Below are 60,948 nucleotides of genomic sequence, written 5' to 3' on the forward strand. Positions count from 1 at the left end.
CAGGAAGAGAACCACAGGCCCTTCCCCAACTTGAAACAAATGTCGTCACCCTCCCAGGGGGCATACCCTGCCTTTCCTCTCCTGAGAATAGCTAGTGATGCCATCCAGGAGCTCTCACACACGCCTGGGCTGACCAATTAGAGTGTTTCTTGAGACCCCACCATTACAAAATCATCTCTAAAAAGAAATGGGAGGGGGCAGAAAACGCTCTTGTGTCTGATACAGCTACTCATAGCCCTCAGCAGTATTTCAAAAACCACTGTGAACCTGTAAGTGGTCCATTCCTTGAGTGTGCGGCCAGCACCAGGAGCCTTATGAAAACAAGACCACACCCACGGGAAGTGCTGCGTGCAGTTTTGGGCATATCCAGCTGTGCAGGAGAGATGGGAGGTCTCAGGAAGGGCACACTGCAGGCCAAATACGTCAGAAAAATCCATGGGGTCAGGCTGCACAGGAAGCTAATTATATTCTTCCCACAGCCACAGGGAGATGGCTTCCTGAATTTTCATTTAAAGTAGCAGCTATAGCTCATGTGCTAGTTAAATGGATGGATTCTATCCACAGATTAGCGAAGCATGGACTGAAAGACAATTATCTGAGTCATCCAGAAGGGGAAAATGAGGGTAGCAACGGTGGCATTGCCACCGAGCAGGTCACACACAGGACAAGTGTCTCGGGGGTATTCAAAGTGGTTGGCGCCCAGCCCGGAGAGGGACATATACCACAGAGCCCCAAATACATGTCCCTGCCTCTAACACTGTCACCTCCAAACTAGGAAAGTCAAACTGGTTTATTATCTCTCAACCCCCTGGGTCATTTGGAGAGTCTTCACAGTTATATCATTCTGGAACATGATTCAATCATTCACCTTTATAACTATAATTTGTAATTATCAACAAAATGCCAAGACTCACAGCCACAGTTCCTTTTAACTTGATTATTCTGAGTTTTGCCCATCCCCAAATATTCCAGTTGCAGTTCCTCGAAGGAGAAACATAACTTCAGTCAAGTTGCCTCCTATATTTTGGAGCTGAGGTGAGAGAATATTGTCCTCAGTCCTCATAGACATAGTCACAAGTGGAAGGTGAGCCAGGGTAACGGGAGGAGCGGATTAGTCAGCCTTCCATCACTGTAACAAAATACCTGAGATAAGCGTCTGAAGAGAAAGTCACAGCTTTGGAAGATCAACAGCCCATGATCGGCTGGGCCTGTGATGGGGCATCACATCACCAAGCAGTCCCTGACAAAGCAAAACTGCTCATCTCAAGCTTGTAAGCAAACCAGAGAGGAAGAGGGGGGTGCCAGCTCCCCTTCAAGACTTGCCTGAAATGACCTAAAGACCTCCTGCTGGACCCAAGCTCCCGCCACCTTCAACACGGGGGGCCTTGGGGGACATTGGATATCCAGACCAGAGCAGGAAAGAGGACAAGGAGGGTCTGTACCCAGACTTCAGTTCCTAATGCTCCCCAACTTCCCTGAACATTGTCTTGTGTATTTTGGGCTTAGATGAACACAGTTAAATCTGCATTTCATAGATGAGGAATTTTTCAGTCTTCTTCAGAGCCTCAGCAATCATGGTATAGAAATAAGATGAAAAAAACAAAAGGTAAAAGACAATGGACAGTGTGTCATCTGAGCTCTGCCTGGGTCCTGGAACTTATTTTCTTTGTGTTGAAGAACCATTTTCTTAAGCCAGGTGTGGTGGTGCACACCTGTGATCCCAGCACTTGGGAGGCTGAGGCAGGAGAGTTGCTGCAAGTTTTAGGCCAGCCTGGACTACATAGTGAGGCTGAACTATAAAGCAAGACCCTATCTCAAAAAACAAAACAAAGAAAGGGAAAACCATTTTCTTCATTTTTCCTTCTTTATAAAGGGGGGAAATCTAATCTTTGATAGCTTAGGCTACCTATAGTTTTACCTTGTAAAAACCTGATATTTCATACTTTTTTTTTTTTTTTTTTTTGAGGCAGGGTCTCCCTTTGTAGTTCTGGCTGGCCCTGAATTCACTATATAGCCTAGGCTGGCCTCAAACTCACAGTGATCCTCCTGCCTCAGCCTCCAGAGGAGCTGGCATTATAAGTATGTGCCACTATACCTGGCAACCAAGAGAGGTTTTAGTTTTGTTTTTTGTTTCCGTTTTTTTTTTTTTTTTTTTTTTTTTTGACCAAGAGGTTTTTAAGCACAGGACTCTCCCGAGCCCTGGAGGGTCTCTTTCGAGACGTGCGGAGCACGGTCTGGGAAAACAAAAGCAATTCTGACTGTAGCTGGGACTGAACCACTGTCCTGGAAGGTGCTAGTTTTTAATGCTGGTTACAGGGCAGCAGGAACAGTAAGGCTAGTAGCAGTAGCCTGTGTTAGGAGTTTATGCAGTTAAATTGTGAACAGCCAGTTAGCTTTAGGCCCCACCTTAAAACTATCCAGTTTTCAAGATAAAATGATAATTATATTCGGTGCCTCCGAGATGCCTCAGCTGCCTCCAGTTTTTGAGGCTCTCAGGAAGTTGTAAAAATGAAATTCCAAAGTAGGGTTATTTCTTTTAATTGCAATGTAATATGGCTTATAATGTTAATATTTTGCTGCTCACAGTATATAGTACTTACAGGATTTACAAAAATATTAATTCATAGTGAACTACAGTGGTAAACTGGCACAAGTTATTTATATGACGATAATTTTTCCTATAAATCCTTATCAATATATCTCAAGGACTGTATGTATAGAATATTAAAAGTTTAAAATTAAGACAGTTTATGACTATAAGGTTTAGGTCAAAGGTCTTCAAGACTTTTCTTGGTAATCCATTTTAGTAAGTGCATTGTTTTGTTTTATATCTAGATGGCCCCCCAAAGCCTCCTGTGCTCATAGGTGGGGCTTTTGGGTGGTGACTGAACCTAGGAGTGCTCTGGATTAGTCTGCTGATGGGTTTATAGCTGGGTGTGACATTGGGAGGTGAAGCCTGGTGGAAGAGGGGTTACCATGGGCGAGGCCTGGAAGGGTTATACATCCCTCTCCTCCCTTGATCACTTGCAGCTTCCTGTCGGCCATGCCACCCTGCCTGGAGCCAAAATAAACCTTTCCTCCTTTAAATTGTGGGTGTCGGGTATTGTGTCTTGGTGATGAGAAAGCAACTAAGACAGACATTCACTCAAAGAAAGAAAAATAAAATAACACTCCTCTGGCTGAGGATGGTCACCCAGGTGTTTTGTGGATTTCAGGAGAATGTAAGGGCTGCAGTGCACAGTGAAACTCCCATAGGGATTTGTCAAATTTACTCAAGAAAAGAACCCTGGAGCCAAGTCTGGTAGTGTAAGCGTATAGTTCCAGCACTGAAGGAGGCTGAGGCAGGAGGTTCAAGCTCAACCTGGGAAACTTAGCAACTTTAGTAAAATCCTGTCTCTAAATAAATAAATATTTAAAAAATGAAGAAGAGGGCTGGGGATGTAGCTCAGTGGCACCGTGCCTGCCTAGTGAGCGCAAGGTCCTGAGTTCAATTCCCGGTACAAAAAAGAAAAAGAAAAAGAGGGCCAAGGATTTAGATCAGTGGTTCCGATGCCTGCCTTGCATGCACAAGGTCCCAAGTTCGATCCCCGGTACCAAAAACAAAAAAACAAAAAAAGCTTGTGTCCTGTTGCTGGGGATTTAGCTCAGTGGTTCCGCCACCTGCCTTGCAAGTGCAAGGATGCGAGTTTGATCCCCGATACCAAACAAGAAAAAAAAGAAAAAGAAAGGCTGAAAATGTAGTTCAGTATGAAGGCCCTGGGTGCAATCTTCAGAATAGCAAAAAAAAAGTTACCCTCATCTGATCTCATCTGATCATTGTACATTGTACACGTACACTAAAATGTCACTGTACCCCATAAATATGTACAATTGTTATAGAAATTAATGTTTTTAAATATACTGAAAAAGAGAAGCATTATGTTCACTTAAATATCATTAATGGGGCCCGGGATTTAGCTCAGTGGTTCTGGCGCCTGCCTTGCAAGCACAAGGTCCCGAGTTTGATCCCCGGTGCCAAAAAGAAAGAAAGAAAGAAAGAAATGTCATTATTTTCATAACAATTTTATGAGAATGTTAACATTAAATTACTTCTTGGAATATGCAGTAGGACTTACTCTGTTGAAGACTTTAAGATATCTCTATTGCATAAAATCTCAACTATTATTGTCACAAATTCATGGGTCTGCAAAGGAGAAAAAAAGACCCAGAGAACGCTAAACTCAAGCCATTTACATTTCTCCAGATTGGCCTCTGATCTTTGTTAATCTGCACATATATCTTTAAATACCAGTGTTTAAACTCTAGCCTGAGTTCTTTTCTCCACATAATGATCCTGCAGATACACACTTCTCTGTGTTGACATAATCCTCACCTCTGTCATTTGTAATAGCTATGTAATAATCCTGCTGTTTGCTTAGTCGTTTCCCTGTTAGACACTTGGACTGTTTCCTCTTTTTTTCATTATTTTAAGTAGAAATACCAGGACATCTGTGTCCATTTTCTCTCTTTGGGTTATTTCTTTGGGGAGTAGTTACAAACGAGAAAATGCCAAGTAAAAGAAAATAGTTTCTCTTACATATTCTATATTGCTTTCCAAGAGAAGCAATTTATAGTGTTATCAGCTTTGTAAGAATAACAGCAAAAAGCTTAGAGACAATGCAGAGTTTTCTTATATTAATGTTTAATATGGTTTATTTCAGCTCCACACCTACCATGTGCCAGGCATCACCCTAGGCTCTGAGGATAAAAACCCAAGTAGGATACAATCCCTGCCCTCAGGAGATGACAATCTATTAGAAGAGAAAGATATGGAACAAATCACTTAAATTTGGTGTAGGAAGAGCCAGGAATGCGTGGAGGGCAGGGAAATACATGCCTAGAAAGTGCTAGGAAGACTTTCTGGAAGCACTGGAATTGAGCTGACCTTGGACAAAAATTAGGAGGAAGAAGAGAAGCACCAGCTAAAGAAACAAAATGGACAAAGACATGGGAGAGTGTTCAAGATGCTTCAGGCATTTAGTACAGGTGAGCATAAAGCAGGAAGCTGGGAATTCTAGGGATGTAGGAGCCGAGTCATGATGCCTCTCACATGTCACATGTGGGCAGAGGGCCACCGAAGGCATTCCTTCAGCAGTCTCATGGGGTTGGGTTTACTTCACTGACAGTTATGTTAAGGGTGGTTTTCAGAGATACACAACTGGAAGAAAGTCACTGAAGTAGTTGGGAGAGATCCTCATGGATTGGGATAATTCTGGTAGGATGAAACAAAACGGATAAAGTTCAAAATATGTTTTGGAAGTGAAATTAGCTAATCCTACTTAAGGCTTCTGCTTAGGCATGGCACCCATTCAGTCCACTTCCATTACCTTGGCCAATAAAGTCACATGGCCAACCCAACATCAAAAGGACAGAGCAGTAACCACTCCCTCCAGGGGAAGGCAAAAGGGGAAAATGCCAACCATGAGATCCCCACCAGAGTAGAGAAGATATTGCAAGATGGACCACATCACCGACCACCTCCCAGGCCCTCTGCCTCATTTATGTTTTGGGGTTTTAGCCTCCAACTGGATGTAGTAAGAATCTCTCTCTCTCTCTCTCTCTCTCTCTCTCTCTCTCTCTCTCTCTCTCTCTCTCTCTCTCTCTCTCTCTCTCCTCTCTCTCTGGCTAAAACATGCAAACTATGTCCTGAGTCTGAGAGTGGGACCGAGGAGCTCTGGAGAATGGAAAAATTGGAAGGACACCTGCTGTTTTGTAGTTGGAATAACTTTATGTGGCACTGATCAACCGCTGTTCTCTCTTATCCATGTATCAGCCCAGAATCAAAACTCTAGAGCAACCACTGGCTGGGGTGAGTTGGAATTGAATGTGGGTCCACTGGCTCTGCTGGACAGGGAAAGGGGGAGTCGTCCACAGCTTCCACATGGAAGATGTAGAGCCTCATCTCCCACCAACCCTGCATGTGGTCAGAGAGAAGAAGCTTCGTGCTAGGAAATTACAGTGGGGGTGGTATATTAGGGGAAAACAAACTGATGCTTAAAGAAAAATGGAAAGGAAAATATGCATGATAAATAGTTTAGCCTAATTTGAGCCACCCATGGCTTATTATATTGCTGATGGTAATTCTTCCCCAGATCGGTGTTTTGATCACTAGTTTTTAAAATGTTCTTCTTAGACATATTATTGCTGATTTGGTTCATGTTGATTTGTTACATCATTTACATCTTCTAAAAGATCTATTCTAGTTCACTGATTGGTTTACCAATATATACCAATATATATAATTTTGAAAATCACTGCTTCCTAATATGATTTTTTTTTTTATGATTTTTGTTTTTAAAAGAAGACTTCATGGGCTGAGGATTTAGCTCAGTGGTTCCAGCGCCTGCCTCAAAAGTGTAAGGTCCTGAGTTCGATCCCCAGTACCAATAAATAAATAAATAAATAAATAAATAAATAAAAGAAGACTTCACTATCATTGCCCTCACCCCACACGTAGTACTGGGGATTGAACCCAGGGCCTTTGCACTGAGCTATAGCCTCATCCCTTTTTATTTTTTGTTTTGAGATAGGGTATCGGTAAGTCACTCAGCTGCCTAGGTTGGGTCTGAACTTGCAATCTTTCTGCCTCAGCCTTCCAAACTGCTGTGATTATAGACATGTACCACTGTATCCAACACCATCATTGCCTTTTGCAAAGGAAAAAAAAAAAAAAGATGTATGTCTTTAGTAATCTTACTCACTTATTGTTTTGGGCAAATCTGACCCTGGGAGCTCTTCAATTGTCCTGGGCTTCCTAATGCCATCAAAGAAAGGCAGTTTAAATTTATTTCACTTCCTCCTCCCCAGGTGTCACACTTGCACAGAACATCTGGGATCCTGTGGGCAAAAGCTGCATTTACAGCATTAATAGAGAAGTGTTTGCCCCGTGGGTCCTGGTGCAACACATCCACTTTACCACATGCTTTTTCCTTTGGTGCCAGGACAACTGCAGCTGAGTCTACACCCCTATGGAGGCCATAAAGATTCTCTTATCTCCCAGAACACTGGGAAACAATTACCTTTGTCTCCACTTAGACATTATCTCCCAAGTTTTCAGACATACACAACAGTCATTGCTACCTGTGTTATAACACCTGCTCACTTTGTATCTACAAAGGCATAAAAAGTCGCACCCCCTCCCTCAACTTTTAGACTACTTGAAGAGTTTAATTTTTAGCATATCTCAAGAGATATGGCAAGAGAATGTTGGATATGCTGTTCTTTTTTAAACTTTTCTTAAAGCCTGTTTTTAATAGAAGTGTTCAGTCAGTATACATTAAATAATATCATGGAGCAAGGAGGTATGTCTTCCGACACGCTAAAAGTGAATCAAGATTCTTTAGCTATTTGCTCTGTTTCAATAAATGGTTTCTATAGTCAGTTTTGAACGCTATTTGATTTTGAATTGGGTGAGAAAATAACTTTGTATAATCCACTTTTTTCTCCAGTCTTATTCTATTTTTTACTTAGACTTTAATTTCTTTTTTCTTTTTCTTTCTTTTTTTTTTCTTTTGGATCAGAGATCAAACTCAGAACCTTGCCCTTGCGAGGTAGGCTCAGCACCACTGAGCTAAATCCCCAGCCCTAGACTTCATTTTTTTAGAGCTGTCTCAGGTTCACAGCAAAACTGAGTGGAAGTTACAGAGCTATGCTGCATACCAGTCTCCAGACACGGGCTGCTCCCGCCTGTCCCCTTCCCCGCAGTCGCACCTGTGATACAGCTGATGCACCTACACTGACCTGAACCCCACAGGCTATATTACGGTTCCCTCTTGGTGTCATACATTCTTTGGGGTTGGAAAAATGCAGAATGAGATGAGTCCACCATTACAGTATTATGGGGGGTGGTCTCAAAATCTCCGGGGTCCTCACATTCATCCCTCAACCCCCACCCCACTGGCCTCTGACAACCACTGATCTCCTTACTGTCCATAGTTTGCCTCTTCTAAAATGTCATATAGTTGGAATCGTGTAGTGTGTATGTTTTTCAGATTGCATTCTTCACTTAGTAATATACATTTTCGTCTTCTCCATGTCTTTTCATGGCATGGTAGCTCATTTCTTTTTAGCACAAAGTATTATTCCATTGCCTGGATATATTACAGTTTATCCATTCATCTACTGAATGACATCTTGGTTGCTTTCAAGTTTTGGCAATTATGAATAAATCTTCTATACGGACCCAGGTGCACATTTTTGTGTGAATATGGTATTCAGTGCCTTTGAGTAAATTCCAAAGAGCATGGTCAGTGGATCTCATGGTAAGAATATGTTTAGTTTTGTAAAGAAATTGCCAAACTGTCTTCCAAAGTGGCTGTACCATTTTGTATTCCCACCAGCAGTGAATGAGAGCTCTTGTTACTCCACATTCTCACCAGCATTTGGTGTCATGAGTGTTTTAGATTTTGGCCATTCTGATAGATGCATAGTAGTCTTATTTATTTATTTGTTTCTGTGGTGCTGGGAATGGAGCCCAGGGCCTCAGCATACTAAGCATGTCGCTGATATTTTAATTTGCATTTCCTCTTGACATTTAATGTGCGGCATCTTTTCTTTTCTTTTTTCAGGCACAACTTTTTGTTTTGGTTTGGTTTTTATTCTTAAATCAGTAAAAGAAGCTGGGTCCTAGAAGCTGCAGTGGTCTAAGCAGCAGCAAATTTGCACGGTCTTCTTTTTGTTTTTGTTTAAATACAATTAAATTATCACACTCCCAGTGCACTTCATTTGCATGAAATTCTGCACCATACATACTAATTGTAAAGTTATTAACCCTATTCCAGAGGGGGAAAAACTACTCTGGGTGATAATTTTCACTGAAAGCTAACCAAACTTTGTTAAGTGTATTGTGATTATAAATGATGTGAAAAATAACATTTTAACATTTGGCCGTCAATTTAAGAAAATGGTTTGCCTGTAGAAATTTTTGTAATTTTTAAAATGTAATATATTTTGCCCTCCTATGGAGCACCTTTTCATAAGCTATTTGCCACCTTATATTTCACTCAGTGAAGTTTCTGTTAAAGTCTTTGGCCTTTTTTTAAGTTGGATTTGCATTGCTGTTGAGTTTTAAAGAGTTCATTATATACTTTGGATAACTGTCCTTTATCAAAGGTGTCTTTTGTAAATACCTTCTCTCAGTCTGTGATCAAACTTATCATTCTCTTCAAAGTGTATTTTGCAAAGCAGAAAGTTTGAACTTTAATGAAGTTTGGCTTTTCAGTTTTTGCTTTCATGCCTTGTGCTTTGGTAACAATATCTAAAAAGTCATTGCCAAACTCAAGATCATCTAGATTTTCTTCTATCCTATTTTTGTTTTGTTTTTTGTTTTTTGGTACCAGGGATTGAACTCGGGTCCTTGCTCTTGCACAGCAGGCGGTGAAACCACTGTGCTAAATCCGCAGCCCTCTTCTATCCTATTTTTGATAATTTTGCATTTTACATTTAGGTCCGTGACTCATTTTGCTTAATTTTTGCAACTCTGCTATAATCACTTATTTCTGGGAGTATTTTTTTTGTCATTCTTTCAGTTTCTACATAGATGATCATGTCATTTGCCCCTCCTCTATCTCTTGATTCCCTTTTTTTTTTTTTTTTTGACAAGGTCTTGCTTTGTAGTGCAGATTGGCCTTGAACTCACTGTGTAGCCCAGGCTGGCCTCAAACTCATGGTGATCCTCCTGCGTCAGCCTCCTGAGTGCTGGGATTCCAGGCATCCACCACCACACCTGGCTCCCCTTCACTTGCTTGCTTGCTTGCTTTCTGCACATGTTTGCAGTTCATAATGTTTACATTCCTTGTGTGGAGTCTCCATGTACACAACACATTCCAATTCTTTTTCATTTTCATCTCTGCCCCTCTCCTTCCTCCCTCTCCCCCTATCACTTGGCCCCCTTCCCCTTGAGAAAGATGCATCTTCCTACACCCTATAAAGGCTCTCGTCTGGTTTCGGAATCGTGTTAATGCTAGCTTCGAGGACTGAGTTTGGAAGTACTCCTTCCTTTTCATTTGCATTAGTCTGAGGAGTATTGGCATTAGATCTCCCTGGAGTTCTTGTAGGATTCAGCAGTAAATCCACAACATCCTGGGGTTTTCTTAGTTGGCAGGTCTTTACTACCTCAATTTTATTGTCTATTATTGGACTGTTCAGGGTTTTTATAGCTTCTTGATTCAGTTTCGGTGATTCGTATGTGTCTAGAAATCTGTCTACTTCTTCTAGGTTCTCCAATTTATTGGAGTATAGGTTCTCAGAGTAGTTAACCAGCAATCACTTGGATTTCAGCAGTGTCCATTGAGATTTTGTCTTTTTCATTTCTAATTGCACTGATACAAGTCCAGATTCACTCCTCTTTTTCTAGTTTCCCAAGGTAGACCATTAGATCACTGATTCTAGATCTCTCTTCTTTTCTAAGATATGCATTCAATGCTATAAATTTCCCTCTGCACACTGTTCTGAGTTTTCTGGGATTCTGAAACCAGAGAAAGTCGAGTCCATCTTCTCAATGGCTGGCATGAAACATGGAGCTACAGCTCTATGGGACAGCCACAGATTGCTCGTTATGTGCCCCCAAAGAACAGAAAACACCTGTTAGCCCTGAGGAGGAGGGTGCCTGAGTGACAACAAAGCATTTTAATTTTTATTTCTCCCCATCCTTCAATTCCATGAGCCCTGTGTATATCCTTACTTTTTTAATTCTCCCTTTTTATTCCTTGAGTGATCTTGATTTGATCTCTGATGGTTGCCACAGAGAACCCTAACTCAACAATGCAGCATGTGAGAGCTACTTCTTGCATTTAATGTTTAAAAAATTAACAACAGGTATGGTGACACAAACCTGTAATTTCCACTGCCTGATAGACTGAAGCAGGAGGATCGTTAAGTCTGAGCCCAGCCTCAGCAACTGAATGAGACCTGTCTCAAAAACAAAACAAAGCAAGACTGTGGATGTAGTTCAATAGCAGAGTACCTGCCTGGCATACTTGACGTCCTGTATCCCATTCCCAGCACCACCAAAAATAAATAATTAAATAATTAAATGTAGACTTATAGAGGTGTTTCTTAACACATGGTCTTAAGTGCCTTTTAGGAGTTTCTCTTATCTCTCTTTACCTTAAATGTAACAATGCTTTCTTTTCTTAAAAATACGATTTACCTTTAATTTTTTTTTTTTTTTGGTACCAGGGATCAAACTCAGGACCTTGCACCTGCAAGGCAAGTGCAGTGCCACTGAGCTAAATACCTGGCCTGATTTACCTTTAATTTGTGTGTATGTGTGTGTGACTGAGGATTGAACCCAGGGCCTTCACACTGAGCTACATCCCCAGCACTTTTTCATTTTAAGACAGAGTCTCAGTAAATTTCCCAGGCTAGGCTGCAACTTACGATCTTCCTGCCTCGGCTACCAGAGTGCTGGGATTACAAGTGTGTGCCACCAAGCCTGGGTTATCTTTAATTTTCTAATTGTGAAAGAAATACATAGTTTTAAACAAATTTCTATAAAGCAATTGTAGAAAGTTAGAAATTAAAGTTTTCCTTTTACATCCATTTTCACCTTGAAGAGATAATACTGAAGTTTATATTTGCTTTTTTCTTACATAATGTTTATGATAACACCAATATGTGTTTTCCTTCCTTGCTTCTTTCCTTTGTTCCTTCTTTTCTTTATTTTTGAGATGGGGTCTTGCTATATTGCCCAGGCTGGTCTTAAGCTTCTGGACATAAGAGATCCTGCCTTCACGTCCCAAGTAGCTGGGCTATAGGTGCACACCACTGTACTCAGCATAAATATGTTTATTGCAAATATGTGCTTGTGGGCCGGGGATTTAGCTCAGTGGTTCTGCCACCTGCCTCACAAGTGAAAGGTCCCAAGTTCTATCCCCAGTACCAGAAAAAAAAAGTGTGGTTGTGTCATGAACATGTACTAGCCCCCGACAAGGAATGTAAACATTATGTACTGTGAACATGTACTCATAAAAATAAATTTAAGGGGACCAGGGATTTAGCTCGGTGGTTCCAGCGCCTGCCTTACAAGCGCAAGGTCCCAAGTTCGATCCTCGGTACCAAAAAAATAAATAAATTAAATTAATAAAATAAATAAATAAATTTAAGGACAAACATGTGGTTGTGATTCTCTTTTACAGAATAGCATATTATATATGGTTATCCAACTTTTTCCACTCAAAAAATTTAACACCAACTCTGGAGGAGGGTGTTGAGGAGATGTTGGTCAAAGCATGTACAATTTCAATTAGACAGGGGCTGGGGGCACACATACCTCATTGGTAGAGCCCTTGTGCTGCAGGCATGAGGCCCTGGGTTCAATCCTGAGCAAAAAGAAAAAAAAATGGGAAAGAAAGGGCAAACATTTTCAGTTGGAGATGAGTAATAGGTCTGATCTATTGTAAAGGCGGTAACTGTAGTGAATAATAATGTACTATATACTTGAAAATTGCTGAATGTTCTTACCACAAGAAAAAGTATGTGCAGAAATAGATACTTACTTAGCTTGAGTTAGCCCTTCTACAATGTGTACATATATCAAAACATCATGTTTACATTTCAAGTATATGTACTTTTTTAAAGCCAGTACTCTGGGATCTAGAGCCTAGTGACTTAGTGAGACCCTGTCTCAAAATAAACAATAAAAAAATAAAGGGCTGAGGATGTAGGTCCCCACAAAGCCTCTGGGTTCAATTCCCAGTACCACAAAAATAAGTGAATACAACTTTATTATCAATACAATCAATTAGTTTATCAATTTAAAAGGCAAAAAGAATCCTAAAGCATCGCTCCAGTCATGCTCCTCCCTGTAGGTAATTTTTGCTCCCTCCCTGGCCACCCCTTGCCTCTGGAGGGCTCCCTCCGGGGATCAGCTCCACTGCCAAATGCTCTGATTGGGTTCACCATATCAGAGGTGCCAAAAAGCATCCAGAGGACAGAAGGAAGTCAGCGTGTTCCTCCTCTGGCTCCCCCTGCTTCTGCTGACTTTTGCAGAAGCTGTACCTCTCTTTGGCTGTAGTTTCACATTTCACTGGGCTCATTATCCTACTAAGTCCTCTCCCTTGCACGTTAGGACATAAGAAGGGTAATGGCTTTTCATAACTGCTGGCCTCTAGGCACCTTCGAATCTCTTGGTTGTGTGCTTAGTCCTACTTGACTTCCATAAGCAAAGCCTTCCTTAAACATCTGTTCATTTGAACCCTCTGGAGTGAATTGTTTCCTGCCAGGACTGTCTCTTACAGGACATTTTACAAGGTCATCCATATGACTGTCACTCCTCATAAGGACAAGGCATGATTCATTTATCCATTCCTTTATTGATAGACGTGTGCCATGTTTTCAAATTAGTTGCTTATTCCAAACAATAGCTCAGTGAACATCCCTCATGTATGGGTATATGTATGTGTGTGGATACTCTTACAAGTACTTCTGCAGGAAAGATTCCAAAACCAAAATTACTTGAACAAAAGTCATGCACATTTTAAATTTGATAAACGTTTTCTTTCCCTACTGAGGAGATATTCAACAGTTTGCTCTCCTAGGGACACGTAACTAATGAATAACAAGCAAGCTATAGCCATAGTCAAATGTGCAAGTTTAGACCATTAATCCAAAAGAAATCATGGATATTTTTAAATCTAAAAATAAAGTAAGTCTTTATGAAGGAGTTTCTGAATCCTCCAGTTATTCAGACAATCTAATCCTTCAATCAGCTTTATTTCAAGGGAAGAGAACAATTGCTAACTGTTACAACTAATCTTACCAGAAAAAGTTTCAGTAGTCTCTAAGTGTATTAGAATAAGCACATGATTAAGAATAAAATTCAAAGTCTATTCTGATGATAAGTTCAGAGCATGTTCACATGATATACAATTTCCATTTGGGGCCCAGATACCAAGATGTTTACCAACACATTCTGGGTTTGGGTTTACAAGGTTTAATATCTCAAAGGCAGAAAAAGAGACAGAAAGAGATATTCATTGTCTATTTTATGTAATAAGTTAAAAATAGTCTTTCATCTGTAGAGAAATGGTTAAACTTTCATATATCCATCCAATCCTGTGCTGCTTTTTAAAAATTCACCTCTCTGATTATTAGTGAAGGTTAGCACTTTCCACATGTTTGGGTTGGGGAGGTTGTTCTTCTTATGTCCTTGCCTGTGAATATCTACTCATATTCTTTTTTCATATTTCTGCTGGATTGCCTCTTTACTTATCCACATATATAAGCTTTATTATAACATGTATATTAATTCTTTATAATGTACATATTAAATATTTACTTCCATTCCCTTGCTTGTCTTTTAATTATTGATTGTGATGTATAGTCCTGGCACCATGTAATCAAACTGTCAATCCCTTAATAGGGCTTTTGCCTTTGTGTCTTCTAATAATAGACTCTTCTAGGCTTCTAATCCCATTTTTATTAATGTTTGTGAAAGGTGAGAAGTAGAAATTTGACACCTCCTTCTGAATGGACAGCCAATTACCCTATTCCCCCAGAAGCCCAGTGAATATCTTCTTGTCTTTTACCAACTCTGGTTGTGCCCATCTCTAAACCAGTTGCAGGACAAGGTCACTAATCTGAAGTCAACCAGTGCATCAGCTGGACCTGAAGATGAGCTCAGTCCCTTTAAACACACTTTAATAAGGCTGAATAAAGAATAATATCCAGATAGGATCAGTGGCACATGCCTGTGATCCCAACTACCTGGGAGGCTGAAGCAGGAGGGTCATAAGTTTGAGCCTAGCCTGGGCAATTTAGTGACTTAGCAAGATCTTGACTCAAAATAAAAATTTTACAAAGGAACAGGATGCAGCTCAGTGCAAAAGCCCTGGGTTGAATTCTCAGTACAAAAATAATAATTTCTACAATAAATTTAGGAATCAGTTTCTCATAGAAACCACAATAAATACTGGCAGCAAAACAACAAATGTTCACTATATAACCATCTTTCCATTCTTTATTTCCATTACCTTATTTGTCTGTTCCTACACTAATACCACATTGTTTACATGAACAGAATCAGTGATATGTTTCATAACTTCTAGTCATACTAGATAGCAAAGAAGCTAATGGTAACAGAAGGATACACGAGGCAATTTTGGCCAAAAGCTTCAGTGAGGATAATAATAGCAATGGATTGAAATCCATCAAATATATTTAAATCTATAAATTCATAATCATTCAAAAACAAACACAAAACTAATCAGTCATCTTTGAAGGACAGAAGGAACTAAATTTACTATCCTGAAAACTAGTAAATAAAGGAACAGATTACACATTTACCCCACCTTTCCTATATGAGCTGTGGCCTGGGTATAGGAAGGCACCGTGAAAGTCAGGAGATGGTTGCACAACTCTGTGGATAGACTAAAAAACCACTGAATGGGACCCTTTACAAAGATCAATTCCATATTTTTTGTTTTTTGTTTCTTGGGGACCAGGGATTGAACTCAGGACCTTGTGCTTGCCAGGCAAGCACTGGCACCACTGAGCTAAATGCCCGCCCTAGGATCAATTCCATTTTACTACATCTCCAGTAAAGTGGCTTTTTAAAAAGTGAAGAGAGGGGCCGGGGATTTAGCTCAGAGGTTCCGCTGCCTGCCTCGCAAGCGCAAGGACCCAAGTTCGATCCCTGGTACCAAAAGTAATTAAATAAATAAATAAATGTGAAGAGAGTAGTAACTCTTAGTAGATGGAAGAAGGCTGAGGTCAGAGGTGACACAAAGGGACTGATGATTTTATTTCTTGACCTGGGTGGTAATTACAAAGAGGTTCTCTTTACAATAATTTGTTTTATACGGTTTTCCGAATCTGCTTTATTTTTCAGTAGAAGGTTAATTAAAAGTAGGGCACAGTGGCAGGCACCTGTAGTTCCAGCCACTCAGGAGGCTGAGACTGAAGGATCGCTTGTGCCTTGGACTTTGAGGCCAGCCTGAGCAACCTAGTGAGATTGTGCTTTAAAATAAAGACATTTTTTAAAAAGGGTTGGGGAGGTAGCTCAGTGCAAAGGCCCTGGGTTAAATTCCCAGTACACACACAAAGGAGAGAGAGACCGAGAGAGAAAGGAAAGAGACAAAAGGGAAAAGAGAAAAGGAGAGGAAAGAAGGAAGGATGGAGGAAGGAAAAGAGAGAGGAAAGAAAGAAAGAAAGAAAGAAAGAAAGAAAGAAAGAAAGAAAGAAAGAAAGAAAGAAAGAAGGAAAGAAAATTAGTTAAGTAAAATAAGTCATTTCCTTTGCCCAGAGAGGGCTCTATATGGGATTGTTCTGGATTCTTGTTGTACGTTAAGGGGAAATTTCCACAATGTTCAGAGTTCTTGATAAAGGAGAAGAATGAAGGAAAACAAACCCACTCTGGTGGCATCAACCTTGACTTCCCGATGGAACAGTATCTCTACAAAGGGAAATGCTGACGTCTGCATCTTGAATCTGAAGAAGACCTGGGAAGTCCACTGGCCACTCATGCCACTGCAGCCTGAAAACCCTGCTGGTATCAACGTCACATCCTCCGGAAACCTAGCCAGGGGCCATCATGAAGTCTGCTGCCATCCCTAGAGCTGCTTCTACTACTGTACTTCTTTTGCCTGGAACCAGATCCAGGGGCCATGTGGTGATCACTAATTGTGATGCGTCAATTTGACTTGGGTAAGAACGCCTAGCAGATTACCAAAGCTCTAGGTGTGTCTGGATGATTGACAGGTAGGCCAAAAGCTGAGGAGGGAAGAACCACATCAAATAGGCTTGTTCCCCATCGCACAGCCCATGAAGGGTAGGAACAACCTCAGAGCAGTCAAGCTGCTCTTCCACAGGCCCTCAAGCCAAATGGAAGTAGGTTGGCAGAAAAGATACAGCCGTTCCTTTTACATAAAGAAGTCATTAATATTTGTGGGTGAGAAGAAGGAGCCCAGAGCTAGGCTAGGTAGGTTTCCAAGCAGGCTGGTCTGTCCAAGATGTCAGTGCCACTCTGGCTTCATCTTGGTGGAGGGATCCCCGGTGGTCTGTTGAGATTCAGTGGGCCAAGACCCACAAGTCTGTGATGAACCTGAGCTCCATAAAAAAGACCTGGGATAGAACCAGTGGTCTTGCCTCACATGCCCAAGGCCCAGTGATCCCCAGCACTGCAAAAGAAAAGAAAGAAAAGTATTTTACAATCTGAATCTGAAATGTCACTCAAAGTTTCATGTATTGAAGGTTTAGTGCCCAACGAAATGGTGTTCTGACGTGGGGCTTTGGAGAAGTGGTTGAATCATAAGGGCTCTGACTTTGCCAGTGGACAAATACATTAATGAGTTCATACTTTGATGGGCTTTGGGGAAGCTGTTAGGAAACTTTGGAAGATGAACCTCATTGGAAGAAGTAGGTCATGGTGAGCATGTCCTTAAAGGATAGCTCCAATGTCACGTACCCGGCCCCATCCTCGAGCCACTCCCCACCCTGCTTCCTAGCCACCATGAAGTGAGCAGCCTTCCACCCCCACACCCCTCTGCCATGACTTTTCTACCTCACCACAGGCCTAAAAGCAGAGGAGCCAGCTAACCATGGACTGAAACCTCTGAAACTGTGAGCTAAAATAAATCTTTTCTCCATTAAATTGTTTTCTCAGGTATTTTGTCACAGTGACAGAAAGCAAACATGAAAGAGAGAGAGGGGGAGAGGGAAAGTGAGAGGAAAGAAGGGCACTACAACTGCCTCTTATAACTGAGCTTCAGGCTTCCCCCAGAGAAGCTCATAGGACTTCGGCCATGTTGCCTGAAAACATGAGCCCAGGTTCCAGTCTCTTCAAATGTCCTTGGAGATGATGGTATGGGGGAAAAAAAAAAACTATTGGATTTCTTTTTATAGTTCTCTTGTTCTGGAGCAGTTTTTGCTCAGGTTTTTAAAAACAGCTATAAAAAGGACAAATAATATGATTCCATTTGTCTGAGGTACCTAGACTAGGCAAATTCATAGAGAGAGAAAGTAGAATAGTAGTTACCAGGGGATATGGAGCTCAGTGAGTACAGAGCTTATGCCTGGGAAGATGAAAAGGTTCTGGAAATGGCTATGCATGTATATGTAATTTTTTAAAACCATAATTTTTTTTTTTTGGTACAGGAGATCAAACTCAGGTCCTTGCGCTTGCACAGCAGGCAGTGAAACCATTGAGCTAAATCCCTGGCCCTAAAAACAATAAATTTTTTAAAAACACTGTAAAGAAGAGAGCTCAGTTCTCTAAATATCTTATCAAACTAATGGGAGGAATATGTAAAATTCTCAAACTGATGAACCATATTAGAAGAGATTAGGATGGCCTGATGTTATTTTTAAAAGCTGCCGGCCTCTATGAAGAATGACGGGGAGAAGAACTGGACCCATATTCTGTGGTGAAGCAGATTATAATTTAGATAGAAAAAAAGTAAAAGAAGGGAAATTGATGGCTGGCATTTCAAGAAGGATAAAAATAGTGATATAAATGAAGACCCATGTGACCACCAGGGCCTTTGCGTCCACCAGAGCGTTTTCCAGAGCTGCCTTTGTGGCCCTCACCTGACAGTGGCTCTTTCCACCCTTCCCCAGACATGGGCTTTGTCTTAATTACTTTTTTCTCATTGCTGAGACAAAATATGCAACACTCAAGTTAAAGGGGAAAAGGTTTATTTAGCTCCCAGTTTGTAGTGGTTTCGGTCCACAGTTAGCTGGCTCCGAGGCAGAGCAGCGCATGCAGAGAGGTGTCATGCATGGTGTGCTCAAGGGAGCAAAACCAACAAGGGATTTTAATGGTATCTTTCTGCCGTTTTTATCTTATCCAGACTACTTAGCGCAGGTAGCACTCACGCCCTTCATCCTGGTCCCCTTGAGCCTACCATTGCACCTTGAGTCAATTCCAGCCAAACACACTCTAGATCCAGCCACCTCTGAAAAAGCCACACCTAAGACCTCTTGAGGCTTTGGGGGACATCTAGACACAAGCCATAACAGGCTCCCTTGTGGATCCAGGTTCATTCTTCCACCTCATTTTAATCAGTTTTCTCCAGAGGAACAGAACTAGTAGGAGATATACAAAGAAAAGGAGATTTATTCTAAGCACTTTGCTCCCACAGTGGCGTAAATATGTGGAACAAACCAGCAGGTTGGAAATTCAGGGAAGAATTGAGGTTACAGTTTTTGTTTTTGTTTTTTTGGGTACTGGGGATCAAATTCGGGTCCTTGTGCTTTCCCAGCAGGCAGCGAAAACACTGAACTAAATCCCCAGCCAAGGTTACAGTTTTTAGTCCAAAATCAGCAGGCTAGAAACTCAGGTAGGAGTGGACACTACAGCCTGGAAGCAGAATTGCTTTCCCTTCAGAGGCCTATGTCCTCCACGTTATGGAGAACAATCATCTACTTTATTAGAGTCTGCTGATGAAAATTTAAATCACACCTAAAACACACTGCATGCAACATCCGGCCTAGTGTTTGACCAATACCTCAACACCATAGCAGAGGCAAGTGGGCTCATGAAATTAACCATTCCAGGCCTCATTCTCCAGGGCCACAGTCCTTTGCTGCTTGTGGGTCTGGAGGAATCTCCTCTACCTCCTGCTTCCCCAGAAAGTACACCCCATATGAGCCATCCTAGAATCCTTTCGTAGCCTACCACTCCTTCAGCAGCAATGGGAAATACCCACCCACCAAAGTGTTTACCTCTTTTCTTTTTAAAAAAATTGGTATCGGTATGTGTTTGCAATACATACAGGAATTGGAACATGTACCTATGGTGTCTTTATCATTTCTATTCTCCCTACTACAACCTCCCCTCCCTTCCCAGAGCCCCTTCCTATCTCCACAGAATCTACTTCCTGTTTTCTTTCTTTCTTTTTTTTTTTTTGTACCAGGGATGGAACTCGGGTCCTTGCGCTTGCGCAGCAGGTAGTGAAACCACTGAGCTAAATCCCTGGCCCAAACTTCCAGTTTTCTACCATCTTTTATTTGCTCTTTAAATTATTTATATTTTGAATGTGATATTTAAACTTCTGTCTGATTTATTTCACTTAGTAGTATGGTCTCAAGATTCATCCATTTTCCTACAAATGACTCACGTGTATCCTTCTTTATGGCTCAGTAGTACTCCACTGTGTATATACACCACATTTTCTTTATCCAGTCACCTGTTGATGGGCATACCTCACTTTCTTCCATCATGTAACATTTCACTCTGTCAGTCCTATATCCTAAAATACTGGGTTCTCCTCAGCGTTGATTCCAAAACTTTATTTTTGTCTCTTTTCCAAATTACCTTTGGACTGTTGCTCAATTTTACTTTAGGAAATTGCTGTTACTTAAGTGATAGTAATTACTCAGGTGAGATATGATTACACAAGTGGATTCTAATTGTGAATTTAATGGAAAATTTACAGAATAATTTTTATAGGAGAATGATGATTTTTATGATGCTATTTTGTTTTGTTGTTTGTTGGTTGTTATTGTTGTTGAGACAGGGTCTTGCTATGTAGGTCAGGCTGGCCTTGAACTCACTATGTAGCCCAGGCTGGCCTCAAACTCATGGCAATCCTCCTGCCTCAGCCTCCTGAGTGCATATGCCACCACACCCAGCATAGTATTTTGTAATTTTTTAAAATTTTTTTCAGTTGTTGGTTTACTGCTTCTTTCCAAGATCCCATAACAGTGCCTGGCATGTAGTTAGGGGTCCAATAAATACTTTTTAAATGAGTCTAGTAATGTAATAAATTAGTAACAATGTTGAGACTTTTTGCATTCTGTGATAAACTCTAATTAGTCATAATATATATCTCAGAATAGACCTACATTAAAATTTTTTTTCTTAAATTCTTTTATTGGTACATTTTAGGTATACAATGTGTTTACATTTATCATTGGGTGCTTGTACCTGTACATGATGTATTTTGATTCTTATTTTTTCCCCATTCCCTATGCTCCCCTCCCTATTTGCAAAGACTTTGTTTCCATTTTTTCCTTTTCTCATAATTTTTCCTTTCCCTCTTTCCTTTCCCCCTCCCCTCCCACTTCCCCTTCCCCTTTGAACCTTTTCTTCCTATTTCAAATTATCAATTATTCATTTTAATAATTTTAATCCTTATTTACACTTTCAATTTCTCACACCAGAGAAACTATTCAGCATTTGCATGTGTGTCCTATTTATTTCACTTAAGAGTATAGCCTCAATATGCATCCATTTAGCTATAATGTCTCTAGTTTCTTGTTCTTTATGGCTGAGTAGTACTCCATTTTATTAAAAAAACCACATCTTCTTTATCCAGTTTCCAGTTGATGGGCACTTGGGCTGTTTCCAAGCTTTAGCTATTACAAACTGTGCTGCTACAAACATGGGTACACATATATTGCTATGTATGATTCTTTTAATTCTTTTGGGAAGATACCTAGTAGGGGAATAGCGGGGTCAAATGGGACCTCCAGTCCTAGTTCTTTGAGGTATCTCCATACTGACTTCCACAGTGGTTGCACCAGTCTGCACTCCCACAAACAATGGAGAAGGGTTCCTTTCTCCCCACACCCCCACCAGCATTTGTTATTGGTTGATTTCTTTTCTTTTTTTTTTGGTACCTGGGATCAAACTCGGGTCCTTGCGCTCGCAGCAGGGGGTGAAACCTCTGAGCTAAATCCTCGGCCCTATTGGTTGATTTCTTGATAGCAGCCATTCTTTCTGGGGTGAGGTGGAATCTCAGTGTTATTTTCATCTGCATCTCTCAAATGACCAGTGACGCTGAACATTTTTTCATGTTTATTTGCTGCTTTTACTTCTTTGAGAAATGTCTGTTCATTTCAGATGCCCATTTTTGAATTGAGTCTTTGAATTTGGGGAGTCTGATTTTTTTCAGTTCTTTATATATGACCTAGATTAAATTTATTGGTTGATCAAATCTACTCTCCCATATGGGATTAACCCTGTCTCATCTTGTTTTGTTTTCTTTGTGCTGTTCATATCTTGAAGCCAGGCTTATAAAATGAATCACACAGCTTCCCATTTTATTCTGTGCTGTGGAAAGGCTGGGCAGGATAAGAATCATCTGTCTTTTTTTATTGAACCTATAGCCTCATACATGCTAGGCAAGTGCTCTACCTCTGAGCTACACCCAGTCACTCCCTTTTTCCCCTTTTCATTTTATTCTGAGGCAGAATAAAATTACAGCAAGCTTTACTTGCTCTTTCACAATTTACAACTCATTGTAAAACATTTAGACCATGAACCTTTTTGGTAAGGTTTTCTTTTTAACAATCATTTCAACTTCTTTTGTGGTTATTGATCTATGAAGGCTTTCTACTTTTTGTGGATTAAATTTTTGAAATTTAGGTTGTCTTCAATAACTTTCCATTTTATTGAATGCTGATATAAGTTATATATGATATTCTCTAATTTAAAAAAAAATCTTTATAAATATTTTCTTTTTATCTTATGTTGATTTTTTTATTTTGATTTTTATATTCCCTTTTTCTTGATTAAACTTTCCAAAGATTTCCCTAATTACTTGTTCATTTCAACAGACGTATTCATTTTCTATTTTTATTTTATTTTTATTAATTTTAAAGTTATAAGATTTAGCAAATAAAAATCTATGATACAAGAATGTCCCACAGTTTTTCACTTTGTTCTTCCTTTTACTTTCTCTGGATTTATTTTGTTATTTTTCTTGCTTTTTCAGTCAAAAAGCTAGGAACTTATCTTCCATCTTTCTTCTTTTCCAAAAAAGTACATTTCATGCTATAAATTTTTTTGGTCCCATCTCTTGGTTTTTAATAGTTAGTACTCCTTTTGTTGCTCAATTTGAAATACTTTATAACTTCTGTTTTACTTTCTCTCTAATCCAACAGTTACTATGATGTCACTTTTTAATTTTTCTTAATGTAATCTGGATACTAATCTTTAAGGGTTGTATTTGTTATAAGTATCTTCTTTCAAATTATAACTTTGAACTTTTTTATGATACCTTTTAATAAGTAGATTTTTTCATTTAAATGTCATTGAAATTATCAACCGTCTCATTTATGATTTGGGTTTATGGCTTCCTTTTGCCCTATACAAGTCCATAAAAATATTCTCTAGGGTTTTTTTTCCCCCTTCTAAAAGTCACTTTTCAAGCCAGGCATTATGGTACATGCCTTAAATCCCAGCTATTTGGGAGGCTGAGGCAGGAGGATCACAAGTTCAAGGCTAGTCTGAGCAATATAATAAGAACTTGTGTCAAAATAAAATAAAAATTCCTTATATTTTGACCCTTCTCTGGAATTCATTTGTGATGTATATGCAAGCCAGGGTTCTAAACATATATAATGAATTATCCCACCATTATTGGTAGAGTAAGTAATCCTTTCCCTATAGATCCTGAGTGTCGATCTTAAGTCGATCAAGTTTTCATTTATGGGTGTGTTCATTTCTGAACTCTCTAGTCTATTTTCCAAAAGTCTAGTTATCTACCCTTGTACTAATATCACACTGTTTTAATAAAAATAACTTCCTATTAAAGGCAGGTGTCTGATAGGTAAAGTATCTCTTCCCATCTTTTTCTCCTATTTGATTGGGCCTAAGAGAAACCTAAATTATAAGTTACTATCTCTCAAAACTGTAAATGTATCATTGCACTGATTTCTTTGGGGGTAGGTGTTGTGTGTGTGTGAGTGAAACTAAGCCAATTGTCCTCCATTTATTATTCCAGAATTTACTAGTGAGATTAAATCACTCTAAGAACACAGGAGATACTAAATAGAAGTATATTCATGTGGAAGGTACATTTGTCCCTTATTTCGCCACTACAAGTTACTACAAACACAATTTCTTAAAACAACACAAAATTACTTTCTTATAGGTCAGAAGTCCAGATTCTGTCTCACTGCGGTAAGGTCAAAGTGTCAGCAGAGTTGGTTCCTTCTGAAGGGTAAGGGAAAAAGACATCTTGCTTTTTTTAGCTTCTAGTGGGCACCTGGATTTCTTCATTTGTGGCTCCTTCCTCATCTCTAAATCTCATCATCCCAGTATCTGTTTCTGTTATCACATCACCTTTTTCTCTGTCTTCTCATGTGTCCCTCTTTACGAGATCACTGTGATTACATCAGGCCAACCAGATAACCCAGGATAAACTCCCCATCTCGGGATGCTTAACTTAATCACACCTGCAAAGTCCCTTTAACCAGATAACAAAATCAATCTCAGGCTCTAGGCATTACGATGCATAGAATTTTAGGGACCCTTTGTTTACCTGTCACAGAAGATATCAACAGTTGGTTAAGAATCATTCTCTACTAATATTCCCGTGATGTTTGTTTGTTTATTGGTTGTTTTCTTTAATTCTTTTATTGGTACATTTTATGTATACAACACAATTACAATTCTCATTGGGAACTTTACGTGATGCATCTTGATTCTTATTTTTTCCCCATTCCTAGCCCTCCCTTCACCCCCTCCACCCTTCCCTATTTACAAAGACTTTATTTCCCTTTTTTCCATTTCTCATCATTTTTCCTTTCCCTTCTTTCCTTTCCCTTCTTTCCTTTCCCCTGCCCCTCCCACTACCCCTATGCCTTTGGACCTTTTCTTCCTATTTTGCATTATCAATTATTCATTCTAATCATTGGTACATTTTAGGTATACAATATAATGACATTCATGGTTGGAAATTTACACCTTTACATAATCTCTCTTGGTTCTTATTTTTCACCCTTGCCCAGCCCTCCCTTCAATCCCTCCATTTATCGTTTTGTTGTTTGAAGGTGATGGGGATCAAACTCAGGGCCTCACACATGCTAGGCAAGTGCTTGGCCAGTGAACTATATTCCTAGCCCTTTATTTAATTTTGAGGCAGAGTCTTCCCTAAGTTGCCCAGGCTGGCCTCAAACTTGCAATCTTCCTGCCCCAGCCTCCCAAATAAATACCTAAGATTCAGGCCTGTACCATCCTGCCCTGCTTCCCTTGATTCTTGTTCTTTTAGGCCAAGTGTTTGATCATCCAGCCTGTACCAGCAGGAGGTGGGCTAACAACCATAGGAGAGGAGCTCTGCTGTCTGCCAGGACATCTTCACCAGGCTACCTTCCAACCTGGTGTCCTCCCAGGATCCCTGGGGAGGGGGCAATAGAGATTTTGCTCACGTTTCCAAATTCCTTATAATGAATTAAATGTTTATAATGAATTACCAGTTCAGTGTCATTCTGTATCCAGGGATAAAATTTCATTCCTCTTTCTATTACTCATTTTTATTATGCTTATCCAAGATAGGCTTATGCATATTTTTATTATGCTTATATTGTTGGTCACATAACATACTAGAGGATCAACAATGAGGTTACATGGCACAAGTCAATGACTTCAATAATAATGGGTAAAAAGAAATGTTAATAACAATGTCAACTGTGTTGGAAAATTTTTAACATAAATCTCCTTTTATCAAGTTTCTAGGGAGAAATTAATGTCCAAGATATTAAATTAATACCCTTATAGTAAAAGTCATAGGATATTAAAATTCAAAGAAAATAGGTTTCAAAATAAACTTACCTTGTTTTTATGGGTTAAAATGCAGAGAAATTAAAGGCCCCAAAATCACGTTCTCTGCTTATTTTGCTCTATGCCGGCTGGATGGATTGATTGCAATGCCTAAGAATCAGAGAGATCTTTTGGCAACTACAACATAAATTGTATCTCACTGGAATAAAAGCAGTCCCCTTCAGGGCCTCCAAATTTAAAAATATCACCAGCCAAGGCTGTGATGTACCCTTCTTTTCGTTTCCTAAAGAGTCATATTCAGAAAGCAAGCCAATTCCTAGTAAGATCTCAAACACGATTGCATACCTAGAATCAATACTTGGCAAAAGTCTGTTGCAGAGATTACGTCCTCACCAAGATGCCAGTTGGTCAATATCAAGAATCCATTGCCTGTGACTTTAATCCCAGTTGGTGGAAACACCCTAGCCAGTAGGTTAATTTCAGCACGATAGCATCTTGCACTTATTGTATCTGGGGAGAGTCTCGTCTGGGTACTGTCCCCCTTTTCAAAGTGAGCATTTGAGAGGACGTTTCACTTCTGCAAAGTTTGGAAATGTGAACGGACAGTCTCCTCAGTCAGCATTTTACTTGAGAAGCTGTTCTTTCTCACCCAGATATTCAAAACCTTTTTGTTGCCATGTCCCTGTTAAACTTCCGGTTCTACACAGCAGTAGATGAAAGTGCTGGGATGAAAGTGAACTCTGGCCGGTAGCAGAGCTCCCACAGTCCCCGGGGGATGTCTTCCGTGGACCCTTGTGGCTGGTCCGAAACCTCTGTCTATGGAATTCCTTAGGCCTCAGAAAACCATCACCTGGGGCGGTCTCTCCATCATATCCATCCAACCAGATTCTAGCAATCTAGAGATCAAGTAGAGGAAGTCACTCTTGACCCACCTGAATTCAAACTGAGGCCATCCAGCCCGCCCCTTTTTGCCCTTGAGGATAGCTCAAAACAACAGCCTAAAAGAGGAAATGAAATGAGGGCTGCTTGTTTACATTACCTTCCTAGACTTAGCACTAACACATTGAAAACAAATCTCTCATTAATGCTCTGTGGTCCACAGCGAACCCAGCTGTTCCACAGATTAAAAACACTAATATTTTTCCTCCCCTTAACATCTGAAAGAGTAGTATATGGAAAGACTGTTTTCCCTCTATAATTGAATACTTGCTTCGGCTGTGACTGCTTATTAAGTCCTCTTCTGCCTGCTGGCCCCTGCCAAAGGTCTCTCATAGCCCCTGTGCCCCTGCCAAGGCCCTCTTACACCTTCTGAGTGGCTTTTCACCAAGGTCTTTTCCCTAGGCCACAGCTGTTAAGAGCCTCGGACTGCACCATAAAAAACTACCTGGCCCCTAGATAAGCCTAGACAACTGCCAAGATCAAAATGTCCCCACATACATGAAAGAACAAGGCCCCAGGCCCCAAGGCCAATCCCTGGCCACTCCAGAAGTCTATCTCTCCTGTGTTATTCCCTTACCTTCCACTAATTACGTTCCTTTTTTTTACTTATCAATTTTCTAGCCAATGCACCAAATCCTGGAACATAAAAGGAGTGACCAATAAATAACAACCCCCCTCCTCCTCGCAGTTCAAAACAAATTAAAATAAGATAAAGAAATGGAAGGAGAAAGCCAAGTTGCTTTATTCTGGAGAGAGTTGGATTAAATTATTCACATAATTTAATATGTGAGTCAGAAGAGCTTCCCAACACCAAGCTGTAGACTAAGAGCCCGAAGTTCTGGCCCAAAGTAGACTCATCCACCTGGGCTGTCAATGAAATAAACAGCCCAGGGGCAGAGTCAGGGAAGATCAGAGAAAAACTGGGTTTATGCTAATGCAATTCCCTCCACCTGCAAGGATAAAACAGGGTTGGTTTTGTTTTTGTTCATGCTGGGTATCAAACTCAGGGCTTCACACATGCTAGGCTGTACGACGGAGCTATACCTCCAGCCCTGAAATTTTTTACTAGTAAAAGATATGTCTTTATTCCTTGGGTAATTAAATAACTTGATTATTTTTAAAGCCAAGATAGTGCCAACTACTGCTGTCTGGTGCCATGGTTATAATCTGAAAGTCTAAAGATAAGATTTCTCTGGTTTTATCAGTTAACATTCAAGAATGTTCTCACTTGTCCTCAAATTGTTTTTCCCATGTCATTGTGAAGACACCTATGTTCATATGCTAATTGGCCTTGCACATGATTCTCCATTTAGAACAAGATGTATGTAAATAAAACCTTTTTCTCAATTACAGAGACAAACATTTTAAGCTTTCTCAGATTCCCTCTGACAGCCCTTTGGTTCTTCCTTTTCCAGATGTGGATGAAATGGCCACCCTGCATCAATTTAGTTCATTTCCTGAGTGATCATGGAATGGCCAGCTGACCCCACAGGGGAAAACTGGGGATTTAGCTGCTGGGAGTATGCGCCTTGGCCAAGGCAAATGAAGATGGGAGGGAGCTGGCAGGCAGCTGCTCTCACCTTCCTCCCTCTCTTAGTCTACTCTGACTTGCACCTCCTTCTTGCAACCTTTCTGGAGAATTGCTGAGTGCTGAGCAAACGAGCCTGCTGAAAGATTTGCTGTTGGAAAGAAAGCTCTGCCTCTTGCTTGCTGGGCTTCTCCTCACCTGAAGCTGGTTTGGCTCATCCTACCCTTGTCTTACAGCAACCAGTCTCCCACAAATCCAACACCCAATTTTTTTTTTTTTTTTTTTTTGTGGTAGTTGGTATTGAACTCAGGGCCTCTGCACTGAGCTACATCCCCAACCCTATTGGTTGTTTTTTGGTTTGGGAGGGTTTTTTTGTTGTTTCTTTGAGGCAGGGTCTTACTGAGTTGCCCAGGTTGGTATCAAACTTTTGATCCTCTTGCCTTAGTCTCCCAGGGTGCTGGAATTACAGATGTGCACCCAGTTTACCTATCATTTCTTAGAGAGGCAAAGAGAATATGACGTTATGCAAAATATGGGAAAACTTCCTTTAAATTACTCTTTGGATTTCCTTCTCTTTCCTGAAAAATTGTACAGCTCATCCATCTCTGCTTCCTACTTTACATGTCCTTCTTCCCTTTCTCTTCAATCTTCTCTTGTAATTTTAAATATCTCCCTCATTTTGTGTTGGCACAGCCATTTGGTCTCCTCTCAGCATTTTAATTCCCTTCCCTGCAAATCATCCTGCTTAATTCAATAAAAGCCCTCTAGTGAGCTGAGTGTACAAAGCATTCATTCTTCCTTGGGCACAAGAAGGGAGATATTGGCAGTACATCATTTTAATACATGTTCCCTCTATCACACGAACATAATTCAAAATTCCAAGCAGACCAGAAATGGAAATAAGGAAAGGCTATGTCAGAGTGAATCAAGACTGGGGTCTAGGTGTACAAGTTTGTCATGAAATTCGCTGGAGGAAAAGCAGATAAGGGACACGGATCTGCTTGGAGTTGGGGATAGTCTGCATGAAGCCACATTCAGAACGTGGCCAAATCACCTATGCAGGAGGTGGTCAGGAGCTGGGGAAGGACTTCCAGGAACACTGGGCATGAGCAACAGAGTGAACGAGCAATAAAAGTTCTAATGCAGATCACCTCATGAGTTCACTGCAAGCATGAAAACTGACCCCATTGGCAATGATACTGATTCTGAAAAAGGATAGTCAACTGTAGAATCACCTACCTAGAGTTGAGGGGTGAAGAAAAAGGAAACCAAACAATTTCTTACCCTCAATATTTTCCATTCACACTGAAGAGTACAGCTGGCCCTCCATATATGCATATGTGCTCCTCATCTATGGATTCAACCAACCACAAATATTTTTTCAACTGCATCTATATTGAATATGTACATATTTGCCTACCATTTATATTGTAGTGGGTACTATAAGTACTCTAGAGATTATTTAAAGCATGGGAGAGGGGCCAGGGTGCAGCTCAGTGGTAAAGCATTTGCCTAGCATGCATGAGGCCCTGGGTTCAATCACCAGCACCACAATAAATAAATAAATAAATAAATAGCGTAGGGGAGAATATGAATAGGTTATATGCAAGTACTATGCATAATAAGGGATTTGAGCATCTGTGGAATTTGGTATCCAAAGGGGGTCCTGGAACCAATCTTCTTCAGATGTCAAGGGATGACTGATACAGTCTCCTTGTATATTAGTCTCCTATTGCTGCTGTAACTGATTACCACTAATTTAGTAGCTTGAAACAATACAAATTTTAAACTGTGTGGTACCATGGGCTGGAAGTCTCATGAGGGTCTCACCAGGATAAAATCAAGGTGTAGGGCCCCATACCTTTGTGGACACTGTAGGGCAGCAATCCCCAAACTTCTTGGCACCAGTCATGGGAGACACTTTTTCCATGAAGTGGAGTGTTTATCTTTTTATTGGTATATGTTTGCAATGTGTAGCAATTCCGTGCCCCAATGCGAGCATCATCATTTCGGCACCACTTTAGATCATCCATCAGGCAGTAGATTCTCACAAGAGAGGCAACCTAGATCCTGCGCATGCACAGTTCACAGTCAGGTTTGCGCTCCTATGAGAATTGAATGCAGCAGCAATTCTGACAGGAGGTGGAGCTCAGGCAGTGCTGTGAGAGACAGGGAGCCGCTGTAAATACAGATGAAGTTTCATTAGTTTGCCTGACACTGGCCTCCTGCTATGCAGCCCTGTTCCTAAAAGGCAAGGGACTGGTACTGGTCCATGGCCTGGAGATTTGGGACTCCTGTCGTAGGGAATAATCTGCTCCCTTGCCTTTGCATCCCATGGCTCATCGCTGCTTTCTTTCATCTTCAAAACCAGCAACAGCAGGTCCAGTCCTCACCTCACCTCACTCTCCACATTTCAGTACCTTGTGATTACTTTGGGCCCATTTAGAGAATCCAGGGTGATCTCCCCATCTTAAGGTCAGCAAATTAGCAGCCTTCATTCTGCTTTGCCATATTACATTTTCATAGATTCCAGATATTAGCACGTGTACCTCTTTGGAAAGGGGGTATTCTTCTGCCTGCCAGGTGGTCCTAGTGCTGTGAAGAAAAAGAAAAACAAAGTGGGGACAGGGGAGGGAGTGACCATTCTCCCTTAGACCTGGCTCCCTCTCACCACTGCTGGAGAGTTTCTCTGGGGTTTCCCTTTAAGGATTCATTTGACTACATTGTGCAGGCCCACCTGGATACCACCTCATCTCAAGGTCCTTAACCAAGGTCCCTACCACTGAAGGTAACATACTCACAGGTACTGAAGACTGGAGTGTGGCCAACTTGAGGCCATTATTCCCAGCCACATCTTAGGTGACAGGATGGTCTGAGCGGCTGATCTTGACAATGACTCTGAAATTTCCAACTGGTGCTTGGGCAGAAGCCCCTGCTGACAATTCAGTTGTTGCATCGGATTATTTCAATTTGATCAGAAAGCAGATTTCTCAGGATATCAAGCAGTCTGCAAGACACAGGAGAATTACACCAAATGCTTCCCTGGCAGTGCGAGTTTGTAAACAACATCTCTCCCAGTCCCTCCCCACTGGCAACTACTGATCTGGTTTCCATTCCTTTACTTTTGCTTTTCTAGGAAACATATGTAAATGAAGTTGTATGTTATATAGTCTTTTTAATCTGGATTTTTTTTTTTTTTTTTTGGTTTTTTGACAGGGTCTCGCTATGTAGTTCAGGCTAGCCTTGAACTCATTATGTAGCCCAGCCTGCCTCAGCCTCCTGAGTGCTGGGATTACAGGCGTGCAGCATCATGCCCAGCAGATCTAGTGTCTTTCAAGTAGAAAAATATATTTGAAATTCACCTTTGTTGTTACATGTATCAACAGTTCTTCCTTTTTTAGTGCCAAGTAGTATCCCATTGTATAAACACATCACAGTTTGTTTTCCATCTGGTTGGTGAAAGATATTTAGGTTTCCAGTTTTTGATGATAGAAATAAAGCTGCAGTGAACATTCATGTATTGGGTCAAGTGAATTTAAATTTTCATTTCTCCTGAGGCAGGAGGATCACCACGAGTTTGAGGCCAGTCTGGGTTACACAGTGAGTTCAAGACCAGCCTGAACTACATAGCGAGACTCTGTCTCAAAAAAAAAAAGTTTTCGGGGCTGGGGATTTAGCTCAGTGGTTCTGCTGCTTGCTCCCCAAGCACAAAGACCTGAGTTCGATCCCCAGTACCAAAAAAACAAACAAAGAAAGGGGCCGGGGATTTAGCTCAGTGGTTCTGGCGCTTGCCTCGCAAGTGCAAGGTCCCCAGTTTGATCCCTGGTACCAAAAAAAAAAAAGTTTTCATTTCTCCTGGATAAATACCTAGAATTATTGGGTAATATAGTAAGCATATAGTTATCTCTATAAGAAAATGCCAACAGGGCAGGGGATTTAGCTCAGTGGTTCCAGCACCTGCCTCGAAAGCAAAAGGACCTGAGTTCAATCCCTGGTACCAAAAAAAAAGAAAATGCCAACAAAGCAGCTTTACCATTTTGCATTTCAATCAGCAATGTGCGAGAGTTCCAGTTGCTCTATCTCCTTGCCAGCATTTCCTATCGTCATTTTTAAAAAATTTTTGTTTTGTTTTGATTTGGTTTCAGTTTTTAGCTATTTCAGTGGATTCATGGTATTATCTCACTTGGTTTTCATTTGCAATTCTTAGTTACTAATGACACTGAACATATTTTTGTGTGCTTATCTGCCATTCATATATCTTCTTTCATGGACTATCTGTTCAAAATCAGTTGCTTAATTGTTTAGTTATTTGCTTAATTATTTACTTAATTGTTGTTACCTTTTGAAAGTTCTTATATATTTCTCATATGAAGCCTTTGTTCCCATACTTTAAATTATCTCGAGATTACTTATAATACCTAATACAAGTTGAATGCTATGTGAACAGTTGTGGGTTTTGTTTTGTTTTTTCAATCCTGGAGATTGAACCTAGGGCCTTAGCCCTGAGCTACATCTCCAGCCTTTTAAATTTTTTTTTCTTTTGAGAAAGGGTCTTGCCAAGTCATTAAATTGCTTGGGTTAGGCTCAAGCTTGTAACCCCCCTGCCTCAGCATTCCAGATTGCAGGTATATGTCACCTGAGGTTACAGGTGTGTGTCACCACACCTCACATGATTAGTTCTTCTACTCTATTGTTTAGGGAATAATGACAAGAAAAGAAAGTCTCCACATGTTCAGTACAGACACAATTTCTTCCTCAAAATATTCTTGATGTGTGATTGGCTGAATCTATGGATTCAGAACCTGGGGATACAGATATACCATAAACTGGGTGGCTTATCAACAACAGAAATTTATTTCTCACAATTCCAGAGGTGGGGAATCCCAAGATTATGCTTCTATCAAATGCAGCATCTTGTGAAGTTCCGCTTTCTGGTTTGCACATGGCACCTTCTTCTGCATTCTGACATGATGGAAGGAACTAGCAAGCTCTCTTTTAATGGGCGCAAATCTTACTCATACACCCTGTGACCTCATGACCTCCCAGAGGCCCCAGTATATGCATCTTGGTGGACACAAGCATTCAGTATTAACAGTCCCATCCCTTTAGCAAAGACATCCCATAGTTGTCCTCCCTCTTATGTACTCTCATAAAAGGTTGTTCACATGTATTTATTTTACTGTGCAAAACTCACAGTACCATGTTTTCACACACACACAGACACACCTTTGAGCTCTTTGAGGCCTTGAGGGCAGGAATAATGCTTTACATACCTAGTCCACAAAGAACATTTTGGGGAAAGAAAGTGGGAAGAGTTGAGAGCTTGCCTAGCATGAACAAGCCCCTGAGTTTGATTCCTAGCAGAAAGGAAAGAAGGCAGGGAGGGAGAAAGAAAAGTGACTAACACAGAATTCCTTCCAAGATAGATGTTTGCCTAAATGTTGAACAAATGTGCGCCCTCAAACCTGTGTTAGATAATTCTGCCTCACACCTGTTATGTTAATTTTTTTCTTTTAAATAGTGTCTCACTATATTGCCCAGAGTGGCCTTGAACTCCTGGGCCCTAGCAATCCTCCTGCTCTATTTTCTCAAGTAGCTGGGACTACAGGTACACACCACTGTGCCCAGCTATTTCATTTATCTTAATGACCTGACCAGATGAATGCAAAACAACTCATTCCAAGCCCTGATGCAGTTATATCATACCAACACGGCCCAATTCTTACTGGATTAAGGTAAGTTTGTGCTTGGGAATGAGCCACAGGCCCCTAAAAAGCAGTTCTAACACATCATCCCTAAGGAAAACACACATGTTTTTCAAAGCACGAACTTGTTGCATCAGATTGTTAAGTAGTGTTACAACATTCCTTTGGCTTTGAATTGTTCTCAATGTTCCCCAAGTAAAGAATAATGTGTGGTCAACGTTCACTTCAGTGAGAACAAAACAACCAAGAAAAGCAAATACGATGTTCCACCTGCTAAGAGTGAACGGGAGAACGTGTTTTGCTGAATATACTACACAGACTGAGACAAAGGAAGAGATGGAATCGGATACTAAGGAAAGGGGTATATTTGAAAACTCACCACATGTGTTCAAAAACCAGCCTCCTCTGATTAGGCATGATTCTGAGGTCTGCTGCTCTCCACAACAGTTACATTCTTTAGCACTTCTGTGAGGCCCCGTTTTCACACAGTATAATGACAAATTATAAAGCTCTTCTAGATACATCATTTCAGGTGATCATGACCACAACATGGTGGGGAAGTATTAGCATCCCTCATAAATTTAAGAGAGATTAGGCACAAAAATGATGACCCAACCTACAAGTTTGTCCTGGCCTAGCAGATGGTGATGTCCCCTCGAGGAAAACTGCTTTAGATTTCAACTAATCAGATCCACCTTTTCCCCCATCTACTCCCATCAGAAAAGCAAATGGCTTTTCCAGACCCTAAACGCAGGGGCCTAAGTGACAGGCGGAAAAGGAGACCCAGCCCCCCTGGGAGTTCTTTTTAGCCACACCCCTCCTGACACCTGGGCTCAGGTGATCCTCCCACCTCAACATCCCCAGCAGCTGGGACAACAGGCTCCCTAGGAGATCTTTAATCACACAGAGGAAGTGGCCCTTTTCCTGAGATCCTCACTTAATTCACAAATTAGCAAACAACCCTTGGCTCTTTAACTACACTTACCCCAAAGTACACGAGGAGGTGGGAAACCAACACAGTCAAGGTTAGCAAATAGGAGGTGGTCTCCGAGAAGTGCCTCAGTCCACAGAGACTTAAGAAACAAAAGGAGATTCAGATTAAAACTTCCTTCCTCGTTGGGGGTACTGTGCTTCTCTTACCACAAAATGACCTTCGTCCTTTGAGAAGGGGTTTCCCAACTTTAAAAAGTCCTGTGGCAGTTGTGGTGGCATCCACCATTTCTCTCCACCCCACAGTAACCATAGAAAGTGATAGAGTGATAGTGTTCTTTCCATCTCTCCGCTGGAGAAACTGAGGCACACAGAGCTGGAGATGCTGTAGTAGTCATTCCAAACATAGCTGGTGGTCTGTTTTGTTTTGAGTGAAACAATTATTGAAGATATTGGGGTATCTTTTTTTTTTGGTACTGGAGGTCAGGACCTTGGGTATCATTTTTCAAAAAATGGCAAGGTATTGCTGGCCAGAAATATTTAATCACCATAAGGTATTTCAATCTGGCAGAGAGCGAAAGGATAAATGTGGGACTGAGTGTCGCACAGAGCCAGCTGGCCTTGCTATGCTGGAGATTATTTGTAATAATGACAGGACAGCCTCCAAACCCAGGCCGAGTCAGCGAGACCCAGAGCAAGACTCTTGCTCGGCCGCCTGGTGTGACCCTGAGCAACGGCTCCAAGACTGTCTCTTCATCAATACAGCTACTTCCCAGAGTTTTCAGCAGGATTAAAAGCATAGTGCAGTTAAACAGCTTAGCACACACTGAGTGCTCCATAAATGTTGGCTATTGTTATTATGTATTTAACTGGAGAGGGAGAGAGAACATCAGCTTACAATTTTGTATGCTTTGTTTTGTTTTTTCCTGTGTACAGACTACAGCAAAATGCAAACCAAGAACTTCAGGGGGATGTAACTCAAAATTGAATATTTGACATCATATAAACTAGAGATAATCCATATACTACTATTAAAATCAGGTTGGTAGAAAGAGGGTGGAAGTTTGCAACAGAGAGTCCAGGTTACAACCTAGTATTCAGTCTCTTACATTCTTGTGTATTTTTCCCAATTAGGGGAAAGGATAGGAGCACAAAATTAAGGAGTAAGATTTTTCAGGTAACCCTAGTCACATCTGCCCTTCCATGTATATGGGAGCAAGGCTAAAGGGACTGTGAAATTTTTGTTTGGATCAAGACTTCTAATTACCTATGCATGCTGGTTTGGAAGGGACTTTAGAATTCAGGCGTAGGATGTAGCTCAGTGGTAGATTCCATGCTTAGCATGTAAAAGGCCCTGGGTTCAATCCTCAGCATCAAAAACTAATTTTTTTTTCAGTACTAGAGACTGAATTCAGGGCATTGGCACTGAGCAACATACATCCCTAGATCCCCAGTCTTTTTTTTTTAGACAATGTCTTGTTAAGTCACAACATTGTCCGATCTGGGCTCAAACTTGTGATACTTCTCCCTCAACCTTCCAGAGTAGTAGGATAACAGGAATATCCCAATTCATTTTTAAGGAAACAGATAGGATATTAATTTAGCCATTAAGTGGAGAGCTATGCTGCAGAGCTAAGGTCTCCTGTTAGGTTAATGCAAAAAGGCAAGGTAAAAATATTGAATGGGGCAGCTAGGACCTCATGGATTAAGCATGGTAGAGCATCCATACATAACAGGATCTGAGAAATATGCTCCTAAATTAAAAATGAGAGTTAAAGTACTCAAGTTGGTAATATTTGATTATGTAAAAACTGTGTACTCATATTTTTATAACCCATGTAAACAATTATTAAATTTGTCCTAATGTAAAAGGTATGAAATTACCAACCTAACCTCAAAATGAAAAGTTCATTTTGTCAGACAGACACTGCTCAATGTGATTATATGAGCCATAGAATGAGTTAATAAAATAGATTTTCCCCCTTTTAGCACTTTGTAGCATATGAAATTACCTTTACTCTGCAAGTTACTCCAGGATATATTTTTAAATGTTATTTACAGTTGCCATCCAGGAAAGGATACATTTCAAATGTATCCTGAAATAATAGTGGCTTAAACAAGATAAACAATCCCATGTAACAAAAGTTCCTTCCCTTGAAAATGCCTAAGGGACTTCAAAAAGCGTAATCACTTCACTTCACTGTAACACTGATATGCTTTCCCACTCCAACTTTCCCCTGCTTCTTTTTAAAGTACAAAGAGCACCCATCATCTCAATCGCCCTAGCTTTCAGGCCAGTTGACAACAGCAGAATGCAAATTACTCAATCACTACAGATTTAAATAGCCACAGTATAACAGGAGTTTAGCAGAGGTGTCCTGGGAAAAAAATTTTAAAAACCAGTGACCCCGTGCAAGATGTACATTCTCACTCAGTCTGCCTCACGACCCGTCCCCACCTGCCCGCCAGCTTTATCTCCTGGTACTCCCCAGGACACTCCCCTCTCCAGTCTGTCCTTGCAGAGCCACCAATTGTACAGAATCAGTTCCTTGCTCCAAAATCCTCAAGGACTTCTATATCAGCAAAGATTTGCATTTGGCAGCCGGTAACAGAGCCCAGAAATAACAGTGGCCTAAACAAGATAAAAGTTTATTTTTCTTTTCCGTAAAGGAATTCTGGAGATAAGTGATGCCCAGCTGGTATGGCATTGCCTATGGTTCTTGTATCTCTTTACTCCACAATACGCCTTCTATCCCCAGGTACAAAGAATGCCTCCTCGGGTTGCATCTGTCCCATCCACCTCGTGGCAGCCTGGGGACAGACAGGTAGGTGTCAACCTTCTTTTCAAATGTCTTCAGGGCCTAACACAGTCCACTGGATTTTATGAACACTCCCTTCATAATCGCAGATACGAGGCTGTAACTCTGTGACAACACTGAAAGTTTTAGTAAATGCCAACAGTATTCTCCGAGGGTCATATTAGAAACTGCAGGATATAACTTGAAACTCTTAAAAGAGTCTGCCTTAAAAAAATCTACATATTTAGGAGCTAGATGTGCAGCTCAGAGATACAGCAATTGCTTAGCATGTGGAAGGCCATAGGTTTAATCCCTAACACAATCATCATCATCATCTACATGATTGGCTCACCATGGTGCTTGACATTTCCAGAGTTAGAGACTGGTATTTTTGCACTAACAGCTGCATCTCCAGTAAAAGCTACGCTATTATGCTGATGAAGCAGGAAGAGTTACAGTAAGTAGCAACTTTTGACACATGCAAACCTCAGGCATATGGAAAAAATATTCCATACTATCAAGTGGCACACAAATGCTGAGCACAATAAGCACATCAGAGGAGGCAGAAAGGTTTAAACACAGCTTCTGATAAAGCTGTGAAAGGTGTGGCTTGTTAACTCCTTAACAGGACTGAGTAAGTTTAGCGGAGGGAAGAGCCACTGCCCAAGGCCGGCTAAAGAAGCTGCCTGGCAGCTGCAGCAGTGACCCCGGGCTGCCCGTGTCAAGCATGAACATATGGAGGCCTTGGAGCAGGGGATGTCAGACAGCTGGTGGAGGGCAGCAGAAAGGACAAGTGGAAACTGTCTCCTGAAGGGCCCAGGGCAAAAGAGGTGCTCTTCCAGAATCCAGGTGCTTTGAGTTCCAGTCCTGCCTCAGCTGCTCCCTAGCTGGGTGATCCTGGACAGCGGCCAACCACTCCGGGCCTCATGTGTCACAGGAGCAGTCTGGACTAAATGCTCAGAAATGGTCATTCCTTGATGCTAATAGTTCCCGGCTCCCTAAACAGGCTGCTGAAGCATACAAAGGAATACGGAAGGAGTCAAAGGGAGTTCCAACATGGGAGGACTTGAGAAGTGGGTGCCACTCTGAAGGAACAATGTACCAAATCAGAGAGGCCTCTCCCTGCTCTGCTCCCTACAGCAGGCCAAAGACTTACCTTGGCGACTTCAAGAAGCTCCTATGCTCATGCTGTGGCATGTCCCAAAATAAAAAATATGATGAAATAGGAAACATACATGGAGCTGTCTTTTATGCAGCCCTTGTTCTAACTTCTTCACTTACGTTAGATTTTTTTTTTCTAGAAAAAAATGATTTTAAGATTGTAAGCTGGGGGGCCAGGGATTTAGCCCAGTGGTTTCACCACCTGCTGCTCAATCACAAGGACCTGAGTTCGATCCCCAGTACCAAAAAAAAAAGATTGTGAGCTGGACACGGTGCCATATGCCTGTTATCCCAGCATGGGGACATGGGGAAGGCTGAGGCAGGAGGACTGCAAGTTCAAGCTCAGCCTGGGCAACTTAGAGACTTAATGAAACCATATTTCAAAATTTTAGAAGACAGTGAGGGTAGGGCTATGGTTATAGCTCGCAAAGGCCTAAGGTTCAATCTCCAGTGTCACCAAGAAAAAAAAAAGAATTGGGATGAGAGCTGGAAATTTAGCTCAGTAGTTCCACCACCTGCCTCGAAAGCACAAGGTCCCAAGTTCGATCCCCGGTACCACAAAAAAAAAAAAAAAAAAAAAAAAATTGGGATGAGAGAGAGTCCAAGCAAGAAACAGAATTTAAGGTACATGAGGTACTGAGGGCAGAGCCTGATACACATTAGGAGCTCGTTTTGCTCCCCCTGGGCAATGACCCTTTTACATTCTTGAGCACTCACCAAACCCCACCCCACCACTGGGCACCCACTTTCCCACGTTAGACCCACGGGTCAGAGACACCGACAGGAACCATGGTGTCCTCAGACACATAACACCAGCCGGGCCCCAGGCCCTGACATTCAGGGGAGGATCTGCCTGAGATAAGCGGGGAGTTCCCTACTTCTCACGTTCCATCAGCGCTACCCTCTTCTGAGTGAAGATTTGTTCTTTCCCTCTTACTGGATGAGGGAGGGGGAGAGGTGGAGGGCAGGAAAGGAAAAGGAAACAAAGACGATAAAATGCAGGAGCCGGTTCAGGTCTGGGCTTGGGCTGGGGCTCACATTCAGAGCTATTGTTTTCAAGAAACATGAAAGACGACCCTTTTTCCTAGAGATTGAAAGAGGGGCTGGGAATCATAGGTCACTCAGACGAGCTCCACGTGAACCTGTGAAAACTTTAGGCTGGCAGCTGAAGAGAAGAGCAATGTAGATTTGCTAACAACTATAAACGCTCCAGGGACAGATTACACCCCTTGTGGCTTCTGCCGGTCACTGACCAACTCCGGGGCATTATACCGCTTTAGCCAGCAGAGGGCTCTCTTTTACTAATCTTCAATTTTCCAAACAACAACAAAACAACTTCCCTCGCTCCTTCTTACTATACCCCTTTTGAAGTCTCTTTGCGCAGCTAAAGAAATAATGAATTATTTGGTCAAAGTATCTGTGAATATGGAGTCCACTCACTCAGTAAAACTGAAAGACAAAAATGCTGAGCTATTTGAAGAAAAGGACTCAATATTCACCCCTAAGTTGTTCGCTTGCTTAGAAGACTCACACCAATTATAAAGGAACAGAACAAAACATTGGTCGGACCCTAAAATAGCATGAGCAACTGGCTCATTACAACCACGGAAAGGGAACTCCAGCTCAAACCAGTAGCTGGGTGGAGCAGCTCCTCCGCAAACCTGTTTCAGTCCCCAACACTAGGCATGGCTCTTGCTCCCATGTCCTCCTTCCGAAAGCTGAAATGTGTCGCTTATGACCAGTATCCACCCTGATGACGCACTGCACATTACATCCTAGTGAAGCCAGATCTTTAAGGTAATTTTGTGTCCTTTAAAGAAGCGTCGTGGGGAAATACAGAGGTATGCGCTTAAATTTGCCTCCCCACATTCTAACAGAATACAAAACTCAGGTTTTAACTGGAATTAGACAAAATGAGAAAATAACTGAACTTAATTGAAGCTGCTCAAGCTGCTGGTTGTTGTTTTGTTTGCTTTGAGGCAAGTCTCAATACGTAGTTCAGGCTGGCCTTGGACTCAATATGCCCCCCAGGGTGGCTTCGAACTCTCGAAGGTTCTCCCACCTCAGCCCCCCTGAGTGCTGGGATTACTGGCGTGCACTACCACTCCTGGCTTCAAATTACTTTCTTAAAAAAGCTAATGGCTTATTTAAGTGTTCTTGGAGTTGAGAACTGCTAATGTGGCTTAAAAAGCCCAGCAACACTCTGGCCATAGTGTTCATTTCTTCTGTGCTTAGCTCACTATGTCCTAGCCACAAGCACCTTCAAAGTCCTTCCACGACTTCATGCTCTGCCTAAATCACTCTCCTCCTCCTTTGGTTAATCACTACTCAGCCTCCAGGTCTCAGTTTGAAGGTCATTTCCTTAGAAGGGATTTCCTTGCCCCTACTACTAGGTTTAGCTCCTGTTTCAAATTTGAGGAATCCTACAGAGAAGCCCTGGGACACAGAGGAAGGGACCACGTACAGGGGATGGATCCCTTCCCCATTCCTAATGAACACAGGCTGGCCTGGAGAAAGTTCCGATTTTAGCTTCTTGCACCCTTGCCTGGACAACTTCATATGAGGCTCAAAGTGCTGGAGCATAAGAAAGCAGCTGTGTTGTCCCTGCAGAACTCCCAGCTAATTCCATTTCAGTCAGAGCTGGGATTCCTTGTACATCTCCACCAGCAGACTGCAGCTCCAGGAGGACATCCTCTTCGCAAAGACAACTGAGCCTGGTCCTCAGGGCTGAGCATGCAGGCAACAGTGAAGATATATTCAGCAGCTCTAAGCAATCATTAAGTGATATAGTCACATGCTTTTTAAAAATTAAGATCATGAATGTCCACCGTGCAGCCCACACTATTATATTATTATCTTTCCTTGACTCCTGTGAATCTGTGGTTTGTGACCAAAAATTAGGAACCTAACTTCCTTGGAAAATAACCTGATCCACAGCAATGGAATACTTGCTGTTGAAGAGGAAGCAGGGATCATAAGGCTGCAAGCCAGAAGGAACCTATAAGTCATCTTGTCTACCTCCCCACTTCACAGGAAATCAAGAATTAGAATTTTCTCATCTATGTATGTTCGGATTGGATGATGTGACCTTCCAGACCCAATATGATGAGCTTCTGAGATTTGCTCTGGATGGGTCACATGCAGAGTGACAGCTAAAGATCAGGCTGCTAATGAAATATAAAACGATTTTCCCAGCACTTCATCCTCAATAACTAATCCCAGGGGGGGGGGGCTGATATTCTGGGCAGATTCCCCAAGTGTGCCAACTGCCAAAGATCAAGAAATGTGAGTGTAGGGATAATGTTACCAGTGAGAGGCCATGTGGCAAAAACACGGAATAGGCTGTTTTTCATGGTTTGTTAAGATGTCCCTGAGTTAATGGGAATGATATTTATACCTCTCTTATGTGCCCTAGAAGCCAAACCATATACACAAACGTATATGCGCACTCTCTCATAACTCATATATGGATTTAATGATGTGTAAAGTTAAACAGAAAAATGGCAGGAAAACACAAACACATTATAGAAATGCTTTGTACTCTGCTAATATCTGAGGCTTGTGACACTTGAAGAAAAACTCTGACTCCATGTTCATGAAATTATAATTCTTTTTCAAATTTGAAATATATGTGTGTGTGTATATATATTTTGGTACCAGGGATCGAACTCAGGTCCTTGTGCTTGCGCAGCAGGTGGGGAAACCACTGAGCTAAATCCCCAGCCCCTCAAATTCGAAATATCTTAATGATTTTTTTTTTCCTTTGTTAAAATCCATTGTAAAAAAAATCCAGCACAACACAAATATTTAAGGGAAACTCTCTTCGTAATCCCACGCTCAGAAATAGAAATAGGAGCTATCAATGTAAATAATGTAAAGGGTAACCTTCTAGGCCAATTGTGTGTATAATGGGATTTTAATTTTTCACAAAAATGTGTTCATACCATAAATATTACTCTGGATCTGCTTCTGCCTTAATGTATAATTGACAACTTTTCCTACTCAAACATACAGTAGTTTTGGGGTTGTTTTGTTTTTAAAATGCTGAGGATTGAACTCAGGGCCTTTTGCATGCTAAGGAAGCATCTACCACTATGCTATACTCCCAGCCACACCTGGGATGTTTCAACAGCTGTATTCTGTGTCATTCCTGGATATACCATAGTTGGTTCAATCAAATAACCAAGGCAATAAATCTATGTGAAAGAGGATTTTGTTAGATTGCTTAGTTTTGTGTTTTTGTTTTGTTTTTTCAGTACCGGGGATAGAACTCAGGACCTTGCCAGGCAGGTGTGGTGCCACTGAGCTACATCGCTGGCCCTCAATTGCTTAGTTTTTTGTTTCTTTTAAAAATCTAATATATAACCTTACAATAATCATTCTGGTAAATGTCTCTTTAGTCATATATCTGATTACTTCCCAAAAGTAAATTCATATAAGAGGAATTGTGAATTCAAAGAGTAAACAGTTTAAACCCACAGTACATGAAATTCAAATGTAGGTGTTAGGGGCCAGGAATTTAGCTCAGTGGCACCTCGTCTGCTTCGCAAGCTCGAGGTTCTAAGTTCGATACCCAGTACTGGAAAAAAGAACAACAACAAATGTAGGTGTAGAAGAGATTTAACCAACACCACTTACTGCATAATATAGTCTCTCTCCACTTATTAGACATTTCATGTTTGTTATGTGATAGATGCTGCTTGAAACCTTTAAAAGAGAATAGAGTTTGAAGGAAAAACAAGACAAAGAATGATTTTGGAGCAAGTCATATGATTAGCAATATACGAGCATTAAAAGCAAGAATGGATGAAGATGTGTTGAAGTTGTACCATCTGAGAGAGGCCAATTTGGGGGATTTCTATGAGCAAAGTAAAGCGATGTCACTGAACTTTAAGGTTAGAAGGTTTGGATGACAGGGATTTTATACTGAACCTGAGATGGCCACAGATACCACAGCGTAAATGCCTTGCTTCTCTGGTAGCCTGTGAAGCTGGAGAAAAAAATCATTCAGCCTTAGCTAGGAAGGGAACCAAAGGGGGAAACCATCAAGAAAGAATAATGGCTACCTACGTTTATGTATTCTGTATATATTCTAATCATCTGAACTACCAGTGAGCATGTTTTCATATTTTAAGAGCCTTTTATGCTTCTTCTCAAAACTGTGTTCATACCCTTTTGCTTATTTTCCTATTGGTATGTTTACTTTTTAAAATTGATTTGTAGGAGGGCCGGAGATTTAGCTCAGTGGTTCTGCTGCCTGCCTCACAAGCACAAGGACCTGAGTTCAATCCCTGGTACTACAAACAAACAAAAAAAAATTGATTTGCAGACTCTTCATTTATTGGGAAAATTTACACTTTGATATATTGATTACAAATATTTTTTCCAGTCTGCCATTGTCTTTTTATGTGGGTGTGTGTGGTATGGATTTATTACCTCAAATAAACCTAAATCCAGGTTCATTTAGAAATCATCAGAAATGACACCAAATTCAACAGATACCTCATTTTTAAAAACTTTTCTTACTTTGGTAAAGTACACATAACATAATTTACCATTTTTAATTGTCTGTTATAAAATTAATTCTATTTATTAAATGACAATTAAAACCACTTGTTTTTCTTAGCTGGGTGTGGTGGTACACACCTATAATTCTAGCACTCAGGAGGCTGAGGCAGGAAGATTGCCATGAGTTTGAGGACAGCCTAGCCACTTAGGCAGTTCAAGGGTAACTTGAATTACAAAGGAAGTAGCTGGATAACAAAACACAAAAACATAAAAACACAAAAAATATTTTTAATTAAAAATAAAAACATTTATTTTTTAAAAGGTAATAATAGCAGTAATTAAAGTGTGAAAATATATTTATAAGATTAACATAACACTGGCTATGGTTACTGTGAGAAGACAAAAATAAGAACTGGATAGTTATAGTAATTTTATTGTTTACAAATATATCATGGCTGTTATTTACTATACACCAGGCAGTAAGCAAAATACTGCACATACATCATTCCACTGGGTATTTTTAGCAGCCCTATATAAGTACTATTAGCATCCTCATCATATGAACAAAAAATAGAAACCTAAAAAGACAAAGCAGTTTGTGAAAGGCAGCAAGTTAAGTAAATGAGTCTCAAATGCAAACAACCTGATTTCCAAAACTTGTAATCAAATCACTACATCAGTCTCAAAAACAATGGAACCCAAGACATTGTGAGTTTTTTTTTTTTTTTAGACAGAACATGGATGAACTTTAAATTTTTTCCAGTAGTTTTTGTGCGCTTTTTTTTATTGTAGCTAAGATGCATAACATAAATTTTACCATTTTGGCCTTTTTTTTTTTTTGGACTGCGGATTGAACCACAGACCTTCATACTGAGCTACATCCCAAGCCCCTTTTTTATTTTTTACTTGTAAATTTTTTATTTTGAGACAGGGTCTCACTAAGTTGCCCAGGCTGAACTCAAACTTGAAATCCACCTACCTCAGCCTCCCAGAGTGCTGGAATTACAGGTGTGCACCACCTACCTGACTCATTTTAACCAATTTTACATATACAGGTCAGTAGCATTAAGTACGTTCACATTATTGTGCAACTTGTCAATGTGTAATTTTCGTTTGACTTTGTGGTAGATCTTTGCAGTGCATAACATTTGTATTTTAACGTCATCAAATTTATCAAGATCTCATCTTAAGAATTTTATGTTTTGTGTCATACCTAGAAAAGACCTTCCCCACACTGTGTTTTTATTTTTGGTGATACAGCTTGGTGATACAGCACTCTGGGAGACTGATGCAGAAGGATCACAAGTTGGAACACAGCTTGAGCAATTTAGCAACTTAACAAGACCTTATCTCAAAATAAAAGTTTTTTTAAAAATTAAAAATTTTTTTAAATTAAAAAAAATAAACAAGGTTGGGGATGTAACTCAGTGTGAAGGATCAATTGTCCAGTACTGAAGAGGAAAAAAAGAAAATCCTGAGGTTTCTTCTGGTATGTTTATAGTTTCATTTTCTCTACCTTGTCCTTTTTAAAAAAATTATTTAGGAATTTATCCTGGTGAAATGTATTAGGGATCCCACTTTATTATTTCCTTAATGCTAACTGGAATTAAAAATCAGACAAATGTATATTAAGTCCATATGGGAAAAAACAACAAGCAAAGGAAGCCAAGAATATTTCAGAGGTGGGGGAAGACAAAAGGACTTGTTGGAGCATGAAGAACTAGTCCCACCACCAATTATAACATATTCCAAATTACAGTAATTAAAATAATCTGGTCCTCAGTACACAGACTGACTAATAGAACAATGAAACAGAACAAGATGACCAGAATTTATTATCAAAATTGAGAGCAAAGGCATCAATTAGAGGACTGCCATCTTTCTCATCTTGAGTATAAAGGAATGTGTCACCCTTTTCAGTTTGTTTGGGTATGTGTTACAGACCACTAGAACACTACTGCACCTTCTCACCATATTCCTGTCCCCTGAAAGCCGGAGTGAAAAGTTACCTGTTGAGGCTTCATTTGGGGTTGAAATCCTTTCCCCAGAGTTATTCCTAATGGACTGCACTTCCCAGTCTGTCTAGTTACACAATGTGGAAAGTTTAATTTCCACAAGTTTAATTTCATTGGCTACACAGTTATGCACTGTTTAATGTGTTAAGTGGTTTTGTCGTGCAAGAGTCAGTGTGCTTACTCATACCTATTACATGGTAGAGCCCGCTACACACCTCGGCTGTACGACATAGCTTATTGCTCCCAGGCTACAAACCTGCACTGCCTGGCTCTCTACTGGAGACTGTGGGCAACTGTAACACAATGGGATCTGTGTATCTGAACACAGAAAAGCGGCAGTACTGTACACAATGCTTGTTACAGTGTAAAAGAGGAAAGAGGCCACACCTGGATGGAGCACTTACCCGAACCGGAACTTGGGAGTTGCTGTCTGTCAGGGAGCCAGGGGGAGCCTGGGACATTACTCCCCAGGACCCCACAGTTGATAAACACTGCACACTTAGGCTGCACTGCATTTACTTATTTTTAAATTTTCTTTCTTCAAGAATAAATTAACTTTAGCTTCTTACTATGTTTTACTTGATAATAAACTTTTATTTTTTAATTCTTTTGTAATAACATTTAACTTAAAACACATTGTACAAGTATATAAAATTTCTTTTCTTTCCCCAGTACTGGGGATTGAACCCTGGGCCTTCTTACTGAGCTACATCCCAGCCCTTTTTTATTTTTTATTGTTTTATTTTGAGACAAGAGTCTCAAGTTTCCCAGGCTAGGCTCGAACTTGTGATCCTCCTGCGTCAACCTCCCAGATTGCTGAGATTACAAGCATGTACCAGCCTGCCTGGCTTTTTAATATTTTTCTTCCTTTTTAAGCTTTTTTGGTTGCTGTTAAAAGCTAAGCCACAAACACACACATTATCCTAGGCCTGCACAGGGTGAAGATCGTCACTATCACTGTCTTTCACTTCCACATATCGTCCCAGTGGAAGATTTTCAGGGGCAATGACATGCATGGAGCTGCCACCTCCTCTAACACAATTCCTCTTTCTGGACACCTCCTGAGGCTATTTTACAGTTAACTTTATTTTGTTTGGTTTGGTTTGGTACCGGGGATAGAACTCAGGGCCTTGAGCTTAAGAGGCAGGCTCGGTGCCACTGAGCTAAATCCCTGGCCCGACAGTTAACTTTAGATAGATAAATGACAATAAATAATACAGTAAATACAAACCAGTAACAGTCATTTCATCATCAAGTACAGCATTATGTACTGTACATAATTACATGTATTGTACTTTTTGGGGGAGTGGTACTGAGCTACATTAGTAGCCCTTTTATTTTTTTTTAATCTTGATTATTTTTTTCCCCTAACTTAGTCAACTCAGGGCTTTGCGTATGCTAGGCAAACACTCAACCACTGAGCTACATACCAGAATATTTTTGTTGTTTAAAACAGGGTCTCACTAGGTTGCCCAGCCTAGTCTCAGCCTGCAACCCTCCTGCCTCAGGCTCCTGAGTAGCTGGGATTACAGGGTGGTGCCACAGGGCGAGTCTGTGATGTAGTTTTATACAACCGGCAGTGCAGTAGGTTTGTTCACACCAGCATCACAACAAACATGAATAATGCACTGAGCTTTGATACTGGGATGGCTATGACAACAGTCGGCAGTAAGAATCTTCTAGCTCTGTCCTAATCTTATGGGACCACTGTCATGCATGCAGTGTCTGACTCTATCTGTATGATACTCCTATAATTTGGGCTCAAACTTAATATTGTCAAAGACAAAACAGTAGATGGTAGATATTGGTAGAAGTCTACTTCTACTGAATGGTTCCAGAGGCCAAGTTTGGGCCTCACTTGAGCTTGGAAAGTTAGCCTGAGAGGGTAGCACATGCCCATAGTCTCAGTTACTCTGGAGGATGAGCCAGGAGGAACTCCTGAGCTCAGGAGTTCTGGGTCAGCCTGAAACATGGCAAGACCTCATCTCTAAAATAAATAACCAAATTTTTAAATAAAATAGGGATACCTATTTTTTAAAAGTTAGGATGATAGCTGGAAGTTACAGTACTACTCAGTATTACTAGCGATCATTTTTAAAGACAAACTTATAGGTGTTGGTTTAGAATGTCCAATAGAAAATGTAATTTGAGCCAATTTGTAAATTGAAATTCTGTTAAACACACTAATAAAAGTGAAAAAGGAGGGCCAGTCTGATCCTCTTCAGCAGAGCTATGCTTTCTTCAGTCCCTCAAGCTGAAGTCCCTTCTCTATTTTCTCTTACTTTCTAACTCTAATAAACCTGCCTATTCCCCACAAAAAAGTAAAAAGGAATAGATCAAATTTATTTCAATAAGATTTATTTTTCTGTACTGGGTATTGAACTCAGGACCTCAAGCTTGCCAGGCAGGTGCTGTGCCCCTGAGCTGAATCCCCCAGCCTTAGTAAGATAGTTAACCCAAAGCTGGGTGTGGTGGAGCATGCCTGTAATCTCAGCACTCAGGAGGCTGAGGCAGGAGGATCGTTGTGAGTTCGGGGCCAGTCTGGGCTACATAGTGAGTTCAAGGCCAGCCTGAACTACACAGGGAGACCCTGTCTCAAAAAAAAAAAAAAAAGATATTTAACCCAATATACCAAAAGTATTACCTTTTTAATGTAATTAATCTAAAAATGCAACATTTAACATTCTTTTTTTCATACTAATTCTCGGCAGCCTGTCATCTTTGTCACACAGCACACCTCCGTCTGGCCTGTTCACCATCTGTGGCTAGTGGCCATCTAGACAGTACCTCTACAAGATGGTTGTGAGCAAGAAAAAAGGCCTAATTTAGTAGAAATCCAGAAATTCCAAGGTTGGAAATGTAGTTTATCAAGGGTCTGGAACAAACTAGGTGATAATCTGAATCTCCTCTCCAATGTTCCCATGAGGTCCAGAGAGGGACTCGCACTGCGGGCACGGTGAGCTCCCTTCTCCTGTCCTTAAGTCCTCCTTATGCCAAGGCACTTGGGATTCCTTCCAGTGCCTAGGCCGGCGAGTGGGTCCCTGCAGGTCCGGGTGGCTAGTGGACTTCTAAGGGTGGGATCAGAGAGGTGAAATGAGACAGCCTTGCTGAAGGAACAGCAGGTTGCTTTATGATGCTTTTGGCAGCTTAGCGGCACGGGACAGTTAAGGGGTTTGCTGACTAAGAAGGCTGCGGCAGTTAAGGACTAAAATATGTCACCAGCGGGTCAGGAACTGTTGGCAGGTTAGGGCTGGACTTCCGGTTGAAATCGCCTGCTACACTGTAACAAGACTAGAGAAACAAAAAAGAGCAGAGAAAGAGAAAGAAATGAAAAGAAGAAAGGAAGGAAGATGGGAGAAAGGGAAGGTGGGGAAGGAGGAAAGGTACATATATTCAGGGCCCGAGATTTAGCTCAGTGGTTCCGACGCCTGCCTCGAAAGCGCAAGGTCCTGAGTTCGATCCCCCGTACCAAAAAAAAAAAAACAAAAAAAACCCCACACACATATTCAATACTTTACTAATAATGTGGGAGTGCTTCGGAGGACAAATTTGAATTTTTATACAATTTTAAGGTTTTCGCATGGGTTCCAATTAATAAAGAATATCATTTCTACTAGACTTGTGTTACAAATAACCTAAAGTACTGTGAAAAGAGATAATTTCCAGACCCAGACATCCAATGCACTAACAGATTCCTCATTTAAAAAAAAAAAAAAAACCTCTAGAAAACAAAGATAAAAAATTATTTTTCCCTTTGATTCAGTTTAAAAAAAAATGACACCCACTGCCTGAATTTTGGCTGAGTGGCCCTTAAAATAATTCCCTTTTGCTCTATCTCCATGCCCTCTATTTTCCCCCTTGGCTGTAGGAAGGTGTTCTTTTCTGGCCTCCTGCACCCGCCCTGGCCCTCCCCAAATCTACCTTTCCAAGGCAGGGGAGAAGGTGCATCCTCGCCTTCCCGGGGCTCTGGCCAGCAGCCGGTGGGACGGCGCGCCCTGAACATCCACGAACGTTTCCACTATATCTCCGTCCCAGCGCGGCCTCTCCCGGCTGCACCCTGTCAACCGCGCTCTGGGGCAAATTTGGGAACCGAGGCCCCGCCCACCCTTCGCCCTCCCGCCGGCACGAAACCGACCAAGACCCCGCACCTCGGCCGCCGCTGTAGGTTACATCACGAGGTCTGGGCCGGGGTACTGTATTTTTTTTTTTTTTACAAGAAAACAAGCAGCGGGGGGAAAAAAATTCAAACTGCAAGCTCGGGCCAATGGGAAAGAGCAGGAGGTGGGCGGGCGGCGGGCGGGGCGCGGGGTGAGCGCCGGGGCCCGGGCCGCAGGGGATTCGTAAAAAAAAAAACGCGGCTGGCGCCCGCTTTGGGGCTTTTTTTCCTCCAAAAGCAGCTCAGGCTCGAGAGGCTCCGCAGTCTCCGATCCACCTTAAATCTTTAGTGGACTCGGCGCAGGGGTCAGTGGGCACAGCCAATGCCAATCAAGTTTACAACCACCGGCCCGGGGGGAGGCGGGGGGGAGAAATAATCTTCAATTCTCCCCTTCGCACTCGCGCACATACAAATACACGTCCACACGCGCACGGGCACACGCGCGCAAAAGGGAGGCGGGGCGGGGGCGCGCTCCAGGGAGGGGAGATGTTTGCAAACTGCGCGCTCGGGGCCCACGGGCCGCGCGCGGCCGCAGCGCCCGGGGACGGCGGTGACGCGGGCAGCGCCCGACCCGAGCGCCATGATGGTGGCCGCGGCTCGGGGCCCGCGTTCCGCAGGGGGCGCTGCACTGATGCAATCCCCGGCCCGCGCCCCGCCGCGCGCCTGCTCCCTGCCTTTTCTTAACGTTCTTTTGGAGGCGCGGCAGTTTCGCGCCCAAAGCCTCGGCTCCTTTTTTTAGTATCTCCCAACTTCCCGATGCCTGCCTATGTGAGCGACCCCACGCGTGACCAGTCGGGAGCGCGCGATGGCCGCGCGGAGACCTGGGTTGACGTGGAAAACACCGCACTTTCGGTTCCGCGGGGTCTGCTGGCGGCCGACCCCAACCGTCCCAGCCCCGCGCGCGCGCGAGCGAGCGAGCTCGGGGAGGCGCCCCCGAGGTTTCCCAGCGCGATCGTGGGTGCCTTCCCCTCCCTGCTTAGTTTAGCAGGATTTTTGCATTATTATTATTATTATTATTATTATTACTTTGGCCGGTGGTGGGGGCGAGGCGCAGGGTGTGGCTCAGGTGAAAAAGAGACGGCAAATTACAGAGAAATTAAGACTGAGAAGCAGACGGGTGATGCTAGGCGGGCTTTGGAAGCTCCGCTTTTCAATCCGAAGAGCGAGTGTGCGACGCCGACGAAGATGGAGATGTAATGGCGAAGGCAGGGTCCCCGGCGTCCGGGAAGGGCGGTCGGGGCCACCGGTGGGCACACGGGCCCGAAAGGCCGCCTGCCTAGTTCCCCTGCACCGGTTGAAGTCTACGCCCCTCCTGTCTCCGATCGCGCCCCCAAACCCACGTCTCCCCAGTTCTTGCTTCCTAGGTCCCCCGCGCTGAGCAGCAGGGAGGCGACAGGGGACACGGCGGAGCCAGGACGAGGGCAGGGCCGCCCCCCAAACGCGCCAGTGGCCCTCGGACCCTGCTGCGCGCGGCCGTGGCCGCCCCTGGCTGCTGGCGAGCCGGAAAGGCTTTCGAAATGCGCGGGGCTGCGGATCATTGGAGCCCGGGCCAGGGGTGGGAGCGGGCCGCTGCCTGGGGAGGGTCTGCGCCCCCCGGAGGGTCTTACTCGCTCAGACCCCGCCGCCCCTCGGGAGGCGGCGAGCTGCTGCTGAGGGCGGGAAGGAGGTTTTCTCCGCTCTCTCGTCCCGAGGAGCGCTGATAAATAAGGAAGGGAAGTTGCAGAGCAACCGTCCAGCCCCGTAGCGCGGGCAAAGGCGCGGCCGCTCTCCGCGGCCTGCGGGCGCTCCGAGCGCGGGAACTGCAGGCTGCGGGAGACGGCGACCCCCGATGGGCCTTTCGTCCCCGCGCGCCAGACAGTGCCACCCGCAACGGCCGCGGCGAACGCGCGGGCGCGGAGCTGCGAGGAAGCGAGGGGCGGGTGGCGGCGGTGGTGCGGTGGCCTGACTGCCGGGCGGCGGGTGGCTGGCGGCGAAGGCTGCATGCCCCCAGGAGAGATGCTAGCGCGGGCCCGCAGTCCGGGTCGGGGTGGGAACAGGACGGTCTGCACCGCAGGATGGTTTGGGGGGGTCTTGACACGGACGTGCACAGGGCGGAGGACGGGTGACTCGGGAGCGGCGTCCCTGTGAACGTGCCTGGCGCGGCGGGCACCCACTGCTTCCCGGCCCCCTTCCTAAAACGCAGTCTCAAAACACACCAGAGACCTCTTTAGGAAAGGAAAACGAGGAACACGTCTCAGTTAAAAGATGTTTTTTCCCCTCTGTTAAAAAAGCTTTCTGAAGTACCTTTTTTATTCAGAGGAACCTTAATTTTATTTCATGATTTCCTGACCTTCCACTCCTTTCTCCCCATTTTGATTTTTTTCTTCCTCTCTGTCTCTTCCTGAAAAACACCCTGTATGCGCGTTTCAAACAGAATCACAAAAACACCTTTGGTCTTTAATTAAAATAACTCCTACTTGAAGGAGGTGGCCCAGCCACCACCAAAGGATCTATTTTTTCCCTCTCTGGCAGCAAGAATCAATTCTGCTTTAAAAAAAAAAAAAAAGAAGAAGAAGAAGAAATACCTTCGGGTCAAAAAATCCTGAAACTTATTTAGGTCCCCTGTTGGGGAGCAATGATGTAAATAATGGTACTTGAATGAAACAATTTAACCTAAATTCAGATTTTTATAATTTGCCCATTTGCAAATTCCTATGGTAATTTACACTTTAACCACTTTTTTTTAAAAGAGAATGTGAAATAATTATTTTAGTAAATCTGACTTTCAATTGCCTTGTCTTAAAATTTTTTTAAGTAAAAAATCATCCATCTCTACTCTGTGGATCTAGGGAACCAAACAAACCCTCAGATTTGGTATTTTGATTAGCTAGTTTTGGTATGTGTAGATTATAGCCAGGATATTTAGAAGCTGAGGAAGTTGAGTATGAGGACCAGTGTCACTTGACAAATACTTAAATTCACATGGAATGCACACCTATTTCTTAGAGACCCCAACATGTGAATATTTTGGGCAATGTTGGTGGATTAGGTGGACTGAACAACTGCTTTTAATTCCTCACACTTGGTGTAAATACAGAATTTAGAGAAGTCATGATGTTACTTTCATTTTCAACCCTGCAAACGTGTAATCAGTCTACACTTATGTAAGGATTTTTGGTTCTGACACATCCCTGTCCTAGGAAACAAATATTGTAACTTACGGAGATTTGGACAGTATTTTTATATGAAAATGTGGCTTTTCCACTTCCCACTCCTAAAGCTTTGTCCACCTATGCAGAACTAAATGGAAAATAGTAACAAGTAACTACATTCAGACCCACACAAAGCATCATCTGAGTGGGCCTGAATTATCTAGATATTTGTCATTTTATATTTATGTAACTATGACTACAATGCCACATTGAACACCTTCAGCTTAGTATAGCACATTACAGTTCCACTCAATCAATAGCTATGGAAGTTTTCTTTATTGATTGCTTGATGTGTAACAATAATTGGCATTTTTTTTCACACATTACAAAAAATTATACTTGGCTCAGTATGCAATCTTTTAAGCATAGCCATATTATTTAACAAAAGAAGGGGAAAACCTACTCTACCCAATACAGCATTTACAAATGCACAAAACATGCCACTTTGGCTTGTATATTGTCTAGATTAAAAAAAAAATCTCTTAACATAAATAAGTTAGTATAATTTTTCAGTGTCTTTACAGAGTTATGTACACAGGTACACTTCAAATGGTTTTGCCTCATACACATACACAGGCAATGAAGAAATACTGTTTAAAGATGTAGTATCCATTTCACTTATTCTACCAGTGTGCTTTTCTCTACATGCACCTTCCTTTAAAAACACCACTTTCCTGTGGGCAAATTAACAAATATAACGAGTTTTTTAATTCAAAGTTATTTCATTATTTTTTTGTGTGGTTACTTAGATTTTTTAAAATATCCAGGAATTTAGAATTATTTTGACTGTGTGTACACAACCCAAGGTGAAAAGAAAACTAACACATTTTCTCAACAAATATAAAAGATGTCAATTTTGAGCATTCAGAACTCTCCGTTATATTCCCCAGGTTTTTGCCTAGAATTACCTGGAGTGATTACCACCAGCTGAAAATTAACTGGTAAATTCCAATTTTTAGGGAGAGCAAAGAGGATAGTTTTCTGATTTTTTTAAGCCATTTGTTGCTACATAACGGAATCATCAGAACTCCCAAATGAGAATAAGCTTCATGTAAAAATAAATAGCAACTATTTGTAGCCAGTGTTCAAATTTCCATGATTTTAAAAATGAAATATCAGTTCTTACTGAAAGGGACATTACATCTTTAAAGAAAACAATTCAAACCCTTCCCCAAAATTGCTTCTCTTCATGCAAGTCAAATATTTTTCTCCTTGCTATAAACTGAAGAGGCTGCCAATTCCTCAGCCCCACCCGCCCTCCCTTCCCCAATGTTTATGTGCTACATAAAAGGTAAAAACTATATACACAGGTAGTACAATGAAGCAAATAAGGAAAAACCTAATTGCACAATGCTACATCCAATGCTTTTAGAGGCAGGTCATTTAAGAGTGCCTAAAATTTTAGTGTTATTGTGTTGTTCCTTTCAGTGCTTATACAGGATGTCCATTCCATGGAGTCAGCGATATGTATTTAAATTTTTTCATGTATATCTTCCTTGCTTCATCAAGCAGTCATGTAGCTGATAAACAAGGAAACATATTAACTCTGCGAAAGAAATAAGGAAGAATTAGAGAGAAAACACTAGAGTGACATTACCAATAAAGTAGAGGAATTATCTTCCTACTATCATAGTTGGGAAATACCTGAGTGCTGGACTAAAAGTTTGATGATTACTGTCACCTGCATCTCACACAGTCTTAACTGAACTTTTGCTCTCCCCTGCGTTGTGTTAGAGCAGTGGTTCTTAACAAATGGGCAGTAGTAACCCCCCCACCAGGGGACAGTGTCCACAAAAATTTTTGGTTGTCACAACCAGGGAGGATTGCTACTGGCATCTAGTGGGACAGGCCAGGGATACTGCCAAACATTTTAAAATGCACAGGACAGCCTCCCACAACAAAGAATTATTCGGCCCCAAATGTCAATGGTGCAGAAGTTGAAAAACTCTAAAGAATGTGAGTCAAAGATACAAAGAGAAAGAAAAATAGGAAAATTCAGAAATTGTTAAACCTAAGAGCGTAATTTTCTAAGTCTGAAAAATACTTGGAAATATAACTTGTAAAGGCCTCCAGGGGAAAATTCTACTTATACCAAGAATTTTTTTACCCCTAAATATCCTAATGTATTATTCATATGCAGATTATACATATGAATGCTTTTGAATGGGTCCTTACTACTTATTTCTGATATTCTGTGAACTGGTGATATTACTAACAAATGCCTTGCTGTGTGTCTGAATGAGGCCTGATCAGAATCCAGTAGGTATGATTCATATAACTCATCTGATTAGGTAGGCCACAAGTCACACAAACCAGTGAGTTGCAGTTGTTAAGGTTATTCAAGAAAATTATTCATCCAATTTCCTCACTTTATATAGAGGTATAATATACAAGTTCTATAGTGCCATTATGTATTAGCTCTGAAAAATACCAGATGTATGTAGACAAGTCATATTATGACATTATGATTTAAAAACATAACAAAACTGAATCCCATCTTAATCCCTATGGTCTTCTACTTTTTAATTTTTATAAGTGATTTAAAAGTTAACATTGGTATTTATTACAATCTCTTTATATGCTAGCCTGAGTGTGCTTTGAAAAAAAAAAAAAGGTCACAATCCTTTTTTATGAGAAGTATATTCGTTTGTATATTTTGATCATTATAGATAGCCAATCTATGTAAATTTGGGGGCTGGATTATTTAAATTAGCTATTCAAGTTGATCAGATTTTCATACCTCGAAAAATCTTCACTTATGCTGTAAACCAACTGTCCATCTACCCATTTCCCCTAAAATATCCAAATCATCCTATTGCAGCACAATTAGCATACACGGGCTGACGTGTTCCTGGATTGCTTACTCTGGCAGCCAATTTAACTTCTGCTTTGCTACTGCAGTGCTATCAGAAATTCTGCAGGGACTTTAGTTATTTCTGAGCTTTCTTTTTTTTTTTTTTTAATATCTAAAGTTTCCTTCTCTGTCCCCACACTTATCAGAAAACTACAAAGATAAAAGAATACAGCACAACACCTTGTTCACATTCCTAACCCCTTGCCTAACCAAATCTTATTTGTACCTAGAGTTTCTCTAAACTTAAGTGTAACCATGTATTTGCCATTTTTTCCATGGATGGCTCAAAATCTGTTACTGATTCCATTAAACCCCTAGGAAATGAATTCTCATGAAGTGGGGTAAGCCCAGTTCTTATTCAGATGGGGAAAGAATCTACTGTTCCCAACATGTTTTGGTGGGACTCACACAGACATGACCTTCCTACCACTGGGGTCTTGGTTGTAAGTACTTGCCTGGGACACTTGCTCCAGCTACGTAATGCAGCAAGGGAAAGTCCTGGACTTAGACAATGAAGAATTTCTGTATCCTCAGTTATTCCCAGCCTTTCCCACTGCTACTTTTCTAACCTCGAAAAATAAAACAGAACAAAACCCCTACAAGGTACTAATCTGCCAGGAACCAGGAAGGCCGGGTACCCTGGGTTTTGAAGGCCCATGGGGGTGCATAGCAGCCTGGGTGTCAGCTTCGAGCTCTTAGTGATCAACCCACCGAGTTGTTTACGTTTGACGTCTTCGGAGGCCAGGCTTCTTGGGCGTCTGCTCCACAGAACCTGCGTTGGGGGAAGCGTCTGAAACATTTTCTTCTGTTCTGTTGGCTCTTTTGTTTTGAGGGGAAGAATCTGAGGGCAAGGAGAAATTTTAAAAAGAACACACACAAACAATCTTTATTAGCAAAAACAATGGCTTGACAGAAGTTGGCCCAACAGTCGGGGTGAAAAGCCCACCACCTCCGCCCACAGCCCTAGATCCATCGTTCCCGGTGGCCTTTAAGGGAACAAAATGAGGTTGTTTCCACATAACAGGAAGCGGATTCTACACCCCGCATCTTTCCATCTTTCTCTGTCCTTTTCTAAGAGAGACACAGTTGATAAACATCCCAAAGTTGTCACATACCTACAGCTGGCTAGCAGGGAGGGGCTGTGATGTGCTCGGTTAGGGAAATTATCACATCTTAACCATCTCCGGCTTCTGACTTGAAAATCGTAAACAGCCAGCCAGGTAGCATTTAAAACCTAAGGTTAACCAGGCTGGGCTCCCAAAAACTACATCAGAAGACGCCGAAAAGCAAGCTGAGGTTAATACGCCCCAGCAAGCAAAAGCGGCGCCCCAGACAGACAGACGACAGACATTTTACGGTTCTGAAAGGGGCTTTACCGTCGGTGGCAGGTCGCTTCCTGATGCCTGCGCACTGCTCCGCTAACCCCGTCTGGCTGTCCGACGGGTCAGACTTTGGATCTACCAAGTGCGTGTCCTCTGAGTTTGCCTGAGACCCTGTTAAAGGCGCCGCCGGGCGGCTCCCGCTAACATCCCGGCTCTCCTGCGGCGGCACCTTGCCTGCGCCCTTGGGGGGCCGCGGGGGTCTGTAGTAGAACTCGGGCAGGCTGCCCTTCTCCACCTCCTGCCACTCGTACTTGCCCTCCAGGGGCTTGTGATTCTGAAAATCGAAATTCCACTTGCGCTGGCTCGCCTCCTCCATGTCCCTGCAGTGCTTCTCCAAGTCCCGGGTTAACTCTTCGTGATTCACGGGCCCGAAGAGGTTTCTGCAGGCAGAGGGCTTGGGGTGCTCCGCCTGCCGGGCGTCCGGGCGCTCCAGGCTGGGGCTCCCGTTCGACACTCGCACGTTTGACATCTTCCTCCCGCTCGGGTCTCTTCGACCGCCTCGCTCACGCTCTCAAAAAAAGAAAAGAAACGAAAACCACCGGAAAACACAGAAACGCCGCGGTGCAGCCGATCCCCCTCGGCGCTCGGCGAGCGCGCTCCGAGCCGAGGGAAAGCGACCCGCGCGTCCGTCCGCGCAGAGCTGCAGGAGCGCGAGGGGTCCGGACCGAGTGCGGGGCGCCCCGGCCGGCAGGGAGCGAGGCCGCGGATCGGGGGTGCGGAGCGGAGGGCGGGGACGCGAGGGGCGGGGAGGAGGCGGCGGCCGCTCCGTCCGAGTCTGGGCTGCCGCCACCCGGGCCCGCCACCCAGCCGTTCTCCAAACCTCGCTGCCGTCGGAGTGGCGGCGCCGCGACTAAGTGGGGAGAGGGACGGGGAGAAGAAAACACCAGAAAACGCGAGCACCCCTCCCTCCCTCGCTCTTTTTTTTTTTTTTTTTAGTTGCCCAATATGGCGGTGGAAGGGAGGCTGACGAAGAAGAAAATGATTGACACGCGAGTCTATTTAAACACAGCCGCAGCTCCATTGGTCGCGGCGCCAGGAGCCGCCCCGCCGAGGCCGGCGAGCGCGCGCTTAAGGTGGCCCCGCGCGCGCCGCCGCGCCCCGTGCGCCGCCCTGGCTCGCTGGTCGCGCGTGACTGCCGAGGTGCGTGGTTGCCAGCAAACCTGCTCCGGCCGGCCGCGGAGAAATTAAAAATAAGGCAGACTAGCCCAACGGCCGGGAAGCCGAGGAGAGCCCGGGAGAGGCGGCGGCACACGGCCGCCCCTCGGCGCGAAATCTGGGGCCTGCGCCCGGGGGAGGATCTGCAAAGTTGCCGGCCCAGCCTCCGTGGCCGGCTCACTCCGCACGCTCCGGGATGCGCTCCGGGATGCGGGCGGCTGCGGGGTGCAGGCAGACAGCGGGGCGGCGCCCTCGTCTCTCCGCGGTGGTCTCCTCTCTAGGCTTAGCCCCGGGAGCCCCCTTCTAGGCGCCTTCGCGGGGGGGTGGGGGGGTGGGCAGTGGTTAGTTCGCCCTCACCCCAAGCCTCTATCTTAGGGGGAGGCCAGAGGCTTACGGAAGGAGCCAGGGCAAATGTCTTTCTCTAAATTAGCCAGCCGGGCAGCAGGACGGCAACATTTACAATATGTTCTGAATCCAAGCTCGCCCTCAATGAAAATATGAAAATAAGAATCTCAAAATCAAAAACTCGACCGGTCTCTCGAGTCCCTTAATAAACTTTGTAGCCAGACGTCTCAGACACATTTAGTTTGGGGGGGGGGGGAGAAAAAGCAAGGTTAGACCCCTGGCCCGGGTTCTTTCCTCCCCAGCACAGTTAAGGCCGCTGACATTGGCTGCATGTGAGAACTGCCCTCTTTATACTTTTCAACTCTTTCCTGGGCTGTAACCATTTCCTCTACCTGAGTCCAGCCGCCAAATACAACAGTTCCTTCCTTCCTCCGCTTTTCTCTCCCACCAGATTCGCTCCTCCAACTCACTCAGCACGATATTCAGATACAAGTGAATGCCTGCAGAGGGCTGCGAGCTGGTAAAGGGCAAAAAATATTTCCCTAAGGACCAAAGTCCGGTTTATGAAGAGATTGGCAAAACCACCACAGACTTGCCCTAACGCCTAGTATTATTATTTGGACAATTCGCTGCCCCTCTTCACAACTTCAGATTTATCTGTAGGTATGGGCTTGGGCACTGGAGGGGAAGTTCAGAACAGAATGAGCAGGACTGCCACAGCCGAGACAAAGCTTATTGTTTATAGAAAACCTCCTGGGTGTTGTGTTTGGTTGGTTTTCATTTGTTTTCCCATGCTGGAGATTGAACCCAGGGCCTTCACACTGAGCTACATCCCCAGCTCTTTTTTTTTTTTCCCCCTAAAACAGGGTCTTCTTGCTAAGTCACTAAATTTCCCAGGCTGAGCTCCAACTAACGATCCTGCCTCAGCCTTCTGTTTCAATGTTACACAGCAGCATGCTTTCTTGTGCACCTATGCTATCGATGAGTTTGATTTTTGTTTTCTTGGCCACATCTTGCCCATTTTGTGTGCCTGCCTCACCTCCTACACTCAGAATGTTACAGCTAGGAGGGCCCTGTGGGACCCTGTGGTTTAACCCTGCAGATGTTTCCTTTGTTGTCAGCGCCGTCACTGCCATTTAAATGCAGCCAGTTCTCACTGGCCTTTGGTGTCACCATCCACTAGTTCAACTGACACACAGATTTCAAAAATACAGAGGTGGTGCCCAGACAGCAGTGAAGGAGGCAGGTGTCTAGACTGGGTTCTATATCAGGACGTCTACCTTACTGGCAGGAAAGAGTTCACTTAGGCCCCAAACAGGAGGTTCACCCACCTTGCTTTTTCTTTTCCTTTTCCTCCCCGCCCCCCCTTTTCAAAATGGAGGTCTATGTTGCCCAGACGGAGCTTGAATTTCTGGGCTCTGCTTCAGCCTCCCAAGCAACTGCAAGTCCGACTCCACACCTTTGTGGCCAGCTTTTTTTTTTTTTTTTTTTTCTGTATTTAATTCCCCTTCCCCCTCCTTAATTTATTGGACTGGTATTGGGCAAGAAGGAACAGGGAAATTAGGGTGGGCCTTACTATTCCATACCCCACCCCTAAAATTACCTAATGTCCAAATTTTACAATAATTGCCAATCTGCATGGGAATTTTGTTAGTATATGTGTATATGCATATATTCAAAAACTGCCCCAGATGTGTAAATGGAGAAGTTCTAGAGTATTTCACCTTGCCACAGTGTGATTGTATGCGTGGTAGCAACATCTATATGAAAGGAAAAACTCAACACTTCTCTCTCT

The 60,948-nt window shown here is 42.4% G+C and overlaps 2 protein-coding genes across 9 annotated transcripts; both read right to left on the reverse strand.

The window, feature by feature from the left end:
• Positions 1-29,874: 29,874 nt before the first annotated feature.
• On the reverse strand, positions 29,875-53,498 carry LOC101698457 (uncharacterized). Of its 8 annotated transcripts, none has more exons than XM_087214080.1 (6): positions 49,992-53,498; positions 49,290-49,361; positions 34,644-49,138; positions 30,755-30,960; positions 30,503-30,548; positions 29,875-30,132 (listed from the first exon to the last, which is right to left on the reverse strand). In XM_087214080.1, exon 1 carries the CDS (start codon positions 52,206-52,208, stop codon positions 51,528-51,530), a length of 681 nt encoding a protein of 226 aa, XP_087070206.1. In that variant the 5' UTR covers positions 52,209-53,498; the 3' UTR covers positions 29,875-30,132; positions 30,503-30,548; positions 30,755-30,960; positions 34,644-49,138; positions 49,290-49,361; positions 49,992-51,527. The 8 variants fall into 8 exon arrangements, with proteins under 8 accessions (XP_087070206.1, XP_087070204.1, XP_087070207.1 ...); XM_087214078.1 differs by having other exon boundaries at positions 34,644-34,731; positions 40,209-49,361; XM_087214081.1 differs by lacking the exon at positions 49,290-49,361.
• A 176-nt stretch (positions 53,499-53,674) lies between these two features.
• Positions 53,675-58,664, reverse strand: Cdkn1b (cyclin dependent kinase inhibitor 1B). Its single transcript, XM_004845859.4, has 3 exons — positions 57,648-58,664; positions 56,983-57,112; positions 53,675-54,963 (listed from the first exon to the last, which is right to left on the reverse strand). The coding sequence occupies exons 1-2, from the start codon at positions 58,120-58,122 to the stop codon at positions 56,991-56,993; spliced, it is 597 nt and encodes a 198-aa protein (XP_004845916.2). The 5' UTR covers positions 58,123-58,664; the 3' UTR covers positions 53,675-54,963; positions 56,983-56,990.
• Positions 58,665-60,948: the final 2,284 nt, after the last annotated feature.

The sequence above is a fragment of the Heterocephalus glaber genome, unplaced genomic scaffold (genome assembly GCF_053883595.1).
Source record: "Heterocephalus glaber isolate CG9 unplaced genomic scaffold, H.glaber_assembly_v1.0 deba00001444, whole genome shotgun sequence".
NCBI classification, from domain to species: Eukaryota; Metazoa; Chordata; class Mammalia; order Rodentia; family Bathyergidae; genus Heterocephalus; species Heterocephalus glaber.

What these genes read in the sequence shown, in the direction of transcription:
- Cdkn1b (XM_004845859.4), bottom strand. Translation starts at nt 58,122, where the DNA reads ATGTCAAACGTGCGAGTGTCGAACGGGAGCCCCAGCCTGGAGCGCCCG. An exon ending in GAAGCGACCTGCCACCGACG is followed by an intron (nt 57,113 to 57,647) that starts GTAAAGCCCCTT and finishes CCTTGCCCTCAG; the next exon opens with ATTCTTCCCCTCAAAACAAA.
- LOC101698457 (XM_087214084.1), bottom strand. Translation starts at nt 52,208, where the DNA reads ATGCAGCCTTCGCCGCCAGCCACCCGCCGCCCGGCAGTCAGGCCACCG.